The 71343-nt window shown below is 37.7% G+C and overlaps 6 protein-coding genes and 3 non-coding genes across 9 annotated transcripts; 2 read left to right on the top strand and 7 right to left on the bottom strand.

Annotated features, from left to right (window-relative positions):
- Positions 1-190: 190 nt before the first annotated feature.
- LOC103514075 (flocculation protein FLO11) lies at positions 191-10860 on the top strand (the record flags this gene model as incomplete). The annotated part of the gene is made up of 7 exons (XM_026827123.1): positions 191-2082; positions 3251-3690; positions 5717-6334; positions 8535-8650; positions 9307-9444; positions 10335-10536; positions 10700-10860. Coding segments are annotated over 7 exons (3567 nt in total), but the record flags the coding sequence as incomplete, so codon positions are not given.
- Trnam-cau lies at positions 6683-6755 on the bottom strand. Its single transcript has one exon. It is a non-coding gene; the product is annotated as a tRNA-Met (tRNA).
- Positions 6812-6884, bottom strand: Trnam-cau. Its single transcript has one exon. It is a non-coding gene; the product is annotated as a tRNA-Met (tRNA).
- A 5272-nt stretch (positions 10861-16132) lies between the features above and the next one.
- Positions 16133-18075, top strand: LOC103514074 (type II inositol 1,4,5-trisphosphate 5-phosphatase-like). The gene is made up of 5 exons (XM_026827118.1): positions 16133-16306; positions 16475-16769; positions 16977-17168; positions 17365-17570; positions 17678-18075. Exons 2-5 carry the CDS (start codon positions 16666-16668, stop codon positions 18058-18060), a joined length of 885 nt encoding a protein of 294 aa, XP_026682919.1. The 5' UTR covers positions 16133-16306; positions 16475-16665; the 3' UTR covers positions 18061-18075.
- A 655-nt stretch (positions 18076-18730) lies between these two features.
- Positions 18731-20152, bottom strand: LOC113469432 (uncharacterized protein sll1483-like). The gene is made up of 3 exons (XM_026827122.1): positions 20073-20152; positions 19642-19925; positions 18731-19180 (listed from the first exon to the last, which is right to left on the bottom strand). Exons 1-3 carry the CDS (start codon positions 20150-20152, stop codon positions 19092-19094), a joined length of 453 nt encoding a protein of 150 aa, XP_026682923.1. The 3' UTR covers positions 18731-19091.
- A 475-nt stretch (positions 20153-20627) lies between these two features.
- LOC103514072 (type II inositol 1,4,5-trisphosphate 5-phosphatase-like) lies at positions 20628-27422 on the bottom strand. The gene is made up of 10 exons (XM_026827121.1): positions 27039-27422; positions 25523-25665; positions 25322-25406; positions 24317-24573; positions 23514-23742; positions 22882-23127; positions 21997-22126; positions 21516-21707; positions 21118-21323; positions 20628-21010 (listed from the first exon to the last, which is right to left on the bottom strand). Exons 1-10 carry the CDS (start codon positions 27412-27414, stop codon positions 20628-20630), a joined length of 2247 nt encoding a protein of 748 aa, XP_026682922.1. The 5' UTR covers positions 27415-27422.
- Trnam-cau lies at positions 21766-21838 on the bottom strand. Its single transcript has one exon. It is a non-coding gene; the product is annotated as a tRNA-Met (tRNA).
- A 1167-nt stretch (positions 27423-28589) lies between the features above and the next one.
- Positions 28590-31563, bottom strand: LOC103514071 (SH2 domain-containing protein 3C-like). Its single transcript, XM_026827120.1, has 4 exons — positions 31370-31563; positions 30145-30313; positions 29006-29198; positions 28590-28678 (listed from the first exon to the last, which is right to left on the bottom strand). Exons 1-4 carry the CDS (start codon positions 31552-31554, stop codon positions 28590-28592), a joined length of 636 nt encoding a protein of 211 aa, XP_026682921.1. The 5' UTR covers positions 31555-31563.
- Positions 31564-34457: 2894 nt separating this feature from the next.
- LOC103514070 (breast cancer anti-estrogen resistance protein 3-like) lies at positions 34458-51277 on the bottom strand. Its single transcript, XM_026827119.1, has 15 exons — positions 51224-51277; positions 48293-48541; positions 45284-45456; positions 44632-44677; positions 44200-44414; positions 42542-42790; positions 42121-42186; positions 39769-39948; positions 38995-39142; positions 37239-37431; positions 36688-36856; positions 36023-36215; positions 35399-35524; positions 34728-35090; positions 34458-34639 (listed from the first exon to the last, which is right to left on the bottom strand). Exons 1-14 carry the CDS (start codon positions 51252-51254, stop codon positions 34801-34803), a joined length of 2328 nt encoding a protein of 775 aa, XP_026682920.1. The 5' UTR covers positions 51255-51277; the 3' UTR covers positions 34458-34639; positions 34728-34800.
- Positions 51278-71343: the final 20066 nt, after the last annotated feature.

Below are 71343 nucleotides of genomic sequence, written 5' to 3'. Positions count from 1 at the left end.
TCACAATAATCATGTAGGTACCTATTACAAATTATTGTTAGTTTATCTAGCAGTAACTTAACTACCCATGCTCTGTAAAAAAACTTTTATTGAATTTTAAACTAACTACAACTTATAACCTTTTATATCCAGTGAATGATAAACCCTCGCCCAAATGCTAATTGTCAACTATTCATTCTCTTTGTTACAGTACAATGCTGTCGCAGATCAGCTAACAAGGAATTTCTTCGATCAGCAACGAGCATTATCCCCAAATCAGCAGACACAGATCTTCGATGACATTCAGCAGAGTGTTCAGAGGTTTCAATTTCCAAACTCTGGGGATGAAACCTTTGTCCAGAGACAAAAAGAAAGATCACTACATGGATTTCCAAAATTGAATAGCGATCTAACTCCACCCAAACCCGATTTCGGATCAATTTTTCCAATTTCTAGTAACTCAATTCTTTCAAACTATCCCACCTTGACACCACCACCTCCCCCACCAAAATCAACACAGAAAACCTCCAACTTACGAGACCAATTCAGAGACTCCTCATACGTTTCACCATTCCTGAAACAACCAGACAATCAAAATTATGTTCCCCTACCAGCTCAGGATCAGCAAAACATAAGAGACTATAATAAGTATGCAATAAAACCTGAAGGCTCCCAAAACTACAATCCATATCCCACAACAAATAATAACTTCCAAAAGAATAACAATTTCCCACAACAAGGAAATGCTTTCAATACAAACTATGGTTCAAACACAGGAGGGTCTCATTTCCATTCAAATGGACAAAGTTTCCAGAATAATATCCCAATTAATTCATCTCCAGGACCCATCAATCAAAATTCTCACACTGGCAATATAGTTTATGGAAGCACAAGTGCTCATCCTCAACACAATAACCAGTTTCCGACTTCTGTAGGAACAACTAATTATCAAAATAATTTCAATAATCAGAACCAGAATATTCCACTATCATCAAGTAATAATAACAACAATTATCAACAGCTACACCAATCTAACAACTATCAGACATTTGGCAATGTATATCCATCGCCAAACATTAACACATTTCAAACAGCTCAAACCACACCTAATACTTTCATACCACCAGTAAGAGACACATTCTCGGCAGATGATGCAGTTAAAACTATATCCTCCCAGTACTTTTCTAGTAAACATCCATCAAAAATACAAAGCATTCCTGAATTCTCTCCATCGCCATCGTCCGTGAAACCATTTGAAAGCACATTTGATTCATCGCTTTTGAAATATCAAACCCAACAAAGTAATACGAAAACGTCTTTGGGACACATTGAGTTGTCGGCGTCAACACCAAAGGGTTATGAAAATTATGAGCTAAGAGGAAATGAAATATCTACAACATCCAGTCCAAAAGTTGTCACGTATTTCCAGAAACCAACACAAGGACAGAAAACACAACCAACGAAGAACTCGAAAATAGAAATCATCAAAGACTCTGACGTGGAGTTAGACACTACTCTACTGGAAAAACAAATAAGACAACAACTTTTGTCTTTGAATGACCAAGGAGAAAGCTTTCCACCAAACAGCTTTACTTTCAATCCTGGAAATTTGTCAGCGCTGCCTTCATTAACTTTTGATGACGGAAACACAATATCCGTTCCATCAGAAGATAAAGTGGAAGGATCAAAACAGATAAAAACAATTGTCATTAGGCAACCAACAACAACCACCACTACGACAACTACAACAACGATAAAACCACCCTCGAAATTTTTAGAAGAAGTCACCAAGAACATTCCATCTGGTGCCAGATACGAGATTCTGAAAACAACACAAGATGGCACCAATCTGGAAATAGAAAAATCCTTACTGCCTTCAAATTTACCAAATCAAAAGAAGGTAACGTTTGTTATCCTCGAGGAGCAGCCTGATGGAAGCGTAAAGGTTCAAGATGTCAAGAGTAATAACGAGCAAAGTGGTCAAAATTCTCCTGATGTTGATTCTATTTTGAAGAAAATAAAGGATGGTGAATTAAAACTACCGCAATCTAATCCATCAAATAAACCCAAATACCAACCAAGCTCAAGTACATCCTACCAAACATCGACCAAACCCACGGTGAAACCTACATACGTAGAATACAAAACATACTCTTCACCCAAGCCTACTTATGCGACACCTACACCATCCTTCGCTCAATCGTCTTCATCACCGACTTTCGATTTCTCAACCAAATCCAAGAGTCACTTTTTCAGTTTTACGGAATGATTCAAATCATTATCGTAGGTCGTTTAATTTGTGTTTGACAACAAACCGGTTATGATATATGATGTAGATTCGTAGATTGTAGACAGACAGATAAGAAGACTCATCATGTAACGGATGCTGCAATATTATTAGTTAACTTTTTTTTGGTAGGTAGGACCAAATTATCAAATTTATGAGTTACTACTGACACTGTTATCTAACTTCAGGTGCTGATTTAGATGACTGTATTTTCCCGCGGGAGCTTAGGTCAGTTCTAATTATATTGGTGGTCTTGGGCCCTTATTAAGAAATCTTTTAGAAGACTGCATTACGTATAACAGAGGCTTCTCTGGTGTTGCTACACTTGCTACTAACGTAACCGCTCTTCTTTTGGCGTAGTGCCAGCTTTTATTTTAGCTAAGTTTGCTGTAACTTTATTAGAACCTTAGGCTGATTCAATTTCTTATGGCGAGAAGAGATCGACTTTACTTGAAACTTGAAGTAAAAAGTGCATGATAGATAGGTAATAGTGACATTAATTATTTAATTAATACGTTTGCAGCATTGCAGCATAGTGCAACTGCCTAGAAGATACGAGGATCTTTTAGTTTCCAAAAAAGGCTTTCATCGCTTTCATAAACTTGAGTGATAAATAAAGCCCTTAGCAATCCAAATTTGAGACACTATAAAAACAAAATATTCGACTCCCTACTGTTCAGGAATAGGCTCTTGCTTCCGATTTTGTTGACCATTAGACATGTTTGACATAAATCAACTAGGTATGTACCTAATTTACATACTACAAATCAACTATTATGTATTTTAATGATGTCTTGGTTTGCTTCAGAGGTAATGAGTGTAAAATATGTAGGTACGTGTAAATAGTAATAAATACTCGTATTGAGATCTCAGTTTCGCATATTTCGTCCAAATCAACTATTATGTATTTTAATGATGTCTCGGTTTGCTTCAGAGGTAATGGGTGTAAAATATGTAGGTACGTGTAAATAGTAACTACCAAACATCGACCAAACCCACGGTGAAACCTACATACGTAGAATACAAAACATACTCTTCACCCAAGCCTACTTATGCGACACCTCCACCATCCTTCGCTCAATCGTCTTCATCACCGGCTTTCGATTTCTCAACCAAATCCAAGAGTCACTTCATCCCAACACCTATAGAATCACCCTCTCCGGAAGATTTGAAAACGCTGTACAATGATGTGACGAAGGATTATTATAACGACTTTGTTCTGTCCACTAAGGATGAAGTTCAAGATCAGCCTCCTTCATTCTTTGTTCCAACTCCCAACAAGAAGAACAACAACGAACCAGATAACTATGAGAGCAACTTTGTTCCTACCACCGCATCAGCAGGAGAATCTAATTACTATGGTTCCAGTAAGAACAAGTACTTCCAGTATTCGACACCAAGTATATCTTCATCTAACCCCACAGGTAACATAGTTCCTTATTTATCGCTTTATTCTGACCAATCATGCATGATGTATTCAATAATAATATAAGAGGTTTGTAAATTTAACAGTAGTCCATGTTTATTTTGTAGATCAATGACTATATTATGTTATAAGATTTCAGCCACAGGCATCACATGATCTATAATGTAGGAGAAAGGTAGAAAGGCACCTCTAGTTGACATGCAATGTTCTGGCTTTTAATAGCTTTGAGGTGGATACTATGTATTATGTAGGCATTACTTTTCAATATTTCTACCATAGCCTGAGTGGTAATAATATCCTTAGGTATAGCCCGCTAGTTAGATTCTATTACAAAGTGCTATAAATGCCATCTCGGAGCTAGAAGGTAAGTACAGAGGCAATAAATTTAACAATCAATGAAAGTTTCATATTAAATTGAATCACATATTATTTTGATTAAAAAAAAGCGAATGATCTATAATGTAGGAGAAAGGTAGAAAGGCACCTCTAGTTGACATGCAATGTTCTGGCTTTTAATAGCTTTGAGGTGGATACTATATAGGTATTATGTAGGCATTACTTTTCAATATTTCTACCATAGCCTGAGCGATAATAATATCCTTGGGTATAGCCCGCTAGTTAGATTCTATTACAAAGTGCTATAAATGCCATCTCGGAGCTAGAAGCTAAGTACAGAGGCAATAAATTTAACAATTTCTATGAAAGTTTCATATTAAATTGAATCACATATTATTTTGATACGAAAAAAAAACCGATTTGAAATCACTTCACCTGCTCCAATAAATAATGCCTGAAGTCTGACGGTAAAGTAAAAGTGAGGAACAACTAAGCAAGCCAATAACAAGAACATAATAAAATAAATGATGTATTGTGAACTCATGTAATTAAATCTGTCTCTGTCATTAGGTTTCATACCAGATTTCAGTTTTGAGTTGAATGACAAAACAACTGAAATCCCAACTCAATTTAGCACTTAGCAAACCAAGTAGGTATGTTCATAAATGGTCAAAATCGCAATAGATGCCTATCTACTGGGTCTGACGGTAAAGTAAAAGTGAGGAACAACTAAGCAAGCCAATAACAAGAACATAATAAAATAAATGATGTATTGTGAACTCATGTAGGTAATTAAATCTGTCTCTGTCATTAGGTTTCATACCAGATTTCAGTTTTGAGTTGAATGACAAAACAACTGAAATCCCAACTCAATTTAGCACTTAGCAAACCAAGTAGGTACCTACCTATGTTCATAAATGGTCAAAATCGCAATAGATGCCTATCTACTGGTATATACTGTTTCAAGAAATAATCTTTGAAATACACATGTACGTACCACATACCAAAGTGTCTCTTGAGTGTTGAACTTCTAAATAAAAGCAGAACATGGCCTGTTCAAAAGCTTTAATTAACCTCAATTGAGTATAAAATGGGAAAATATGACTAGTAATAGGTAACATAGGTAACTAGGTACATAGTTCAAATTCTTAAATCACTGTTTATCTGTCAATCGAAGTGTCTTGCAAAAGTCCGTTATCATAAAGAACATAATTATTGGAGAAGTGAGAATGCATTCAGAATTTCAGAAGTAAACTTTTACCCCACACATGTACGTACCACATACCAAAGTGTCTCTTGAGTGTTGAACTTCTAAATAAAAGCAGAACATGGCCTGTTCAAAAGCTTTAATTAGGTAACCTCCGTACGTACCACATACCAAAGTGTCTCTTGAGTGTTGAACTTCTAAATAAAAGCAGAACATGGCCTGTTCAAAAGCTTTAATTAACCTCGATTGAGTATAAAATGGGAAAATATGGACTAGTAATAGGTAAAATAGGTAACTAGGTACATAGTTCAAATTCTTAAATCACTGTTTATCTGTCAATCGAAGTGTCTTGCAAAAGTCCGTTATCATAAAGAACATATTGGAGAAGTGAGAATGCATTCAGAATTTCAGAAGTAAACTTTTACCCCAACAAAAATATCGTTCTAGAGCTCATTTCTTCCACTTATTTCTTGTCTTCTAGATGGAACTTCTGCGAGCATCAACGAGAACAAGCTGCCTTTCGACGAGGCTGACCTGCCTTACAAGGGTCCGTCCAGCCCCTATTACTCACAGAGCACAACCTACACCACACCTCGGTCCACAACTTACAGAACTCCTTCCATCTCCACCACCCTTCTCACGCGACCTACAGCTTCCTTCACGCCGTTCTTACCTACTGTCCCTTCACCGGATGTATTCTCCGATCACACCGAGTCCCCTCACACTCCAGCCACTAGGATACGACTCATTAATACCTCCCCTAACACACTCAACTTTGACGACTCAGAGGACACCATCAAATCCACTCGGTCCAACACCTATGGTAGCAACTGGTTCAAGAAGACTCCGTCACCCAAATCATCAGCATCTTCCCCGGTCAACAGATATAGCAAATACCCCGACGAGAATGAAGATTTTGACGGCCAGAGTTCCCACCACACTGTGAGCTCAGATGAAGACGTTGCTGGTGCTTACTCTACCACGCCTGCCTCGTCAAATCAGCAAGAATCACTCAACAATGTGCTCAAGAAGAACGGACTCTTTGCGATGGCCAAGTTTTTGAGACAGTCTGGACTTGATCAGATCCTGAATGAAACCGGTAAGTCATAATTCTCGGTTGTCAAGGAGAACCGATCGAAAGTTAGCATGCAAGTAGGAAAAACTAAAATAAAAATAAAATAACTAATGTAGGTAATAAATAGAAAGCAAAACAAACAAAAACAGTGAAATAAATTTTCACTGTAGTAAAAATAAAATTATTGAAGTTCATTAAAAAATTAAAAATAGTAAATACACCCACCATTAGATGAATAAATAGAAAGCAAAACAAACAAAAACAGTGAAATAAATTTTCACTGTAGTAAAAATAAAATTATTGAAGTTCATTAAAAAATTAAATAGTAAATACACCATTAGAAGGAAATTACATTAGACATTGACAAAAAATTGCCCCGGGTGAGGATCGAACTCACGACCTTAAGATTATGAGACTTACGCGCTGCCTACTGCGCTACCGAGGCAGTTGAGAGAGCGGGCAAAAAAGTACGTATATCAAGTAGAAGAGAAGTATTTCAATTGCCCCGGGTGAGGATCGAACTCACGACCTTAAGATTATGAGACTTACGCGCTGCCTACTGCGCTACCGAGGCAGTTGAGAGAGCTGGCAAAAAAGTACGTATATCAAGTAGAAGAGAAGTATTTTCATTGGCCGCATGGCAGCATGCTCACGACTCTCGCTCTCCCCTCCACTCCTTGTAGCGTGAAGTACGGGGTTCGAGGTTACCACGTGCTTCATTCTTCATTCAATGCTTTACAAACGTTGAACGTACATAGGTAATGTAGGTATTTGTATTTAAGTCAATGAATAGCAGGGCACTCATGAATTTACTTGTTATTCAAATAATATATGTTACTTTATCACTTGTTACATGGAAGAAAGTAAAAAGTTGGAGTAAAAAATTTAGACTTGACTGAACTTACCATAAATTAAACTGACGTGTAGATTCGTAGATTGGATTAACTTCTGTTTTTCACAAACACGAGGAAAAAGCACAGCACAATGATTTGTTTTTAAAGAACACTGAACTTACACTGAAACCACGACTGAACTCCACAAAAGTCAAAATCGAACTGAGCTGAGCAAACAAAACATGAACTTACCATAAATTAAACTGACGTGTAGATTCGTAGATTGGATTAACTTCTGTTTTTCACAAACACGAGGAAAAAGCACAGCACAATCGTTTGTTTTTAAAGAACACTGAACTTAAACTGAAACCACGAACCACGACTGAACTCCACAAAAGTCAAAATCGAACTGAGCACAAATGTTCATACCCAGAAAAAAGTCGAAATTTCACAATACTCATGTAGGTACCTATTACAAATTATTGTTAGTTTATCTAGCAGTAACTTAACTACGGTGAAGGGGGGGGGGGGGGAAATAAAAATAATTGGGAAAACATACCTAATGAAAGTTTATTTTGATAACATAGGTATTATGGAGTTTTTGGTCCCTGTTGGATTCTCGGTGGCCTATGACCCCAATAAAACGCCCGTGTTATGTGTTTTTTAGAACTCCGAGTGAAGATAGTATCTTCAAGATACAGTTCTGTAAACTGTCTACTATGTTTAGTCTATTTTTCTATTTATAGACTGAAAGATTTTGTAAAGTCCAGAAAAATGTATAACTGTATAAAGTAAATCCATTTAGATTAAGTGCGAAATTTTCCCATGACAAATACAGTGGAAATAATTGCCCTGAAATTCCGTGGAAAATTCCCTTCCTTAACCAAAATGACATTTAGTTGTTGGTCTAGATTCTAGATGCTGAAGGGACCGATACCAATTGGGTTAGTTCTATTTATCTGTATATTTATCTCCTAATCCGCAGGCCCGTACACGATATTTGTTCCCACGGACAAGGCCTTCAAAGCTCTGCTCGTACAACTAGGTGGACCGGACAAAGCTGAGGAAAAGTTCAAGGAAAACCCCCGACTATTGAGTGGTGTAAGTGAAATTCCTACCTTATTTCACCTGAACATGTAAAGGTGTATGTATGCACACTTGGTCGATCGATGTCGACTGAACCGTCCACACTGCCTTGATAAAATAGATTCGTCTCGTCGATCGATACGTTTGGACGCACCTTAATAAGTTACCGACTTCTAACTTCTAATGGATCAAATATTGTGGTTAAACTGTTGAAAAATCTCTAAAATAGTCCCGCAACCCTCGTTCTTTTTCACGATTATCAAATAAGATTCTATTTATCTGTATATTTATCTCCTAATCCGCAGGCCCGTACACGATATTTGTTCCCACGGACAAGGCCTTCAAAGCTCTGCTCGTGCAACTAGGTGGACCGGACAAAGCTGAGGAAAAGTTCAAGGAAAACCCCCGACTATTGAGTGGTGTAAGTGAAAATTCCTACCTTATTTCACCTGAACATGTAAAGGTGTATGCACACTTAGTCGGTCGATGTCGACTGAACCGTCCACACTGCCTTGATAACATAGATTCGTCTCGTCGATCGATACGTTTGGATGCACCTTAATAAGTTATTGAATTCTAACTTCTAATGGATCAAATTAATTTAATATTGTGGTTAAACTGTTGAAAAATCTCAAATAGTCCCGCAACCCTCGTTCTTTTTCACGATTATCAAATAAGATTAGAAAGACTAACATAAAAATTAAGACCATTAATAGTTTAGTCAAGTCTACGTATTTGATGGTGGGTTGCAGAGTTCAGTCTGTGTGTCTACCTTACCGATAATGTCATGTGCTGTTGGGGTGATGAGCCGATAAATTGATGGTCTGTTGGAATTATACCATTCCATCTCCTAATTTGGCAGTCCATACGGTTTAAGCTTGTCTTTCGCGCCGTGTCTTGCCTTTGGATATCTATGTGCTGTTGGGGTGATGAGCCGATAAATTGATGGTCTGTTGGAATTATACGATTCCATCTCCTAATTTGGCAGTCCATACGGTTTAAGCTTGTCTTTCGCGCCGTGTCTTGCCTTTGGATATCACAAATACATAGTTCCATTTTGGTGCTCGTCATTTTCAGCTGCTCCTGCATCACGTGATTCCTGGCGCTTTCAAGTTGGATTCTCTCCAGGACGAGATGACCGGGGTTAGTCTGGCCGGGACACAGCTGAGGGTGAACACATACACAGTGCAGGATATCGAGTGGAATGACGTCCAGGTTAGTACTTAATCATTAAGTGAGAGAGTGCTATAGTACTAAATAAAAATGGACACGGCACACAAGAGAAGAAGAGACCGCGCTGCCGGGACACAGCTGAGGGTGAACACATACACAGTGCAGGATATCGAGTGGAATGACGTCCAGGTTAGTACTTAATCATTAGGTGAGACAGTGCAATAGTACTAAACAAAAATGGACACGGCACACAAGAGAAGAAGAGACCGCGCCTTAACATAGGTGAGATTGATGTCTGATACATTACCACCATGATCTTTAGCTTTAGAGCTATGTAGGGAATTTTGCATTTAAGTCATGTTGATAACGTTTATCTGTAGGATGCGTCCCTTGTTGGTATCTCATGCTCATGTTTGCTTGTGATATGGAGCCAGTTGTAGAACTACCTAGATTTGTGAACACATACACAGTGCAGGATATCGAGTGGAATGACGTCCAGGTTAGTACTTAATCATTAAGTGAGAGAGTGCTATAGTACTAAACAAAAATGGACACGGCAACGTTTATCTGTAGGATGCGTCCCTTGTTGGTATCTCATGCTCATGTTTGCTTGTGATATGGAGCCAGTTGTAGAACTACCTAGATTCGCAGAAGCTTAACATACATTACCACCATGATCTTTAGCTTTAGAGCTATGTAGGGAATTTTGCATTTAAGTCATGTTGATAACGTTTATCTGTAGGATGCGGCCCTTGTTGGTATCTCATGCTCATGTTTGCTTGTGATATGTAGCCAGTTGTAGCACTACCTAGATTCGCAGAAGCTTAACCCATTCTTTAGGGCTGTTTGCAAATTGTAGTCAAATTTTCAAATAGATTGCATGATATTCCTTCTCTGGGATTAAACTTGCACCTTCTTCCCAATACTTCCAGGTCCTAACGGTGAACGGTGCAAAGATAGTGGATGACAAGAAGGACATAGCCATACCTCAAGGCATAGCCCATGCCGTAGACAGAGTCATGTTCCCTCTGCCAGTGGGAGATCTCTTGCAAACCTTGCAGTCAGATAGGGACGGACGATTCAGCCATTTCCTTAAGGTCCTCCAGTACTCTGGACTCGTCAGCCTTTTCACGGGTAAGTCCTTTGATGGTCCTTTACTTTTGTTTTAAACTATGTTTTACCCTTAGCTCTAGGTGATCTACCTATTCCAATGTGGTCTTGTTGGTTTTAAGGTTGAAATGAACTCTCTAGCTTCGTCTCCTATAGTCTGCTTTATGCTTTGTTCAAGCCTTTGCAGATGTGGGATTTTTTATTTTTCGTGTCAAAACGATGCCAGAGGCTACTTCGTCAGTCGTTCTTTCTATAGAATCTGAAACAATCTCAAATTTGGATCTGAAATGGAACAAGCGATGTCCCAAGAAGTTGAAAGTAAAAGTTCTCCAATGGGTCATTACGTAGATAAACAATCTCAAATTTGGATCTGAAATGGAACAAGCGATGTCCCAAGAAGTTGAAAGTAAAAGTTCTCCAATGGGTCATTACGTAGATAGATATCTGCGAGTATCTATCTTACACATATCAAACAAAAGTTTCAAATTACGACATTCATTCATTTGACCATTGGATGAAATAATTGCATTAGTTCCTCAATTACAATTATAATTACCTATGATGTGTCTTTTTCATTCATTTGACCATTGGATGAAATAATTGCATTAGTTCCTCAATTACAATTATAATTATGATGTGTCTTTCTCATTCATTTGACCATTGGATGAAATAATTGCATTAGTTCCTCAATTACAATTATAATTATGATGTGTCTTTCAATTTCTTTCCTTTTGTCTTCAACATGTCCTAGAGTGCTCACATGGATTCTGTACATTCATATTATGTTATTTAATTGTTTGGTAGATATACCTAGATTTTATTTTATTGTTATTTTATCTGGTTAGGCATCTACATTCGTTCAATAGTAGTACTACATTTAGTTGTTCTTTAGATGTCCGATCTTATTCAGTAATATGGATATGGGCATTGTTTTTCTTCATGAAACTACCTAACGTAAGTATGTATTAGGTACCTACTCGCCTTATTACTATTTCAAATTAGATAATATACCTAGGGTATTTCTTTTTATTTCGGAGTTATGAATAGGTTTGTCCTTTAGGTTATGAAAGGTAATTTTTAGAATCCCTTCACCTTGTTACATACGTAATTTATTGTATGTTTTGGCATTATTGTTTTCTGTAAGCTTTCTTATTATCCGTCTAATAATTAAGAGATTTTTACCATTTCACCTCTGTCAGTTGAAACATGAATACTGACGAAAATACTGTGTACATAACTTGGGTTTTACGTTTTGTATCCTTAAATTCTGTGTCCCTCTTCGCAATTTGGAACGCGAAAGAATCATTTCTGATACTACCAATACTAACCCATTCGTTTCACTTTCTGCAAACTCGGTGCCAATTCAGATCCAAAACCCAAGTTAGTGCGTGGGATTCTAGTTCCTGCTTTATCCATGTACGAAAGCTCCAAAGTCAGAGGTGATGTTCTTTATTATTTGAAGACAGGAAGACCTCATAACAAGTCTACCTACGTAATGGCAATTACTTTCTTTGTAATATCTCGACAGGATTACAAAATCTGGTCAAGATGAAACTTGAGCCTGGATAAGATTGTAATCTGTAATTTCTTCACATGGAGGTTTCATTGTTTGAAAACAGATTCATGTGAGGAGGCATAGTTAAATATGAAGCATTGGTCCAAATAGTAAAATAGCGTGTCTGAGGAGAAAAAAAGGTATTCCGGTTATAGGTATTTACTATACGTATTTTCGAGTTTATTTCTAGGTATGTAGATAAATTCAATCAAGGAATACCAATTTTGTTACCTTAATCTTACCAACAAGACTAAATTCACAGCAGCACCCACCTAATGCTAGAACCAAAAAATATATATTTGTTTTATTACGAAACACACTATACCTATTCGTACATCATAACCTTGCAAATAAAATGTGTGTTCCTCAAAGTGAAAGCACAATTATGAGTAATATAGAATTACTAATTATTTATAGTGTGTAGAATTCTTCGAGTTTACCCATCGGACAAACAACGAACAATCCGCACTCAGAGCAGTACGAATTGCTGAAATTATACTAGTAGGTGTAATTGAAACGATACACGGCAGGAAACGAACAATTATAACACGAATTACTAATTATTTATAGTGTGTAGAATTCTTCGAGTTTACCCATCGGACAAACAACGAACAATCCGCACTCAGAGCAGTACGAATGGCTGAAATTATACTAGTAGGTGTAATTGAAACGATACACGGCAGGAAACGAACAATTATAACAAAGAGCCAAACGAATATGTAATGGAGAGGATAGGAAAGGAGTTCATCAAAAAATAGACAGGAAGATTAGAAGATTGGGATTATAAATAAAAAGAAGAAAAAAGTCGTTCCGAAACACCAGAAAACATTACAAGGCAGAATGCACAATACAACTCGACGTAATCTTGGTCCAAATTAATAAAAGAATGAAAAGTAAAATTAAATCCCAACTGGACTTTGCTTTCTCACTCTCTCTGTCAATTGACATAATGGAATTGCCTGGGCACTGCTTTGTGCCTTGGGGGCAGTCGTGTTTCGTGTTTGGCAGATTGACATAGGTAAAGTTGTCGTTGTCAGATGTATGATGATTTAATTACTTTGCGTCATGTAACTTTGTGTTATTCTTCTGTCCGAACCGTGTTCTCTTGTTACTTTTGCATTCTTCCTACATTCTTTTGTAGAAGATCGGATTTGTATGATTATTGTGGGCTAATGATTGATAACTGTTACTGATGGGATTGTCCATTCTTAATTTCTCATCTATGATTTCTGTACTGCCAAAACTTGTAGGCTTTAACTTTAAACGATTGTTTCTCAAGAAATTCCTTATAAACAAAATAATTTTCTATACATAGAAGAATCTAGCAAAGAATCAGGATTAGGAATTGCCAGTATTCTCAAAGATCTCATATGATGTGACGATGATGTTCCCACTAAATTCTCAGCAAACCGGTTTGAATATTGACAAAAATTTCAAAACTCGTGATTCTAATGATCAGCAATTACCTAAATAATTATTTATTATGAAAACTTCACTTCAAGTAGATGTCATATAACTATATGGTAGTACCTATCGACCTAAACGAAAAAGTCAGAATATTTCCATCAGACCAAGAGACGCAGACCAAACTGAACATCCCTGGGTCGAGATTGACCAATTTACCACACATGATTCAGCATATCAGATTAAGATAATTTGTAATACCTTAAATCCTTAAAACACCAAGCTCAGTGGTGTAGTGGTAAGCACGGTAGACTCTGAATCTGGAGGTTGGTGGTTCTAGTCAAAGTCAAGACATTAAATTAACCGTATTGTATTAAACGGAGTACGATATTTGTGATAAGCATTTATGCTTATTTAAAATTCCTAATACCTGAAACCCGACAGCATAAATGTCGGGAAGGACGTGTTTTTCGCTCGCCGGATGAAGCCAGTCATTCAGCAAGAATTCTTTGCTGATCGGTTTATTGCTGACATTCCACGTGCCGACAAATATCTTCACGAGTCTCTTGTTGGACTTGTTCAACTTCTGACTCTTGTCCGGTTGATAGGTGATGACTCCGTTGTTGAAGATATGTTCGTAGTTATCGATCAACATTTCTATCGCCAGCTCAGCGTAATCAATGTCCTCTAGTGGTAAGAAAAGGTTGAACTACTTCCGATAAGTTCCTTTACATGTAGGTATCTAATTGTTACTACGAGCAGCGAGTTCAATCACCACATCGGCTTAGAAAAGATTCCAATACGGGCCCCGAAAGACCCGATCTTGCTCAAACAAATTTCCTTTGCCAAAGGCAGACTACATTTGAGAATTATTGCCGAATATACTCGTCACGAGTTTATTCGCTAATACCTGAAACCCGACAGCATAAATGTCGGGAAGGACGTGTTTTTCGCTCGCCGGATGAAGCCAGTCATTCAGCAAGAATTCTTTACTGATCGGTTTATTGCTGACATTCCACGTGCCCACTGCTGTACCCTTGGGCAACGCTTACCTTTGTTCCCCAAATCTCCACTGGACATCCGGTCCTTATCAATGTTGGTAATTTGGGACAGGAACGAATCCCTCACAAAGATGACCATCATGATTCCCAACATACGAATCGCTTCTACTTGGGTATAGTTCTCGGGTAATGTTTCCAAGCATTTGGTTATGACGGCCAACCAGTCTTTTTCCCTACTGGATCTGTCGTACAGAATTGCTTCTTTGCTCAGATCCAATTCCTGGGAGAAAGGTATGAGGTACTTCGGTTAATTTTGGCAAATATTCTGGTTTACTATTCAAGAATTACTGATTTTATTGGTTTTTCCCTACTGGATCTGTCGTACAGAATTGCTTCTTTGCTCAGATCTAATTCCTGGGAGAAAGGTATGAGGTACTTCGGTTAATTTTGGCAAATATTTAGGTAAACTGTTTAATAATTGGACACACATATGAAGAACCGAATTCCACAAATCACTTCTGTTTTTTATGTGACGATGATGTTCACACTGAATTCTCAGCAAACCGGTTTGAATATTGACAAAAATTTCAAAACTCGCGATTCTAATGATCAGTAATTACCTAAATAATTATTTATTATGATAACTTCACTTCAAGTAGATGTCATATAACTATACGGTAGTACCTATCGACCTAAACGAAAAAGTCAGAATATTTCCATCAGACCAAGAGACACAGACCAAACTGAACATCCCTGGGTCGAGATTGACCAATTTACCACACATGATTCAGTATATCAGATTAAGATAATTTGTAATACCTTAAATCCTTAAAACACCAAGCTCAGTGGTGTAGTGGTAAGCACGGTAGACTCTGAATCTGGAGGTTGGTGGTTCTAGTCAAAGTCAAGACATTAAATTAACCGTAGTGTATTAAACGGAGTACGATATTTGTGACAAGCATTTATGCTTATTTAAAATTCCTAATACCTGAAACCCGACAGCATAAATGTCGGGAAGGACGTGTTTTTCGCTCGCCGGATGAAGCCAGTCATTCAGCAAGAATTCTTTGCTGATCGGTTTATTGCTGACATTCCACGTGCCGACAAATATCTTCACGAGTCTCTTGTTGGACTTGTTCAACTTCTGACTCTTGTCCGGTTGATAGGTGATGACTCCGTTGTTGAAGATGTGTTCGTAGTTGTCGATCAACATTTCTATCGCCAACTCAGCGTAATCAATGTCCTCTAGTGGTAAGAAAAGGTTGAACTACTTCCGATAAGTTCCTTTACATATACCTAATTGTTACTACGAGCAGCGAGTTCCTTCCTTTCGAAAATATTCCAATACGGGCCCCGAAAGACCCGATCTTGCTCAAACAAATTTCCTTTGCCAAAGGCAGACTAAATTCGAGAATCATTGCCGAATATACTCATCACGAGTTATTCAGCAGTAACGAGTAACTCGTGCATATATACAGAGAGAAGAAACATTAATGGGAAACCTCCAAGTTAAAACCTAGAGCTTACTTTGTCCGTTTAATCAAATTCACATGTTGAGTGGCGAACGCCTCATTTCTATACCATACATAGATAAATAAAGATGTAGGTAAATATCAGTGGCGTAGCGTGGTCTAACTCCAAGTGTAGGGCGGACACTAATTTCCACTCCAGCATGATCAGCTGAAGAAGATTTTGATCCAATCTGAGACGATATTTCCCAGTTTTAAAGAAGCGGAAATATGTTTTAAACCCACCTATAAATACGTGCCTGGGACACTTTACACATTTTCGGAACATAGGACTCCTGCCTATTGCGATAGAATTTTGTGGAGAGGTAAGGATAAAGTAGCTCTTATGATGTCTGTTGAAGTCATTGGACCCTACTCTAGTCTTTGGATATGGACAACGAAGTACCTGACATTTTAGGTAGGACCAAGACCAACACTTCTTGAGCTTCAACAAAAGTTTCCCCCTTGATGTGATCTTAATATCTTATACCTAGGTCGTCACGTACGGAATTACTTCTACAAATCTCACGACAATTTCAAGCTGAGCGACCACAAACCAGTGAGCGGTTTCTTCCTGTGTAAAATCAAAACCGAGGGCCAACGGGTGTTCAAAGTGAACCTGGAGAGTTATCAAAACAAGGTCCTGGTGGACAAGAGAAAACTGGATTTCGGCATTGTCAAATTCATGCAACTGTTTCAAGATTCCATCACGGTGACCAATTTGAAGACAGTTCCCGTGGGATTTCAGTTTGTCGATCATGTAAACTTGACCAAATACAGCAACCTGTGGTAAATATTATACTTTCAGTCCATTGTTCCATTCAGAGAATTGATTTCAAGATACATTTCCAACCTTTATTTATTTTAGTCTCTTCTTGATCCCTAGTGTGCCGCGTCCGTTTTTTTAGGACTATTGCACTGTCTGTACAAAGTTTCCAACTTTCAAATGGTCGTCATTATTGTTTCCCTCTGAAAATTGTCCCTTTTTCTCTTCAGGTTGAAAATTAGCCCGAAGAATGGCATTATAGATCCTGGTGAAAGAGAAGATATTGTGTTCACACTGCAAGTAACGGAAAAAGTTGCCTGGAAATTCAACTCTGGTGAAGAAATAATGAAGGACAAATTCTATTTGCGGATCAGCGGAGAAAAAGACACCCCCATCAAAGTGAACGGTGCTTATAAGCCAAGGTATGTCTGCATTAGAGCTGAATTAATCCATAATGAAAGAATAAATTTAAGAAAATATCCCGGGTTCTACTGTTTTAAGAAATGAGACACAATGAGACCAAGTTAGTTGCAGTAATGGAGTTAGAATGTTTGAGCACAGCCCCTTGAATATACATGTAGGTACCTACCTACATATTTTGACCTTCTTTATTTCCAGTGTATTCGGATTTTCCATGGATACATTGGCAAAACTCACCAAACCTATCATAGAAATGTCGTTTGATGAACTGCGAGCAATAGAGCTTAAAGAACATCCCTGGATTGGTGATGATCCGATGGCAAGAATTCCTAAAAGCCTATGGACACTGGTCGATTATTTGTACAAGAATTCTTTGCATGAGGAAAATTTATTTGTAAAGGAAGGTTAGTGATATTCTCCTCAAGTCCTTACGTATTTCTTTAGAAAATTTTGGGAGTTTCACAAGTAAAGTTACTATGGTTCCTCCTTCACACCTAGTTCTATTTTACAGGAAATTACTTTGAAATCATTCACATTCGAGATTGGCTGGATGCAGATAAAGATCTCTCTCAAATATCAGTCAGTGCTTGTTCAATAGCTCAATGCATTCTACTCTTGCTGAAGAGTACGAAGGAGCCTTTGATCGAAATGAACGCTCATCCAATGAATCAGCAAAATGTGTCTTCCTATAACAAGCTCTTGGTAGAGTACATCACATCATTCCTTTGCTTCTTGCTCAAGTTTCGAGAGCAAAACAAGTTGACCGCCAATATCCTAGGGGAAATATTTGCAAGCGCCATCATGCATTCCAACGATGTTGTCAGCAAAAAGTACATGTCTGGTCTGATTATGAAACAATGTCGAAATAAAAGCATGTACTCTGACAATGTTTGACTTTTAAAGATGTCGTCAGATTGTCTTTTAGAACATTTACCTGTAAATTTCATCCTAATTTCAATTTACAAACAAAACGGTTGTTATAAATTACTTTGTATTTACATTATTTATTTTACAATATTTGTCCAAATTAGAAATAAAGAAGTAATTCTATTGCACATATATATGTGACATCTGATACATAGCTCTAAAGCTAAAGATCATGGTGGTAATGTATCAGACATCAACCTCACCTATGTTAAGGCGCGGTCTCTTCTTCTCTTGTGTACCGTGTCCATTTTTGTTTAGTACTATTGCACTCGGTTGTTATAAATTACTTTGTATTTACATTCTTTATTTTACAATATTTGTCCAAATTAGAAATAAAGAAGTAATTCTATTGCACATATGTGACATCTGATATGGTGTGACGAGGGATGAGGGTTTCCTCAAAGTGCAGAGTTCCCACTCAATCCATTCCACTCGATATCCTGCACTGTGTATGTGTTCACCCTCAGCTGTGTCCCGGCCAGACTAACCCCGGTCATCTCGTCCTGGAGAGAGTCCAACTTGAAAGCGCCAGGAATCACGTGATGTAGGAGCAGCTGAAAATGACGAGCACCAAAATGGAACTATTTGAGATATCCAAAGGCAAGAGACGGCGCGAAAGACAAGCCAGGGATGAGGGTTTCCTCAAAGTGCAGAGTTCCCACTCAATCAATTTAATCAAAGCGACCCAAGCACATTCAATTAGGCGCTCGGTACAAATTTACCAACACTACATTTGCCTTCTCCCCCAATGTACATCAAACTAACCCAATTGGTATCGGTCCCTTCAGCATCTAGAATATTCTAGAATCTAGATTCTAGACTAGACCAACAACTGGATGTCATTTTGGTTAAGGAAGGGAATTTTCCACGGAATTTCAGGGCAATTATTTCCACTGTAATTGTCATGGGAAAATTTCGCACTTAATCTAAATGGATTTACTTTATACAGTTATACATTTTTCTGGACTTTACAAAATCTTTCAGTCTGATGGTTGCTTTCATAGGGGTACCTCTATTGCATGGACCACACCATTTGTCGCTGGAATGTTCCTCGTTATGACTTGGGCGGAATTCACCTTGACTCTTCCTGGAAACAATACCACAAACAAAGTTCCTTTGAGTTATTTTTTTTCATTTGTCGCTGGAATGTTCCTCGTTATGACTTGGGCGGAATTCACCTTGACTCTTCCTGGAAACAATACCACGAACAAAGTTCCTTTAAGTTAATTTTTTGCATTTGTCGCTGGAATGTTCCTCGTTATGACTTGGGCGGAATTCACCTTGACTCTTCCTGGAAACAATACCACGAACAAAGTTCCTTTGAGTCAATTTTTTGGGAAGGAAAAAGTAGGTTAGTCTATGAGAATCGAACACCATAATGTGGATCTTAAGATCTTTAGAAGTCAAAATATTAGTCTATGAGAATCGAACACCATAATGTGGATCCTAAGATCTTTAGAAGTCAAAATGTGTTGCCTACCTCCCAAACTTTATGGTTTAGGTACTCGTACATTCAAATGTAATTCTCCTATCCCATTGCTCACTTACCTGCTTCTTTGTACACTTTAAGCTTCTGCCCCACGTCCATTGACTCTTTCACCTGGTAGTACCTCATGCCCGCACTGTACAATGCCCCGGGTACTATGTGCTTCAGAATGAACTTCTTGGCGACAAGAGAATCTCCCAGAAGGTCACTCATCTGAGATTCGGGAAGACCTTTGTTGATTGGCGCAAACACGGTGTAAGTTTTGATACCTGGAAAATGAAGGTGCTTAGGATAATGTTCGGTTTGGTCTTGGCGTTGCTTGTTTACCTTACTTGTTTGCCGTCCTCTCGCATATGAGATCTTTGAGATTACTGGCAATTCCTAATCCTGATTCTTTGCTAGATTCTTCCATGTATAGAAAAGTTGATACCTGGAAAATGAAGGTGCTTAGGATAATGTTCGGTTCGGTCTTGGCGTTGCTTGTTTACCTTACTTGTTTGCCGTCCTCTCGAATATCAGATCTTTGAGAATACTGGCAATTCCTAATCCTGATTCTTTGCTAGATTCTTCCATGTATAGAAAATTATTTTGTTTATAAGGAATTTCTTGAGAACCAATCGTTTAAAGTTAAAGCCTACAAGTTTTGGCAGTACAGAAATCATAGATGAGAAATTAAGAATGGACAATCCCATCAGTAACAGTTATCAATCATTAGCCCACAATAATCATACAAATCCGATCTTCTACAAAAGAATGTAGGAAGATTGCAAAAGTAACAAGAGAACACGGTTCGGACAGAAGAATAACACAAAGTTACATGACGTAAAGTAATTAAATCATCATACATATCTGACAACGACAACTTTACCTATGTCAATCTGCCAAACACGACTGCCCCCAAGGCACAAAGCCCATGCAATTCCATCATGTCAATTGACAGAGAGAGTGAGAAAGCGAGTAATTTATAACAACCGTTTTGTTTGTAAATTGAAATTAGGATGAAATTTACAGGTAAATGTTCTAAAAGACAATCTGACGACATCTGAAGTCAAACATTGTCAGAGTACATGCTTTTATTTCGACATTGTTTCATAATCAGACCAGACATATACTTTTTGCTGACAACATCGTTGGAATGCATGATGGCGCTTGCAAATATTTCCCCTAGGATATTGGCGGTCAACTTGTTTTGCTCTCGAAACTTGAGCAAGAAGCAAAGGAATGATGTGATGTACTCTACCAAGAGCTTGTTATAGGAAGACACATTTTGCTGATTCATTGGATGAGCGTTCATTTCGATCAAAGGCTCCTTCGTACTCTTCAGCAAGAGTAGAATGCATTGAGCTATTGAACAAGCACTGACTGATATTTGAGAGAGATCTTTATCTGCATCCAGCCAATCTCGAATGTGAATGATTTCAAAGTAATTTCCTGTAAAATAGAACTAGGTGTGAAGGAGGAACCATAGTAACTTTACTTGTGAAACTCCCAAAATTTTCTAAAGAAATACGTAAGGACTTGAGGAGAATATCACTAACCTTCCTTTACAAATAAATTTTCCTCATGCAAAGAATTCTTGTACAAATAATCGACCAGTGTCCATAGGCTTTTAGGAATTCTTGCCATCGGATCATCACCAATCCAGGGATGTTCTTTAAGCTCTATTGCTCGCAGTTCATCAAACGACATTTCTATGATAGGTTTGGTGAGTTTTGCCAATGTATCCATGGAAAATCCGAATACACTGGAAATAAAGAAGGTCAAAATATGTCGGTAGGTACATGTATATTCAAGGGGCTGTGTTCAAACATTCTAACTCCATTACTGCCTCTAACTTGGTCTCATTGTGTCTCATTTCTTAAAACAGTAGAACACGGGATATTTTCGTAAATTTATTCTTTCATTATGGATTAATTCAGCTCTAATGCAGGCATACCTTGGCTTATAAGCACCGTTCACTTTGATGGGGGTGTCCTTTTCTCCGCTGATCCGCAAATAGAATTTGTCCTTCATTATTTCTTCACCAGAGTTGAATTTCCAGGCAACTTTTTCCGTTACTTGCAGTGTGAACACAATATCTTCTCTTTCACCAGGATCTATGATGCCATTCTTCGGGCTGATTTTCAACCTGAAGAGAAAAAGGGACAATTTTCAGAGGGAAATTACATTAGACATTGACAAAAAATTGCCCCGGGTGAGGATCGAACTCACGACCTTAAGATTATGAGACTTACGCGCTGCCTACTGCGCTACCGAGGCAGTTGAGAGAGCTGGCAAAAAAGTACGTATATCAAGTAGAAGAGAAGTATTTCCATTGGCCGCATGGCAGCATGCTCACGACTCTCGCTCTCCCCTCCACTCCTTGTAGCGTGAAGTACGGGGTTCGAGGTTACCACGTGCTTCATTCAATGCTTTACAAACGTTGAACGTAGATAAATTTATAGGTGGGTTTAAAACATATTTCCGCTTCTTTAAAACTGGGAAATATCGTCTCAGATTGGATCAAAATCTTCTTCAGCTGATCGTGCTGGAGTAGAATATCGTAACCTTTTCTAGGTGATGTTCTTTATTATTTGAAGACAGGAAGACCTCATAACAAGTCTACCTACGTAATGGCAATTACTTTCTTTGTAATATCTCGACCGGATTACAAAATCTGGTCAAGATGAAACTCGAGCCTAGATAAGATTGTAATCTGTAATTTCTTCACATGGAGGTTTCATTGTTTGAAAATAGATTCATGTGAGGAGGCATAAATAGTTAAATATGAAGCATTGGTCCAAATAGTAAAATAGCGTGTCTGAGGAGACACTGATTTCTAAAACAATATATCTCTCTAGCTTGGTAAATAATTTCTAGATTTCTAGAAAATAAAATCCTTTTTTAACAACTAAAAAAATCACTAAAATTATAAATAAAATTTAATTCAGACTTAGATAATCTCACTCAAACATAAAAATAATAAAAACAAATTAAAAAGAAGAGTTCTAAGGAAACTAATAAACAAAGAAATAGAAGGAAAAAATCCTTTAATCTGAAGGGGATCGTTTGTCAGTTTTGCGGAAGTAAAATTTTTAAAATGTAGGTATTGATTTAACCTCTGATGACTTAATTGGTTATCTATCGTTTACGTTAGGTATTTTAGACAATATGATCAAGGTTGCTACGAGACTGAAAATGATACTGAAGAAGTTCACAATTTCACCATACCACTATCTAAAAATCTATCTGCTACAAATAAACTATTGCTACCTACACTTACATTTAATTGACAAGAGTTAAGATTAGTTGTGCGCGAAAACCTTTTCTGTTGATCAATTCTATGACTGAATCTCGGCTCAGCTTGTCAAATCGATAGTTCAAATCCCCGAACCAAAATATCAGATCATGATCGGGAATCAGTTTGTCATTCTCCTTGAAATGAATCTGATTGAGAATATTCTTGAAATCAGCATTTCTGGCTTCAACGTTATTGATGTGAGATGCAAAGTGGGAACAAATGAAACAAATGCCTGTTCTGTAGAGCTCAAACCTGATAGCTACTCCTCCTGTGAAATAAGTTGATTTGCCAAGCTCATAGATTAGGTAACTAATCGTAAGAAGATTATCTTTCCATAAGTTCTTTTGATTCGAAAGTCCGTTGTCTTTTAAAAACTTCCACCTCAAGGAAAATAAAACCAAGTTTAACGTATATGATTCATTTCCTATGAATATCTCATGCAATACTGCTGTACTGAAATAAGTTGATTTGCCAAGCTCATAGATTAGGTAACTAATCGTAAGAAGATTATCTTTCCATAAGTTCTTTTGATTCGAAAGTCCCTTGTCTTTTAAAAACTTCCACCTCAAGGAAAATAAAACCAAGTTTAACGTATATGATTCATTTCCTATGAATGTCTCATGCAATACTGCTGTGGGTATGGGCAACGCTTACCTTTGTTCCCCAAATCTCCACTGGACATCCGGTCCTTATCAATGTTGGTAATTTGGGACAGGAACGAATCCCTCACAAAGATGACCATCATGATTCCCAACATACGAATCGCTTCTACTTGGGTATAGTTCTCGGGTAATGTTTCCAAGCATTTGGTTATGACGGCCAACCAGTCTTTTTCCCTACTGGATCTGTCGTACAGAATTGCTTCTTTGCTCAGATCCAATTCCTGGGAGAAAGGTATGAGGTACTTCGGTTAATTTTGGCAAATATTTAGGTAAACTGTTTAATAATTGGACACACATATGAAGAACCGAATTCCACAAATCACTTCTGTTTTTTATGTGACGATGATGTTCACACTGAATTCTCAGCAAACCGGTTTGAATATTGACAAAAATTTTAAAACTCGCGATTCTAATGATCAGCAATTACCTAAATAATTATTTATTATGATAACTTCACTTCAAGTAGATGTCATATAACTATACGGTAGTACCTATCGACCTAAACGAAAAAGTCAGAATATTTCCATCAGACCAAGAGACGCAGACCAAACTGAACATCCCTGGGTCGAGATTGACCAATTTACCACACATGATTCAGCATATCAGATTAAGATAATTTGTAATACCTTAAATCCTTAAAATACCAAGCTCAGTGGTGTAGTGGTAAGCACGGTAGACTCTGAATCTGGAGGTTGGTGGTTCTAGTCAAAGTCAAGACATTAAATTAACCGTATTGTATTAAACGGAGTACGACATTTGTGACAAGCATTTATGCTTATTTAAAATTCCTAATACCTGAAACCCGACAGCATAAATGTCGGGAAGGACGTGTTTTTCGCTCGCCGGATGAAGCCAGTCATTCAGCAAGAATTCTTTGCTGATCGGTTTATTGCTGACATTCCACGTGCCGACAAATATCTTCACGAGTCTCTTGTTGGACTTGTTCAACTTCTGACTCTTGTCCGGTTGATAGGTGATGACTCCGTTGTTGAAGATATGTTCGTAGTTATCGATCAACATTTCTATCTCCAGCTCAGCGTAATCAATGTCCTCTAGTGGTAAGAAAAGGTTGAACTACTTCCGATAAGTTCCTTTACATGTAGGTATCTAATTGTTACTACGAGCAGCGAGTTCAATCACCACATCGGCTTAGAAAAGATTCCAATACGGGCCCCGAAAGACCCGATCTTGCTCAAACAAATTTCCTTTGCCAAAGGCAGACTACATTTGAGAATTATTGCCGAATATACTCGTCACGAGTTTATTCGGCAGTAACGAGTAACTCGTGCATATATACAGAGAGAAGAAACATTAATGGGAAACCTCCAAGTTAAAACCTAGAGCTTACTTTGTCCGTTTAATCAAATTCACATGTTGAGTGGCGAACGCCTCATTTCTATACCATACATAGATAAATAAAGATGTAGGTAAATATCAGTGGCGTAGCGTGGTCTAACTCCAAGTGTAGGGCGGACACTAATTTCCATCACAATATCTATATAATAAGAATACAATAATTATTTAAAGTCAATATTTAAGGGTATTTGAGTGGAATTTTTGAGTGTAGGGCCGCCATACACGCCCTACATGGACGCTACGCCACTGGTAAATATACAATAATAGGTACATAGTAATATTAAGTAGGTATTAAAACCTAGAGCTTACTTTGTCCGTTTAATCAAATTCACATGTTGAGTGGCGAACGCCTCATTTCTATACCATACATAGATAAATACAGATGTAAATATACAATAATAGGTAGGTACATATTAGTATTAAGTAGGTTTAATTTAAACTTACCAGCTTTTGGTCTCAGCAAAATGTGCCCGAAAATTTTCGACAGGTTTTTCGATGTCATCAAATTCTCCGGTGAGTGTTGCACAATCTTGTAGAAATGTTTGATGAGTTTTTCCAGCAGGCTTTTGGTCTCAGCAAAATGTGCCCGAAAATTTTCGACAGGTTTTTCGATGTCATCAAATTCTCCGGTGAGTGTTGCACAATCTTGTGGAAATGTTTGATGAGTTTTTCCAGCAAGACGTAGTTATCGTGAGGAATTTTGTGGACGGCATTGTACAGTTGAGTGATGTCATTGGACCGAACCGATTGGATGATGGACGGATAGACGACCACCGTTAGTAAAGCCTCTGGAAATAAAATCGTAGCTGCTGTTAAATAGTGCTGGCGAAAATTTACGAAAAAGAACACTTTCATCTTATTAATAAGAGAGGTTTTCTGTTTGTTTGTAAGAGGTTGCCGTCTATACGGTAAGTCGTAGAAACTTGAAATTTTGTACACAGGCTCACATTTTTATGTGAACCATTTTTAATCGCTGTTAAATAGTGCTGGCGAAAATTTACGAAAAAGAACACTTTCATCTTATTAATAAGAGAGGTTTTCTGTTTGTTTGTAAGAGGTTACCGTCTATACGGTAAGTCGTAGAAACTTGAAATTTTGTACACAGGTTCACATTTTTATGGGGGGTGATTATAGGCTAGGTTAAAATTTCCTAAAGCCAGCCGTTCGCGAGTTAATAAAGAAATTCGAAATTTTTGGCCGAAAACTGAGAGATGCAAAGCTCGCGGGTATCCCGCTAGTAATTCATAAAACACTTCACAATCGTTACACAATTAGACATAATATAGTACCTTTGTACCTACTTGCTTCGAGAACAATTGTTTAGCACATTGCATACTTCACAAGTTTCCAGGCTGTCCTACAAAACTAAAAATGCGACACCTCGGGTTGCCGTCTATACGGTAAGTCGTAGAAACTTGAAATTTTGTACACAGGCTCACATTTTTATGTGAACCATTTTTAATCAAGAAATTTGAAATTTTTGGCCGAAAACTGAGAGATGCAAAGCTCGCGGGTATCCCGCTAGTAATTCATAAAAACACATAATATAGTACCTTTGTACCTACTTGCTTTGAGAACAATTGTTTAGCACATTGCATACTTCACAAGTTTCCAGGCTGTCCTACAAAACTTTTGGCCGAAAACTGAGAGATGCAAAGCTCGCGGGTATCCCGCTAGTAATTCATAAAACACTTCACAATCGTTACACAATTAGACATAGGTAATATATGTACCTTTGTACCTACTTGCCCCGAGAACAATTGTTTAGCACATTGCATACTTCTCAAGTTTCCAGGCTGTCCTACAAAACTAAAAATGCGACACCTCACCACTGAAACATAGGGCTTTGCCTGGCTCTTTGAAAAAGGTTTTGGAATATAGGGGTCTATGGTTATGGTAAAGTTCCGTTCTGATATCGAGGAAAAATGCTCTACTTACCTGCTTCCAAACTTTCTCAATGTTTTAAGATACCTACTTATTAAGTAATTAAAGTATGTATTTGTATTTAGTTACCTGGCAAGGAGGGAATATAGGGGTCTATGGTTATGGTAAAGTTCCGTTCTGATATCGAGGAAAAATGCTCTACTTACCTGCTTCCAAACTTTCTCAATGCTTTAAGATACTTATTAAGTAATTAAAGTATGTATTTGTATTTAGTTACCTGGCAAGGAATTCAGATACAACTTGACACTATTAGTCAACACCTTGGTATCATACTCGTCCAGATCCAAATTGAAGATCCTATTTTTCTTCTTCAATCCATTGTTTAATAGCTCCGACACCTTCTTATTCACAGCCGGTTTTCTATAGAGACCTTCGACTGCCAACCCTCTTCTCTCTATTTCTTCAATGCAAGCGGTCAGAAAATCTTCCCCTACATCGTTCAAGGCAGGTTTGGTGCCGTCTTTTGGGCCCTGGATGAGCTCTTGAATGTATGACAGTAGTTGGTAGCAGGGCTTCATGTTTCGAGGAAACCAAGAGGTAGATTCTCTCCCTCCTGAGATTGTGCCCATCGCATGGCTCTCTTGATCACTCATAGGTTACAGCTTTTCATCAACAACACCGACATTTCTATGATAGGTTTGGTGAGTTTTGCCAATGTATCCATGGAAAATCCGAATACACTGGAAATAAAGAAGGTCAAAATATGTCGGTAGGTACATGTATATTCAAGGGGCTGTGTTCAAACATTCTAACTCCATTACTGCCTCTAACTTGGTCTCATTGTGTCTCATTTCTTAAAACAGTAGAACACGGGATATTTTCGTAAATTTATTCTTTCATTATGGATTAATTCAGCTCTAATGCAGGCATACCTTGGCTTATAAGCACCGTTCACTTTGATGGGGGTATCCTCTTCCCCTACATCGTTCAAGGCAGGTTTGGTGCCGTCTTTTGGGCCCTGGATGAGCTCTTGAATGTATGACAGTAGTTGGTAGCAGGACTTCATGTTTCGAGGAAACCAAGAGGTAGATTCTCTCCCTCCTGGGATTGTACCCATCGCATGGCTCTCTTGATCACTCATAGGTTACAGCTTTTCATCAACAACAGTCGAAATAAAATTGAGATATTTACATGGATCCCAGTCTCTGGTAGCAATTGTAACTATCTAGATGGTCCATTTGTTAGAATAAGTCTCTTTACAAGTAAAACAGGATTCTCTTTGCTTGACACCCCCATTTCACAATAATCTAGATGGTCCATTTGTTAGAATAAGTCTCTTTACAAGTAAAACAGGATTCTCTTTGCTTGACACCCCCATTTCACAATATTTGAAGTTTTGAACCCCGGTCGAAGTAACGTTTCAAGATAAAATTTGTTGCACGCAGCACTTCCGGATATTCCACACCGATTTCTACTAACCAGCTGGCAGCTGGGGAAAAGAAAGGAACGGCACGGACCCATGATTGAAAATTGAAAGCTTGCGGGATATCTTTAATGATTGTCCAGCACATCAATAATATCAAATGCACTTTTGAAATCAAGATACATAACTTTCTCATGAAATAAGAACGCAAAATTGTAAATGTGTATTATCATTTAAAAAATAATAATTATCGAAAATTGGGCATGGGTATTTTATTTATTCAAAATTTGGGGTTTTAATATAAAATATTAATTAACTGTGTTCAAAAAACACACTACCTACGTTTAAATTTACTCGTCATAAAATTCATAATTATTTTGTATAATTAGTCAAATAATTATATTATTAAATAGTAAGACCGAAATCACTGGAAGAAGTCTCCCAACACGTTATACATGAGGACACTAGATTTAAACATTCTAAACTATTTTGACCTGCAACACACGAAAAGAATAATCAATAGTATCGAAGAATTTGTAATTTTGTAAGAGGTTTCAAAAGAACCTGATTTAATTGAAAAGGAATAGGTATGATGATGTCTTCTTCAGTAAGTACTGGATATCTACATATACCTACGTGCCAAAACATATACAAAGTAGGTAATTAGATACTTGGTTGTTTTTCTACATATTTTTCGCAAGATCTTTTAAGTAGCACATGGGAATATCTTAGGGCACGGGGCAGGGCGCCAGGCCAAGTTCCAGTTATCATTACTTAGTACTTAATAGCGCCACATAAAGACAATAGAACATAGAACTTACTAGATAAGTCTTCAAGGGATCTTTCTTGAAGTAAGATGAGAGGTAGCATATAGGGGATGGTGGTGTTTGGTGCGTTGGGATTTGTACACTCGTTCATTGACTTCAGCGTTGGCCGAAGTTTGGCTTCAAAGCTGAAAGCACTGTCCGTGAACTTTTGTCTGAGCACATGCCACGTGACGCTTAGCCTCTGAATCTGAAATAGGAATTGAATTGAATAAAGATCTGTTTTATTTGATAAACTGGTTGTAACCATAACCATGCTTGCAATATTACAAAAGTCTTGAAGTAATTCTTGCAGCTCCACTAATTTGCAAGTTAATTTTGCGTCTCCACTATTCAACAAAGGGCGAAGAGCATCTCCACTAATTTGTAAGTTATTCCACAGGGATGAAGAGCATCTCCACAAATTTACAAGTAAATATGTAGGTGAATTTCACATCTCCATTAATTTCCAAGCTTTTGTCTGAGCACATGCCACGTGACGCTTAGCCTCTGAATCTGAAATAGGAATTGAATTGAATAAAGATCTGTTTTATTTGATAAAGTGGTTGTAACCATAACCATGCTTGCAATATTACGAAAGTCTTGAAGTAATTCTTGCAGCTCCACTAATTTGCAAGTTAATTTTGCGTCTCCACTATTCAACAAAGGGCGAAGAGCATCTCCACTAATTTGTAAGTTATTCCACAGGGATGAAGAGCATCTCCACAAAATTATAAGTAAATATGTAGGTGAATTTTACACCTCCACTAATTTGGAAGTAAATATGTAGGTGAATTTCACATCTCCATTAATTTCCAAGTAAATAGGCAGGAGAATTATGCATCTCCAGTATCTCCCTGATTTTTAACTAAATAGGTAGATGAATTTCGCATATCCACTAATAAAGTTCAAGTCACTAATGCATGCCTTCAAACTCAATTTGGAAGTAAATATGTAGGTGAATTTCACATCTCCATTAATTTCCAAGTAAATAGGCAGGAGAATTATGCATCTCCAGTATCTCCACTGATTTTTAAGTAAATAGGTAGATGAATTTCGCATATCCACTAATAAAGTTCAAGTCACTAATGCATGCCTTCAAACTCAAAAGGACAACCTACACGTTCTTGTGGGGTTTCAGCAACCTATATATTTACCTGAGGCATCATCAGTCCCAGCATGATATTGGAAAAGCCGAACAAGTTCCCCAGAGCGGTTTTGGTATCGACCGCCACTTGAATCCACTTGTTGAGAATTTCCGCCCTCTCCGAGTCTGAGCCGCAGGTGAGTATCGTGATGGCCACCACTAGTTTCATACATTGAGCTCTGTGAAGAATCAAATAGCAAAAAGAATAGAATAGAATGGAGTAATATGGAGTATATCTTCTTTATCTTCCCGAATTGGACTGAAAAGTTCTTTAACCTAGCATGTTAAACAAGGTCGCGTTTTTCATCAGCCGTCTGAGCCGCAGGTGAGTATCGTGATGGCCACCACTAGTTTCATACATTGAGCTCTGTGAAGAATCAAATAGCAGTCTGAGCCGCAGGTGAGTATCGTGATGGCCACCACTAGTTTCATACATTGAGCTCTGTGAAGAATCAAATAGCAAATAGAATAGAATAGAATGGAGTAATATGGAGTATATCTTCTTTATCTTGCCGAATTGGACTGAAAAGTTCTTTAACCTAGCATGTTAAACAAGGTCGCGTTTTTCATCAGCCTCTCAGTCAGCCCTACCTAAGGTGATTGCTTTGGACTGACACGTGGTTTTGGCTACAAAATTTTTACGAGTGAATGCCCTTCGCATTCAATTTTTTCTATTTCTTTAGCAAGGGAAATTTAGCCCTACCTAAGGTGATTGCTTTGGACTGACACGTGGTTTTGGCTACAAAATTTTTACGAGTGAATGCCCTTCGCATTCAATTTTTTTCTATTTCTTTAGCAAGGAAAATTTCAGGCTGGTATATTCCCGGTTTAAAGTCCCCCAGCCAGACTAAACTGGTCTACTCCCTGTTCAAGGTAAGTACCCCAGCCAATCTAAATAATGGACTACTTGTAATTTATTTCCGATCACACATAGGGAAATTTCAGACTGGTATATTCCCGGTTTAAAGTCCCCCAGCCAGACTAAACTGGTCTACTCCCTGTTCAAGGTAAGTACCCCAGACAGTCTAAATAATGGACTACTTGTAATTTATTTCTGATCACACACTATTCTCACCTTTCTATGACATCATAGCGAAGTTGTTTCCCTATGGGCAGCGTACAGAGTTCGATCCCCGACAGACTAAACTGGTCTACTCCCTGTTCAAGGTAAGTACCCCAGCCAATCTAAATAATGGACTACTTGTAATTTATTTCCGATCACACATTACTCTCACCTTTCTATGACATCATAGCGAAGTTGTTTCCCTATGGGCAGCGTACAGAGTTCGATCCCCGACAATTTGCCTATGAGATGTTCGAACTGATCGTACTTGGGTAAGTCTTTACTCGTCGTATACTGAAGATCAATCCTCGTCAGATGATTGGCTAGAATTCTAGATCCCGTTTCTAAGAGCATCATGTGAATTCCTGGAAGAAGAAATGGAGAATATCAAGATGAAAGTTCGATCCAACAGTGAAACATACAGGATGCGCAAGAAAAACACAATATTCTAATAGGTAATATTTCTCTGAGAAATTTTCCTGACACTTTGTTTTTGAGAAAAGTCCAAGAAACCAGTCTTTTTTTAAGTATGGAAGTTCGATCCAACAGTGAAACATACAGGATGCGCAAGAAAAACACAATATTCTAATAGGTAATATTTCTCTGAGAAATTTTCCTGACTTCGCTTTGTTTTTGAGAAAAGTCCAAGAAACCAGTCTTTTTATATGTATGATTTTCCCTACTGGATCTGTCGTACAGAATTGCTTCTTTGCTCAGATCTAATTCCTGGGAGAAAGGTATGAGGTACTTCGGTTAATTTTAGCAAATATTCTGGTTTACTAGGTATTCAAGAATTACTGATTTTATTGGTGGTTCATTTTGCCAAATATTTAGGTAAACTGTTTAATAACTGGACACACATATGAAGAACCGAATTCCACAAATCACTTCCGTTTTTTATGTGACGATGATGTTCCCACTAAATTCTCAGCAAACCGGTTTGAATATTGACAAAAATTTTAAAACTCGCGATTCTAATGATCAGCAATTACCTAAATAATTATTTATTATGATAACTTCACTTCAAGTAGATGTCATATAACTATACGGTAGTACCTATTGACCTAAAGGATAAAGTCAGAATATTTCCATCAGACCAAGGGACGCAGACCAAACTGAACATCCCTGGGTCGAGATTGACCAATTTACCACACATGATTCAGCATATCAGATCAAGATAATTTGTAATACCTTAAATCCTTAAAACACCAAGCTCAGTGGTGTAGTGGTAAGCACGGTAGACTCTGAATCTGGAGGTTGGTGGTTCTAGTCAAAGTCAAGACATTAAATTAACCGTATTGTATTAAACGGAGTACGATATTTGTGACAAGCATTTATGCTTATTTAAAATTCCTAATACCTGAAACCCGACAGCATAAATGTCGGGAAGGACGTGTTTTTCGCTCGCCGGATGAAGCCAGTCATTCAGCAAGAATTCTTTGCTGATCGGTTTATTGCTGACATTCCACGTGCCAACAAATATCTTCACGAGTCTCTTGTTGGACTTGTTCAACTTCTGACTCTTGTCCGGTTGATAGGTGATAACTCCGTTGTTGAAGATATGTTCGTAGTTGTCGATCAACATTTCTATCGCCAACTCAGCGTAATCAATGTCCTCTAGTGGTAAGAAAAGGTTGAACTACTTCCGATAAGTTCCTTTACATGTACCTAATTGTTACTACGAGCAGCGAGTTGAATCACCACATCGGCTTCGTAAAGATTCCAATACGGGCCCCGAAAGACCCGATCTTGGGTGCGCGAAAACTGAGCAAAACAAAACTTCCTTTAAGAGGGCAGGGAACTCCTGAATACAGGTGTAAAGTGAATGAAACACTCAATGACAGATTACTGTAAAGTACCGAACAACTCTTAAGAAAAATGTACATAAATATGTATATTGTATAGCTATAGAGGTGCGCGAAAACTGAGCAAAACAAAACTTCCTTTAAGAGGGCAGGGAACTCCTGAATACAGGTGTAAAGTGAATGAAACACTCAATGATTAAGAAAAATGTACATAAATATGTATATTGTATAGCTATAGAGTCAAGGAGCTATGACTTTTCAAGGATTAGTTACCTAACGTGTATTAAACTTCATTCAACTCTTAGGAAAAACAAATTTAAAGAAGAAATAATCAAAGCGTGAAACATAAAATTTAAACGTTGAGATAAAAATTCTGGACGGGGAAAGGTAAAATGCAAAAGGCCAAAAGTCATTCGAGTGACTTTTGCTAGCCCATAGGACCTTAAAGTATACGATCAGCAGAACATATACATGGATATCACCTGCGGAGGAAGGATTAACCCTCAAACGGAGTTGGACGCCCAAGGATCTGCTTAGTAACGTGGACAACCCAAGGGGGCGTCATTCAGAGCTGACGTGTATTAAACTTCATTCAACTCTTAGGAAAAACAAATTTAAAGAAGAAAGAATCAAAGCGTGAAACATAAAATTTAAACGTTGAGGTAAAAATTCTGGACGGGGAAAGGTAAAATGCAAAAGGCCAAAAATCATTCGAGTGACTTTTGCTAGCCCATAGGACCTTAAAGTATGCGATCACCAGAAAATATACATGGATACCACCTGCGGAGGAAGGATTAACCCTCAAACGGAGTTGGACGCCTAAGGATCTGCTTAGTAACGTGGACAACCCAAGGGGGCGTCATTCAGAGCTAGTTTTCTTGCATGTCGACACCACAGGGTTAAAAAATATTCTGAAACAACTGTATCCACTATCCATCATTCCTCTTTGTGGACCTATGATAAATTCTACTGATCGCAATTCTCAATGTGAGAAGCGTAAATCTATTTGGATAAATATGAAATTTTAATTCTGAACCTGTCAGTTAAGCAAGGTTAAAAAATCGTGGGAAAAATTGGTCGTTGATTAAAGAGACCGTCTATCAAACCTCTCAGTAAAACCACCAAACTCCAATTACGCGTATGTGGAGACTGATAGTATAGTGGTCAATATTTTTCATTATTATTTTAGTTAAACGTTTAGAACTAAATAGGTAAAAAGATGATAGTTATGAGAAGAGAAAATATATGTAAAAACAAAAAAATTAGGGTCTAGGTACTGGGGTATTTTTGAAACAACTCCTTCTAAAACCACCAAACTCCAATTACGCGTATGTGGAGACTGATAGTATAGTGGTCAATATTTTTCATTATTATTTTAGTTAAACGCTTAGAACTAAATAGGTAAAAAGATGATAGTTATGAGAAGAGAAAATATATGTAAAAACAAAAAAATTAGGGTCTACTGGGGTATTTTTGAAACAACTCCTTTAAAGGTTTTACATAGGTACATACTCAAGAGTGAAGTAGGTGGACATTTGTAAAAGCTTTGCTTAAGCAAATTAACACTTTTTTAATGGCCTAGAAAAGACACAAATGTTGCATATAACCGATACTTCAGTAGTCTTTTAGGTATTTACCTAAACCCTCCTAAGTAGGTATCTCAAAACTACCCCAACCCACCCTAGAAGACCTATCCGATACTTCAGTAGTCTTTTAGGTATTTACCTAAACCCTCCTAAGTAGGTATCTCAAAATTACCCCAACCCACCCTAGAAGACCTATGTGAAACAAAATAATATTAAACATTAGTGCCCAAGGCATTGTAAACATTTTGACTATGTCCGTTGCTAACTTCACAACCATTTGAGCTCACAGATTTGCTGCTATCTTCATCGGACTGGCATTTGGCCGACATCACATTCAAGATCTGCTCGAACTTTTTGTACCTTTGCAGGAAATTGACACTGGAGCCTTTGCTGCCCCAGAGGAACTTCAAATGGAACTCTGTGCGGAACATGTCTAGTAGGAGATCATCGACTTTGGAGTCTTGTAGAACTATTTGAGAATTTCGTTGGAATGTGTGAAGTCCTGGAAAACAGAGAAGAAACCAGTGTTAAAAGGTCGCAGTATTACGAAACTCTCGATAAAGTAATTCTCGCATCTCCACTAATTTGCAAGTATCTATGTATGTAGGTGACTTTCGAATCTCCACTAATTTGCAAGTGGGACCTATGTAGATAATTTCAGATGGGTGTGAGGCACTATTGTATAACTGCTAAGGTTTTTAGTAACGGAGGATTTACCTTCCATTTGGAGACAAGCTACCCGCCTACTCACCCTGCCTGAATAAGGACGGGAAAACTTAAAGTAATCACGAGAAAATTGTTCATTATTACCTTCAGTTAATTTCCTGGCGGACTCCAAATGGTTGAAAAGAATGCTAAGACCGAAATCACTGGAAGAAGTCTCCCAACACGTTATACATGAGGACACTAGATTTAAACATTCTAAACTATTTTGACCTGCAACATACAAAAAGAATAATCAATAGTATTGAAGAATTTGTAATTTTGTAAAAGAGGTTTAAAAAGAACCTGATTTAATTAAAAAGAAATAGGTATGATAATGTCTTCTTCGGTAAGTACTGGTTATCTCCATACCTACGTGCCAAAACATAAACTTGATTGAAAAAGACACGAAAGAAATATCCGAAAGCTGTGGAATCTTCAAGCAATTGTAGTTAAGAGATTGTTCTTTAAAATGTCTGTTTAACCGATTCTCCAGAAATAGTCTAAGTGGGCTAAATTTGGGTGGATCATAATTACCCCACAACACGTGTGGATCATAATTACCCCTACCCACCCTACTTGGTTGTTTTTCTAGATATTTTCCCAAGATCTTTTAAGTAGCACTGTAGGTGATTAGCTAATTAGGTACTTGGATAGATATTTTCACAAGATTTTTCAAGGAGCTCACGGCAGGGCGCCAGACCAAGTTCCAGTTAGGTACTAATTACTTACTAGATACGTCTTCAAGTGATCTTTCTTGAAGTAAGATGAGAGGTAGCATATAGGGGATGGTGGTGTTTGGTGCGTTGGGATTTGTACACTCGTTCATTGACTTCAGCGTTGGCCGAAGTTTGGCTTCAAAGCTGAAAGCACTGTCCGTGAACTTTTGTCTGAGCACATGCCACGTGACGCTTAGCCTCTGAATCTGAAATAGGAATTGAATTGAATAAAGATCTGTTTTATTTGATAAAGTGGTTGTAACCATAACCATGCTTGCAATATTACGAAAGTCTTGAAGTAATTCTTGCAGCTCCACTAATTTGCAAGTTAATTTTGCGTCTCCACTATTCAACAAAGGGCGAAGAGCATCTCCACTAATTTGTAAGTTATTCCACAGGGATGAAGAGCATCTCCACAAAATTATAAGTAAATATGTAGGTGAATTTTACACCTCCACTAATTTGGAAGTAAATATGTAGGTGAATTTCACATCTCCATTAATTTCCAAGTAAATAGGCAGGAGAATTATGCATCTCCAGTATCTCCCTGATTTTTAACTAAATAGGTAGATGAATTTCGCATATCCACTAATAAAGTTCAAGTCACTAATGCATGCCTTCAAACTCAAAAGGACAACCTACACGTTCTTGTGGGGTTTCAGCAACCTATATATTTACCTGAGGCATCATCAGTCCCAGCATGATATTGGAAAAGCCGAACAAGTTCCCCAGAGCGGTTTTGGTATCGACCGCCACTTGAATCCACTTGTTGAGAATTTCCGCCCTCTCCGAGTCTGAGCCGCAGGTGAGTATCGTGATGGCCACCACTAGTTTCATACATTGAGCTCTGTGAAGAATCAAATAGCAAATAGAATAGAATGGAGTAATATGGAGTATATCTTCTTTATCTTGCCGAATTGGACTGAAAAGTTCTTTAACCTAGCATGTTAAACAAGGTCGCGTTTTTCATCAGCCTCTCAGTCAGCCCTACCTAAGGTGATTGCTTTGGACTGACACGTGGTTTTGGCTACAAAATTTTTACGAGTGAATGCCCTTCGCATTCAATTTTTTTCTATTTCTTTAGCAAGGAAAATTTCAGGCTGGTATATTCCCGGTTTAAAGTCCCCCAGCCAGACTAAACTGGTCTACTCCCTGTTCAAGGTAAGTACCCCAGCCAATCTAAATAATGGACTACTTGTAATTTATTTCCGATCACACATTACTCTCACCTTTCTATGACATCATAGCGAAGTTGTTTCCCTATGGGCAGCGTACAGAGTTCGATCCCCGACAGTTTGCCTATGAGATGTTCGAACTGATCGTACTTGGGTAAGTCTTTACTCGTCGTATACTGAAGATCAATCCTCGTCAGATGATTGGCTAGAATTCTAGATCCCGTTTCTAAGAGCATCATGTGAATTCCTGGAAGAAGAAATGGAGAATATCAAGATGAAAGTTCGATCCAACAGTGAAACATACAGGATGCGCAAGAAAAACACAATATTCTAATAGGTAATATTTCTCTGAGAAATTTTCCTGACACTTTGTTTTTGAGAAAAGTCCAAGAAACCAGTCTTTTTTTAAGTATGGTGCTTATTTGCTTTCCCTCTCATACTTTACTACCTGCTCTTTCTGTGTATTTATACGTATGTTTTTATTATAGCCAGTATTATTTTCGAGAGATTCATTTATAGCTGTGGCAAACTATATATGCATCTACCTAGACTACCTGCCGTCGTTTGATGATGGTAATGTCATACCTTTGGTTTTATTATGTATCATTCTATAGCCTATACGTTGTTCTAGTCGGTATTTTTGCCTTCTTCCAAGTACTTTATAACACCTATTCTCTGATGATAAAGTTTTATTACGTGCTATAAAGAGAAGAGCTAAGGGTACACTACCTATTTATGTAGCATAGAACTTTGTGCTTATTGCTTATTTACATTAATGTAGACACATAAAAAAAAAAAATAATAAAAAAATAATAATGGAAGGTAAAAAACATCTATACGTTGTTCTAGTCGGTATTTTTGCCTTCTTCCAAGTACTTTATAACACCTATTCTCTGATGATAAAGTTTTATTACGTGCTATGAAGAGAAGAGCTAAGGGTACACTACCTATTTATGTAGCATAGAACTTTGTGCTTATTTACATAAATGTAGACACATAAAAAAAAGTAATGGAAGGTAAAAAACATACTAAACAATCAATAGGTACCACAGCGAATACCACAGAGGTATTAGAATGAGGTTTCGTGAGTTCGTCACGTAATTAGGGTACAGGGGGAGAGAAAGGGACAAGAAGAGAAGGGGCAACACGAACTTTGAAATTTTACTGTTTAAACATTTAATGGCTTTTTCGTTTCAGCAAAAAAAAAAAAGTTTTTGCACACGAAATTTGCATAAAAATATGTTCTTGGCAGGTACCTACCTGCTCATTAAAATTGCCATTAAATTAAAGGAAAACATGACAATATTACATCAGGGCATTTTTGAAGAGGGCATTTTAGGGATAACGGTAAGTATTTCAAGTATGTCGAGAGCAGTATTTTTCTTTCGATGATAATAATATTAAATTATAGGAGAAAGGGACAAGAAGAGAAGGGGCAACACGAACTTTGAAATTTTACTGTTTAAACATTTAATGGCTTTTTCGTTTCAGCAAAAAAAAGTTTTTGCACACGAAATTTGCATAAAAATATGTTCTTGGCTCATTAAAATTAAAGGAAATCATGACAATATTACATCAGGGCATTTTAGGGATAACCGTATTTCAAGAATGTCGAGAGCAGTATTTTTCTTTAGATGATAATAATATTAAATTATAAGTAAATAGTTTTGCTCTGTGCCTTTACAATTTTGATTACAGTATACCGACGGGTAACCCTCTGGTTTCTTCAGGGAAAACGTGTGGGTTTCAATTGCCACAAAGGCAGTCTATAGTTTAAGGGATTAAAACAAACCCGACATAAAGTATTTACCTTGTAGGGCCGTAGCATCTAGGGGTTTATTCTCTAAGGTTGGCAACAGGAGGGTCTGGAAGTTATCCAGATCGAAACAAGATGGTAACTGAACTTCGGGGTAAGAGGAGAGGATTTCGTCTTCCAACAGGGAGTCGTACGTGAAAGCCTGTGAAAGATTAAAACAATTTAGTGAGTTTGTCAACATAGTACGTATAATTCCGTTTTAGTAAATAAACAGAGCAATAGATAAATTCCTGCATTTTCAAAGCCCTCTGATGAAGAACATACTAATGCCGGCTGCTCACTATCAGGTACACCTGATCAGGTCCGCCTGTCAGGTCTACCTAATACCTGATCACACACACTATCAGATAGACCTGATCAGGTGTAGCTGTCAGATCTACCTGATAGTGAGTGGCTAGCATAAAATAACGTTATTTCGTTGCTACAAAGAGAAAAACGTGATGAAACGCTCATATGTTTTCCCTGTCATCATTTAAATTACTCCCATGAAGGAAAAACTTCAAGAAGTACCTACATATTTATTGAGAAGAAAGATATTGGAATCCATCCAGGTTCCAGCCTTCCAGTTACTTGTTATTTGTATCTTTACACTTTAACTATTAATAACGGTGGCTTTTATACTCTTCTTCGGGGGCCCCCGCAAGGTTTTACCTGTTGGCCACCTGAGATAATACTGTTATACTTCTTCGCCCTCCTCCTCGCAAGATTTCGACTGGGGACCCCTTGGGGCTCCTTGGATCAGTAGTGAATTGATTATGACAATTTTACCTTGAGAGTAGACGAAGAACAAGAGGTGGGAAGTCCGTAACGCGGATTCTTGATGACCACGCCTGATGGTCTCTGATGAGGTAGAGTCGAAACAGGAGTGGTCGATTCCGAGCCGTCTCCCGTGGCTGAACAACTTTGTACAGAGTCCCCTGAGCCGTTCCCAGAGTCACTCCCTGAGGAAAAGAATGGACACAGAGGTTAATTGAAAATTTTATTTAAATTTCCAAAAAGAATCCAAAATGAAAAATTTTAAGGGTCGATGTTTTTTGGCTTTATGGTTCTCTGGACAAAATGTGCACCACCATTTTCTTGTTCCTGGTAAAAAGACCTTTAATTTGATATAAGGTAAGGTAAATTACCTCATTACTGGTAACAACAGAGCTTAAGAACAGCAGGAATCTTACACTCTGGCTAGGTATACTTTTCTATTACCTACTTGTAGAAGTGGATATTACCTAGTATACAGAGCTTATGTATTAAGGCATGAAAGGTCGATTAAACACAACTTCAGACTCTTCAGACCAGCACTAAAAGAAGAGAAAATGAGAGCAGAGGTTCTTGTTGATAGTCACTGTGTTAAGCTCCTTTTCTGTTGTGAAAAATTACCTATCCCAGGAGACTTTAGTATAATGTTTTCAGTTTTGATCCTAATGATAATGTACTACCTACTTGGGTATTGTAGGTAATTATGTACTAAACTTACACGTAGGTGAGGTAGGTACTTTGTTACTTTCTATTTTGTACTCTAATGTTATTAGTTCAGGAAATATAATTCAATTTATGAGCCCCTGGTGTAAACGGGTATTATCAAATTTATTACTTTAAACATGAACAATTGAACATCGCCCAATAGGGTGGGAAGGGGTCATTATGATCCAAAAATTAATCTTTCGCCATAACTTTTTTTCTTGTTCTCCTGGGAATCAGTAATTTAGTGAGTAGTTACTCATAGACATTAGTATTGTTTTAGTTAAGTCTCATTTCAACAACAGGAACAGAAAAAAAAAATTAAAGCAGAAATTCGTGGATCATAATTGCCCATCCACCCTGTTCTTCTCCCAATCCACCCATTTATTCTAAGGGTTTAAGCCCCTGAATTCAGGGAAATGTAGGCAACAATAAATTAGAAGGTTAAAACCTATGTGGCCTAAATTTCGTTTCTTTGGAGCTCTACCAAATTTTAAATAAATAGAGATATGGGTGTATCATAATTACCCCAGGAGAAATCCACCTTTTTTGAAGAGGTTTGGAACTTGGATGAAAAAGACAAAGAAATATTCAAAAGCTGTGGAATCTTCAAGCAATTGTAGTTAAGAGATTGTTCTTTAAAATGTCTGTTTAACCGATTCTCCAGAAATAGTCTAAGTGGGCTAAATTTGGGTGGATCATAATTACCCCACAACACGTGTGGATCATAATTACCCCTACCCACCCTACTTGGTTGTTTTTCTAGATATTTTCCCAAGATCTTTTAAGTAGCACTGTAGGTGATTAGCTAATTAGGTACTTGGATAGATATTTTCACAAGATTTTTCAAGGAGCTCACGGCAGGGCGCCAGACCAAGTTCCAGTTATAAGGTGATTAGCTAATTAGGTACTTGGATAGATATTTTCACAAGATTTTTCAAGGAGCTCACGGCAGGGCGCCAGACCAAGTTCCAGGGCTAAATATTTTTTATTGATATTTTAAGTGATATTTTTCCCAGTTTTTATTTTGTGGGTCAGGCTGGTGAAGTATAGGGTAATAGAGTATGCTAAGGCTTCTGAAACTTTCGAAACAGCTATAGGAATATGGCATGTGTATATAACGAGAGCGTTTTATTCAGTATATCTTTTGGATCGATTTGAAGATGTTTAAAGAGTGAGTGAGTTATAAAAAGAGAACTACTCTTTTCAGTGAAGTACTCACGTCAATGAGTCAGATCCTAACTCCCTATTCCTATAGCCCATAGACTCCATATCTATAGAGTTGAAAAGATGAAAAGTGAGTCATGTATATACATGTTTTAAAAAGTAAAAATGAAAGCAAGGAGATCCTTGAACTACCAATATGTAATCAGTAGGTACCTCCAAGTACATACGCGTAGGTAGATAAGTTTGGGTCTAAAATCTAAGACATATCAAAATCTCGTTTCAATCCCTTGGTATGATCCCTTATGTTAAGGTAGAGGACAACTTAATGTCAAGGAAAATGAAATGAGAGAAACCTATATCGGATACAAACCAAGAGAAAACCAAAAAGTTAGAGGAGCAACAGGACAAGGGAAGAAAAGATAGAATAGAAAGATGGAAGAAATATACATAGGGGAAATCGAATTAGCGAATGGATAGTTGAAGAATCCTAATTATAACGTCGAATAAATCGTCCTCAAACTGGAACTGAACCCGCTCGTAAACCGTGTCTGGCTGAATCACAACCTGTGGAGAGTTTGGAAGAATACATAATTACATACGTTTATTGTTGTATGTTCAACAGTAAAATTTCTTGAATTAACTTACCTATAAGTACGTTGCAATTAGCGAATGCACAAGTTGAAATCTCCTAAATTCTATGTAAGCAATAGATAGCTGTAAATCTGTAAGGAAGTTTTTCTTTAGCAATCGATGACGTTAGAAAGCCGTGGCAAGGGAACATTTCAATCTTCTCTTGATGATACGTATTACCAGATCCATACTTGGCTCTTTTTTCATGGGATGCTACATATTGCGGCAGCAATTGTTGTTGGTGTAGGAGTGGCATCCTATAGCATTACCTCAAGGCAGCTTCACTCACCTTGTTAATGACAAAGTGGAGGTACTGTGTCTTGCTCATGCAGCTCAGCACGTAGTTGCCGGGCTGAGACGTGCAATCCCGGATGAGAAAGTCGCCCTCATTCTCGATAATTTCCTCGGCACGGGATCGCGGTATGGCCCCGTGATACCAGGCATGTGACCGAAGGTCCCGGTTATCCAGACTCAGCTCCCACTCAAGGGCTTTCTTCAGTTGCAGGGGGTCCGCGAAGGGATCAGGAGTCGGCTCCTGAAATCAGAGAGGAATCGTTGGTGGTCAATCAACCTTATTCGTAGACGCTTAACCCATCTTTTAGGGCTATCTAGGCCTGAAAGAATAACTTATACTGCTGCCTCTTTGACAGACTCTTAAGAAGAGGAGGAGGAGAAAAAGGATACAAAAGTAGCTGTTAGGTATCCATCAAATGTAACTGGGACCCTGATTGACGGCTTAGATTACCCCAGTGACATGAGAGATGTCCAGACTCCCAGATCTCTGATAAGGTGATAAGTTCTTCTTATGTTCTCAACTCCGTTTTGCCACCCTGTTACGATAGGTAACAAACAATATCCCTAGGATTCAGTCGCTTTCAGCTCTATGGATATGAAAAAAGAAGGGGGAAAAAACCAGACTCCCAGATCTCTGATAAGGTGATAAGTTCTTCTTATGTTCTCAACTCCGTTTTGCCACCCTGTTACGATAGGTAACAAACAATCTCCCTAGGATTCAGTCGCTTTCAGCTCTATGGATATGAAAAAAGAAGAGGGGAAAAACATCTAAAGAATTTCTTGAAGTTCAAATGAAAAATGATGTCAAATTGACGAAGGACATACTCGTACTTCACAATAATTAAATGTCAAAAACATTTGAGACTATCTATCACAGAGATAGGAAAAGGCAGACACAGATTAAAAACAGCTTTTCCATATTTTTCATTCCTAGTGACATGTACATAAAAGCTTCAGAAAACCTTCCTTCCCCATCAAAAACATGTTGGGTGGCGTGGTTTGTGCCTCTCTCTACCTTTGACTGAGTTGAAGGAGATATTGATCCAGAATCCAGAATTCCAGACAGAAGGGCCAAAATATATCAATTGTCTCCCAGGTAATTTAGTCACATACATGATACTAATATTAAACATTGAACACAGATACCTATGACTACAAGATTCCAACATCTCGCTCCTGGGCCAAAATATATCAATTGTCTCCCAGGTAATTTAGTCACATACATGATACTAATATTAAACATTGAATACAGATACCTATGACTACAAGATTCCAACATCTCGCTCCAGCATAACCCTTATGTACGATATCTAGATCCATGCTTTTAAAGATAGTACAAAACGTGGACTCTTTTAGAGATAGTACAAAATCCATGCTTTTAAAGATAGTACAAAACGTGGACTGAATTTCCGTAGAATCTATACCATTGTTATTGCATTGTAAAGTTCCATGCCAAAGATCCGACCGACTATGTATGTAAATACTTTGTAAAGGTACCTACCTAATAATTCTAGTTCTAGTCTAGAAATACCTAAAGAATCAAATACGATAGTTTCGCCTATATGAAACAAAATAATATTAAACATTAGTGCCCAAGGCATTGTAAACATTTTGACTATGTCCGTTGCTAACTTCACAACTATTTGAGCTTACAGATTTGCTGCTATCTTCATCAGACTGGCATTTGGCCGACATCACATTCAAGATCTGCTCGAACTTTTTGTACCTTTGCAGGAAATTGACACTGGAGCCTTTGCTGCCCCAGAGGAACTTCAAATGGAACTCTGTACGGAACATGTCTAGTAGGAGATCATCGACTTTGGAGTCTTGTAGAACTATTTGAGAATTTCGTTGGAATGTGTGAAGTCCTGGAAAACAGAGAAGAAACCAGTGTTAAAAGGTCGCAGTATTACGAAACTCTCGATAAAGTAATTCTCGCATCTCCACTAATTTGCAAGTATCTATGTATGTAGGTGACTTTCGTTTCGAATCTCCACAAATTTGCAAGTGGGACCTATGTAGATAATTTCAGATGGGTGTGAGGCACTATTAAACTCCTAAGGTTTTTAGTAACGGAGGATTTACCTTCCATTTGGAGACAAGCTACCCGCCTACTCACATTAATCTCACCCTGCCTGAATAAGGACGGGAAAACCACATAGTACGTATAATTCCGTTTTAGTAAATAAACAGAGCAATAGATAAATTCCTGCATTTTCAAAGCCCTCTGATGAAGAACATACTGATGCCGGCTGCTCACTGTCAGGTACACCTGATCAGGTCTACCTAATACCTGATGAGCACACACACTATCAGATAGACCTGATCAGGTGTAGCTGTCAGATCTACCTGATAGTGAGTGGCTAGCATAAAATAACGTTATTTCGTTGCTACAAAGAGAAAAACGTGATGAAACGCTCATATGTTTTCCCTGTCATCATTTAAATTACTCCCATGAAGGAAAAACTTCAAGAAGTACCTACATATTTATTGAGAAGAAAGATATTGGAATCCATCCAGGTTCCAGCCTTCCAGTTACTTGTTATTTGTATCTTTACACTTTAACTATTAATAACGGTGGCTTTTATACTCTTCTTCGGGGGCCCCCGCAAGGTTTTACCTGTTGGCCACCTGAGATAATACTGTTATACTTCTTCGCCCTCCTCCTCGCAAGATTTCGACTGGGGACCCCTTGGGGCTCCTTGGATCAGTAGTGAATTGATTATGACAATTTTACCTTGAGAGTAGACGAAGAACAAGAGGTGGGAAGTCCGTAACGCGGATTCTTGATGACCACGCCTGATGGTCTCTGATGAGGTAGAGTCGAAACAGGAGTGGTCGATTCCGAGCCGTCTCCCGTGGCTGAACAACTTTGTACAGAGTCCCCTGAGCCGTTCCCAGAGTCACTCCCTGAGGAAAAGAATGGACACAGAGGTTAATTGAAAATTTTATTTAAATTTCCAAAAAGAATCCAAAATGAAAAATTTTAAGGGTCGATGCGCCACAAAAGAACTAATCAGGTCGCATGGACATAGGCATTGCCATTTTTTCTTCTTCTTCAAATGCCATTTTTTTCCAAGGTCGACTAGCCAAACACACGGATATTTAAAAGAGACTTCTTCAAAACACTCAAATATTCAAATCAATTTCACCTGGAAACTTTCATAACGACTGAAAAATTATCAGAGGCGAACCAAATAACCAAATCAGCCAAGTGTACGCTCGCGATGGAACACAAAAGAATGCAAAATGAAAATTTTTAAGGGTCGAAGCGCCACAAAAGAACTAACCAGGTCGTATGGACATAGGGATTGCCATATTTTTTTTTACATGGTTTTACTTAACTTGAGATCTCTGTGTGTTTGTTTGTAATTTGTTTTCTTCAAATGCCTTTTTTCCAAGGTCGACGGTCGACTAGCTAAATACACGGATATTTAAAAGAGACTTCATCAAAACACTCAAATATTCAAATCATTTTCACCTGAAAACTTTCATAACGACTGAAAAATTATCAGAGGCGAACCAAATGTAAGCAAATCAGCCAAGTGTACGCTCGTGATGGAACACAACATCCACGAACATTGACACAAATTAGAACATACTGCACAAATCAGCGAAGTGGCAAACGTTAATTGAATTGTTAGCCGTGCATCAAGCATTATATTCGTGAAAATGAAAGTCGAGTAGGTACTAGGTACCTATGGTTCTACAGGAGAGCGTCAGGGCCGAAGTTATCAAGATTACCTATTACCAAATGATACAAACCAAGAGAAAACCAAAAAGTTAGAGGAGCAACAGGACAAGGGAAGAAAAGATAGAATAGAAAGATGGAAGAAATATACATAAGGGAAATGGAATTAACGAATGGATATAGTTGAAGAATTCTAATTATAAAAGTGAGAAAAAAAAGTAAAAATGAAAGCAAGGAGATCCTTGAACTACCAATATGTAATCAGTAGGTACCTCCAAGTACATACGCGTAGGTAGATAAGTTCAAAATTTGGGTCTAAAATCTAAGACATGTCAAAATCTCGTTTCAATCCCTTGGTATGATCCCTTATGTTAAGGTAGAGGACAATTTAATGTCAAGGAAAATGAAATCAGAGAAACAAACTATATCGCCCCTCCTAACGCTCGACCCCGTGATGTAACGCTAGTTCTTGGCACGCTGTGATGCGCACATTACAAAACATGAAAGTGCTGATTTTACAACAAGCTCCAACAGACCAGAACATTTCTAGTGTGTACTTCACTAAATAAAACTTAAACCCGATACACACTACACACGCCGCGACCGACAAGTTTCTCAATTCGGTCTTCTAACCTAGTCGTCCGCTTTCGACAAATCTTTACTGCACATTACAAAACATGAAAGTGCTGATTTTACAACAAGCTCCAACAGACCAGAACATTTCTAGTGTGTACTTCACTAAATAAAACTTTAACCCGATACACACTACACACGCCACGACCGACAAGTTTCTCCATTCGGTCTTCTAACCTAATCGTCCGCTTTCGACAAATCTTTACGTGTGTACGCGATATTGGTGCATATTTCACACGTTTATATCTGAATTTTGCGACATTATCCTGTACCTACAGCTACACACCTAATGATCTGTCGAAAGACCAGGATGGAAGACGTGACGTAACGTGAGTACCAGGCTTTATTATAGTAAGTACGTAGACATAGGTTCAAGGTAATCCTAGATAGTAGTACTGGATGGGCACCCAAGGGACTTCACCATCGACTGTGGAATTGAAACTGGATAGGTAACTTTATCCAAACGTCTCTTATCTGATGGACAGAGGCGTACAGAAGATGATGAACCAGTGGTGTGGCTCGTGAGAGGGTCTGGACCCCTCATGACTTTAGAAGATTTTTGAAAAGCTTTTTGAAACTCCTTTTTAAAGTTGTTCATGTTCTTAACTTGGTTCACTCTAAGCGCAACTGAAGCCATGTCACGATGTCGGCTAAGTTGGGGCCCAAATATTTTTCAACTTTCGAAAATAGTCATTTCCCTAATCGAGACACAGTATTCCACAAGTGTTCAGGGTAGTGTTTTGGGACCCCAGTTCTCGATGCTTTTTATTTTCACAAATGGGCGCTCCCTCGCCCGGTCGCCTCTGATAAACGTGTTGATATAAACAATTGTACGAGTCAGATAAAATAGTATCTATGATAAACATAGGTTACAATAGAAGTAGCTAGCTATTAAAATCAAAAATAATTATAGACCATCTCGATTCTACGGAAACATTAAAATCCGGGCCCAATAGCCACAAGCCCTAAACAATAGGGGTATATAGAATCTCACTCTATAGATTTCCATGTGGATTACTGTAGATTAAGGAATCCTCAGAAGGATTTCCTAAAACAAATTAGGTAAGTATTGTTTCACAAATTTGAAATTGTATTTAGAAAATCCCAGATTTTCCCAGGATGTCCCTAAAATTAGTTTATTGTTGAATACGTACGATATTATCAGAATTCTAACCGCGTTATATCTGCCGAGTTTGTTGTTTTGGGGAATATTGTTTGCTTTGAATATTTGTGGATGGTGAATGCTCCAGCTTATAGGCATAGGGCATACATACGAAAATTGTGTACTTATTAGGTAGGTATAGGTACATTCTCCATATTGCTAACATTATTAAATGTCCGGCGCTGCGGAGGGAGGTGGGATATACGGCAAAAGGGCGAATGCGAATGTTGGTAAACGGGTGCTTACGGTGAAAGACTTACCAGAGGCCTGATAGGAAACATTCATCTGGTTCAAGGTCGTAGTGCTGTCCGAATACTTCATGGCTCTACTAGGCTTGGGCGGGGCATCTTGCAGGGTTGCCAGATCGCTCGGGCCGCCTCTACTATGCCTCATAGATTGGGTGCGGGGCAGTGTGCTGTTGCCGATGTGAGCGAAGGAGGGAGAGGGGGAGGGGGCCATGGAACGGGAGAGGGTATTGGCGGAGATGATCCGAGAGAGGGATTGAGATTCTGAAACAAAACGATAAGATCGAAGAGATAATAGCGAGTTTTTGCAACCAAAATCAGCGTTAACTGAACTCTATTTGACAAAAATTCGTTTCTGCTTATGCGCAGTAAGGGGTTTTCGTCAAATAACGTTGAAGAGTTCAATTAAGGGGACGATACTTTTGCTGCATAAACTCGCTAATATTAGACATAATTAATTAGAAGCACAAAACACCATCCGCCCTACTATGTATGTACCTACTTCAAAACATAAAGCTATCAGAACCTTAACCTTTACTTTTCGAACGATTAAAATGGAGTTTTACAAAAATTCGTTTCTGCTTATGCGCAGAAAGGGGTTTCCGTCAAATAACGTTAAAGAGTTCAATTAAGGGGACAATAATTTTGGTGCATAAACTCGCTAATATTAGACATAATTAATTAGAAGCACAAAACACCATCGGCCCTGAAACATTCCATATGTACCTACTTCAAAACATAAAGCTATCAGAACCTTAACCTTTACGTTTCGAACGATTAAAATGGAGCAAAATCAAATTACATTGTCAGCAGGATACAAATGGAATATTGATATCATATCGGATCACGATATTACAAAATAGTTGTAATAATAAAATTGATCGTGATTGATTGTCTGATAAATGAACTGATCGACAAAGATTCCAACGATATCATGTTACAACGAACGTCGCCAAAGGAAAGTATAGAAGGGCTATGTAAACTATGTACATATAACTTTGAACTTTAAGCTTTGTTTGTTCCTGGCTATCGGATGATCAGATATGCTTGTCAAAAAGGTCAAAAATATTTGAAGTAGTTTGGGCAAATGGGCACGTGTCTCTAATATCGAAGAAAGTGGTTCCTAGCCTGGGGTAAATTTCCCCTGAATGTGTTTAAAAAGGCGATCTTATTGTCCATCAATTTTGCTGAGAAGAGGGAAAATACATAGTTGTGTTTTGTTTGAAAAATTTTCATCAGTAAATCGTTTCTTCAAATTAAATTGATCCCAGGGGAAGGTAAACCTGATTTCGGGACGATAAGACCATAGAAGTTACAGTTCCCTCTGCCAAACCTCTTAAAAAAAAAAAAAAGAGTAAATCGTTTCTTCAAATTAAATTGATCCCAAGGGAAGGTAAACCTGGATCTTTGACAAGTGGAGTGTGCTTGACGGTATTCTTAGACAGATAGACGGGGTGAACAGCCCTAAAGAATGGGTTTAGCTTCTGCGAAGCAAGACAGATAGACAGGTTGGGAACCTCTGAAGTAGGGTTACTTCGAAACGACATCGCAAGTACAATAGCTTTCAATGTAGGACATGGAAACAAAAGAATATCGGAAATTTGAATAACGCACCTATGTAGATACGTATCTAAAAACTTCCTCTATTGGAATGACAAAGTCATAACTCATAGCTGAACATATTCCAATCGATAGCGCAAACCCCCTCTTATATCCCCCGCCAATCCTATCTAGCTTTCGTATTTATGGAAACTTGGCGTCGTTAGTAAGGTAATTTTCAAGTCAGACAATCTACGTGCGTGTAAACCTTGCAGTAAGGGTTTAGCTTCTGCGAAGCAAGACAGATAGACAGGTTGGGAACCTCTGAAGTAGGGTTACTTCGAAACGACATCGCAAGTACAATAGTTTTCAATGTAGGACATGGAAACAAAAGAATATCGGAAATTTGAATACCTAACGCACCTATGTAGATACGTATCTAAAAACTTCCTCTATTGGAATGACAAAGTCATAACTCATAGCTGAACATATTCCAATCGATAGCGCAAACCCCCTCTTATATCCCCCCGCCAATCCTATCTAGCTTTCGTATTTATGGAAACTTGGCGTCGTTAGTAAGGTAATTTTCAAGTCAGACAATCTACGTGCGCGTAAACCTTGCAGTAGATGATAATCATGTGATTGCTTAGGTAACAGGAAAGAAAAACAACAAAATAAATAAACAGGGTGTCTCGATAAACTAAAGTGTGAACACGAGAAAAAGAGCCGAAAGGTTGTTACGGAAAAATCTCTGCTTTTACTGCCTGAAAGAGCTAGTTATCATTCTCTAATCCCTAATCTTGTACTGCTAAAGAGGGGCTGATTCAATCTCCATTCTACTGCGCTAACGAGCTACTGTCCGTATCGCCTTGAAGGGGACAGAAAAAATCTCCGTTCTAGTTGGCTAGTCAATAAGCTGGCAGAGTTAAAAGTTAAAATTTCCTAATTTCCCATTGTGGGATCACCAATAAGGTAAAAACTCACCAGTAATAATGCCGTCAGCACTGTTGCTCATCCTATCCCTGTCGTTACTGCTGGCGCGTAACAGGAAAGAAAAACAACAAAATAAATAAACAGGGTGTCTCGATAAACTAAAGTGTGAACACGAGAAAAAGAGCCGAAAGGTTGTCACAGAAAAATCTCTGCTTTTACTGCCTGAAAGAGCTAGTTATCATTCTCTAATCCCTAATCTTGTACTGCTCCTGGCCAATCAATGGATATTAAATCCTGAGATTTTCCTAAAGTGGGGCTGATTCAATCTCCATTCTACTGCGCTAACGACCTACTGTCCGTATCGCCTTGAAGGGGACAGAAAAAATCTCCGTTCTAGTTGGCTAGTCAATAAGCTGGCAGAGTTAAAATTTCCTAATTTCCCATTGTGGGATCACCAATAAGGTAAAAACTCACCGGTAATAATGCCGTCAGCACTGTTGCTCATCCTATCCCTGTCGTTACTGCTGGCGTGGCACGTGTCTCTAATATCGAAGAAAGTGGTTCCTAGCCTGGGGTAAATTTCCCCTGAATGTGTTTAAAAAGGCGATCTTATTGTCCACCAATTTTGCTGAGAAGAGGGAAAATACATAGTTGTGTTTTGTTTGAAAAATTTTCATGATTGTCAGGTAATGTGTTTTGGTTCTTATAAGTTGCACCTACATCATGATAGGGGATTTACATTGCATTAAATTATACGGTCAATATAGATTTTTAACCCTCATGAATGTGTGCTGTCTCGGCTGGAACCATTTTTTCCATGTGCAGTTTTATAACTAGTCCCAGGTACCTTCCTACCTTGTACCTTGAAACTCTTGAAATAGTCTACTAAAAACTTGACTTTTTCTCCTCTTTTTTTTCTAAGGATCATGCATAATTTTGTTATTCATCTTTGAATTTATCACACTTTTGGAGTCTTAATACATTTTTTGCTTCTCTTGTCCGGTTACTGTCGGCATCCAAAACTTTCTTGGAAATGTACTTTTTAGGGACCATTCAAGTTCTCAATCAGTGGTTCTTCAGTCTGTTTCAGGGGTTACAGTTGACAGGTATAAACTGTTTTAATTGTTGTTCAGATAGATATTTGTAGTAAATTTCTAAAATTATCCATGTGAGGGTTAAAGTTTTGAATGGTGAACATATTGTAATTATAATTCCATGAAGATTAATACATTCTCGAGAGGAAATTCTTGTCTCATGGAATGTAATGAGACCATCAGCAAGCAAGCAACCTCAATACAAGTACTTACCTTGTAGCTGCCTCTCCCAAGTCTTGGAATACCTGAAATTGTTGAAAGTTGTCTTCAAATGGCCAATAAAAAATGTACTTACAAACTTTAATGAGGCAAAAGGAACATTCCTTCGAGGAAGCCTTCATTTTTCAAACTCTAGAGGAAAATTAACAAAGAACGAACATTGCCTAGATGAGTTAGTTATTATGTTATTAATATTAAACTTATTCTGTTTCACAAAAGCTATTGTTTGGCTTCTATATACTAGTACAAGTCCTTAGAGGCGTAGACCATTCTTATGTACTGTCCTCAATGTCGAGCAAACGCTCATCACAGATCTCTGTGATAGATATAATTACTACACAACATACTTGACCTTCAATTCATCTGTCAGAGATCCAAAGTAAATCCAAGCATGGCTGAAAATAGCACTGGCGAGTCGGCTTTACCTCATTGGCAAACCGAACATAAACACACGGAACGGCAGTAAACAAAAGCTGACATCAGCCGAATGAAGTCATGTCAGTGATGGCATAGTTACGTCATGATGTAGCAGTGGAGTGAATGTGAGAGGCCACGATGTTGAAATTGATGGCAAATATGCAGACAGATTGGTATCAGTGACATCAATGATGTCAATGTTCTTGTGGATCTTGATTGCTTTCAATAGCTTTAGTGAGTGCCTCAAGGATGTGGACCGTTCCCTTAAGACGAAACATTATACGTATGCATTATATTCGTACATCTATATAAATAAAGTTGTAGATTTGTCTGTACATTGCTTAGAATCGTGAAATTTTTAGTTATTCTTACTCCTTATGCATCCACGATTCCAAAAATCGCATTAGAAAAAATTCTGTCTGTCTGTATGTATGTATGTCTGTCTGTCTGTTACGCTAAATAGACCTTTGGTTGTACTCTTTTCACGCAAAAACGGCTCGATCGATTTTGATGACCTCTCTCTCTCTCTCTCTCTCTCTCTCTCTCTCTCTCTCTCTCTCTCTCTCTCTCGTATTCACTCCCGCATGAAACATATTCTCCACCACAGTGTCACGGATATTATCTGGACTCGTAAATTCTGCGCTGTAGTTTGTCCTGTACAAAGTTCATACTAAGACTCATAATGTACACGGTCACAGGTAACATCACACAATGTCTGGTCCAAAGCTTTAGCAGACATTGAAAGTTAGATATAGAAGACATTATACTGGGTTCGTTCAAACAAAGATGAGACTTTTCGGCGGGAACGACTCGGTATTCCGGAGTTAAAACATCTTAGAGCTGGATCCACAAAGTCAGTTAAAAATCCGTTCAAGCAATCTGATTTGCCTAAAAAAAATTGAATTTTTTAAAAATCAAAGAATCAGATGGGTTAATCCGAGAGTTAAACTTGAACACTCAAGACCTATACCTACTTAAATTTATTGAAGATGTCCTCTTGAGAGTCTTGAGATACGAGGTACATATTTGTAGGTAGTGACTTTAGGAGAAAGGTACCTCTATTTTATTACTTACCAACGAGAACATCAAACAGAGTCAACTTACGGTGTTGGGTAGGTGGGAGGTAAGTATGTTATTTTTCCATCTCCCCTGAACAATAATTGCTTTCGCAAACTCACCCTAAGGAATAAAATAAGGAAGAGCGTCCCTTTTTCTTCTGCCTTAGTTTGTTACTCCTCCACCTTACCTTTCCTGATAAGGAGCCTGTAATATTGAACTTCAGGTATCACGCTGTTTCGGTGATGGCATTCGGGTGCCTTTTCCCTTTTTAATGTGTATACCCGACAATTTTCCAAGGTGGCCTTATAAAGAGTAAACAAGTGAAGTCTTTCATCTCATTTTTCCCCTCTTATATTCAAGATTCATGTTTTCGAATGTTGTTTGCCCCCAAAAATATGTGTCTACCTGCATGACTTCCTACTTCCTTCATATCTTGAAATTCTTTAGCCTCAAGACTTTCTTCGCTTTTCTTTAAGAAAACACTTCTCAGAATTGAGAATAATGTTAAAACACGAAGGCTTTTGTAGGAAGATAGGTACTTATTCTGAGTTTCTGAGACAGATGAGTCGTTATTTCTATTCTGAGCTATGATTTTTATAATTCTCGAAATTGAATCCAAGACATTCTAGTTCTGTACACCAAATGTGCTCCTAGTTCTTTCATACAATAAATGAAACAAAACTCTGACCTCCAGTTAGAAATTTCAAAGTTCTATTGTAAGTAGAATTTCCTTTGAACTACCTACGCGGATTACTGCGGAAAAATTACATCTACCTATACGCTCCATCGAACACTTTTTTGAACTATTCGGGGGATTACAGGTTACAGGATTTTTGGAAAAGTTTCTGTTTCGGCAAGTAGGAAAACATTTACCCCTAATCAAAAACACAAGAAACTACTCCAAAAGTTTTTAACTGAAAACTGAAAACATGGGTTCTGCGCAAATGAAACGGAGACGGTATTATAAAGACGGAATAAAAAATAACACTCTCAAAATCCGTCGATACTTTTTAGTTTGGAAAACAAGAACTTCAATTTTCTAGTTGATACTTTGGAAAGTTCTGATACCATTACCCTTCTCTCCCTTCGTTTGGAGGGAAGGGGAAGCAGAATGATTCCGTTATAAATGCTCCCTCCAACTTTCACTCCATCCCCCGGCGATCTATCATTTATCCGTCTTCCTCCTTCGTAATAGCTTTTCCTAGACATTTCCCTTCCTCCTTCTCCCGTCCTCTTTGTCTCACAAAAATTTCTTCCTTCTGTTTTCTGTCTATTCCACAGTTTGGAGATCCATCTCGTCTCTTCCTACCTTTGGTTCATCTTCACCCATCTCTTCTCCTCCTTTTACCTTTTTCCTCGCAAATATGTACATATTTCGACGTCCTATCCGGTTTTCATTCCCGTTTGTACGTCTCTACTTTTTATTCCATCCTCCCGTGTTCTCCTCCTCCCCCACCATTTGGAGATCCTTCTCCCTCTTCTTTCCCCTTCTTTCTATTTCTTTCCTCTCAGATATGAACCTTCTTTCTGCTTACCTCCCCCCCCCCAAATACGTTTTTACCTTCTAACTGTCTCCCATTCCTTTCTGTATCCCTTTTTGGAATCTCCCCCTTAATATCCCATCCCTCCCGAAGACAGGAAGATCTCCCCAAGGAATAGCTCCGGAATGAAGGATGAGTGGATGAGACAGAAGCTGGGGGAGGTGGGATGTCTCGAACTTCAGGATGTGGAGGTGCAGCCGGATGTTGAGTACAGGACGAGTTTCAGCTGTTAGAGTGGGGAAGTAAGTTCTGAAGATTTATAGCGGGATTTATAAGCAACTAAAGAGTGATTTACCTTAGGTTTATCAGGGTCAAAGTCCCCTTCCTTGTCATTTCATTGGGATATAAAAGCCTGAACTTTTAACTTTACCGCCAAGTTAACCTTGAGCGCCCTAAAAATTGTTCCTACAAGCAATTTGTTAGTGGAGATGCCAAATTTATTACCATTAGAGCTACTTCCCTCCCCTCTTTATTTGCTAATGCCTTAAATTTATCAGTATAAACAGGTATTATCGTTATCTATTTTTCTCTGTCAGTAATTTTTGTCATCTACAATCCCTCATGCTAAGCAGTCCTTAGCGTCCTAATTTCGACCCTGTGTAAGAAAATGCGAGGTATATAATGTCTCAGCTACCTTTGCTGATCATATTGGAATTATAATTTAGGGAGGGTGAAGAAAAGGGAGAGAAAGGAATAGAAGAAGGGAAGGTACTTGGGGAGAGAAGTAGTGGAGATCTGGGGAGAGTGTTAGTGGAGGTGAGGGTGGAGATACTCTGAATTAATATCCGGGACTGAATATGATTAGTGAGTTATTGAATCTCCGGTGCTAAAAGCAGAGTGCAGTGCAGTGGAAATGTTTACGTAAACACTTAAGGTAGAAACACATTACCATCACGTCACGGACAGTAGTGTGGCTGTCCTGAACGAGATTCCCCACAATATTATATGGGAAAACTTTGAACTACATCTTTCTGACGCCCCATGACTTCACGTGACGTGATGGTAGTGTGGCTGTCCTGAACGAAATTCCCCACAATATTATATGAGAGAACTTTGAACTACATCATTCTGACTCCCCATGACTGGTAGTGTGTTTCTACACTTACCGTCCTTGGTATCAGTTCTGCAAGAGATTTTATTATGGTTATTTATAAATTTATTTGCACTCAAGATAGGTATAAAGGTATGTATGACTAAAAAAATTGGTGTTGTTGTTATCGTCTACATTTCAAGTACATCAGGCTCACGAAGAAGAATGGCTATATCGCAGGACAAGAGGCTTATGCCCTTATGGTAACCTCAGTAAGGCCTAGGTTTGCAGATTAAAGAAGAAAAGAAGACACCTTTTCGAGCTCAAAAGTCAAACCTATTAAACACATTAGCAGCTGGATTCTGGATTAGCAGAAAAGCTCAAACTTGGCCCCTGAAATTTTAAATCGAAAGAGGCAAAGCAGACAAAACGTAGGCATATATTACCTCGATTTTATTATCTAAACGTTTAGGATTCGGAATGAAAAGGTCCTTTACCCCCACCATCCCTATGTGAATATAATTATGTATGTATTTATATGGATTGGTGATAAAGGGTAAAATTTTATATAGCCCCCCATTTCACCTCCCCCTCCCCTCCTTTTTCCATTTCCTATCTCCTTCAAGGGACGATCTCTGGGTTAGATATTATTACCATACAACTTTGAACTTTTAATCTCTTGTACATGGTACGGATTAAAGGGCTTTTGACTTTGTAATATCTTTTCTCAAGTGCCTAATACGAGATAATTTCGAGTGCGCGGTAGAAAGTTTTCGTGTACAGAAAGTGCGACGGGTTTCGATATGATGTCTGTATTGTCTGTTTGTGAAGTTGAATATTTGAGTTGAGAGATATGATTTCTGTGAAGTTTTGAGTTCGGAGACCTTTTTGGTTTTCGGAGCCAGGCTCGAAATTTTTGAAATAAAGAGATGTTTCAGTTATGAACATGTTCCTGCCATATTTGACTCAAAATCCGAGGATGAATTTGTTGCTCTTCTTTCCTCCTCCTCCTCCTCCTCCTCCTCCTCCTACCCCTTGCAATCCTATCTTTCTTTCTTTGTGTAAGGAAATCCTGCCATAAAGCCTTTGAAAAATATGTATACCTACAAGCCTAGTATATCAAGAAATTTACAAGTAGATTTATGAAGCAAGATACAAAGGTATATGATTCATACGTCTCTCCTCTGTTGTTATTTTAGGGTTTTGCTTTTTGCACTCTCTCCCCCTCCTCCTGCTTCCTCCTCTTCTTCCTCCTCCTTCTCCTCCTCCTCATTTATCTTATCCACCCTCACCTTAGTTCATCACTCAGCATTCAGAACCCCTCCCGTATAATTACTCTGGAGCTGAGGCCACCCTCAGCATGGTCTGGGTGTGATGTTGTAATTATTAATGCTTTTTTCATTACACTAATGTACGCCTTGTGTGTTATTGTTTGTAAATATAACATAGAGCAATAAGGTAGTGGCGAACCTGGAATTTATGGTCCAGGGATGTTTACGCACTGTCATATAGGTGCCTAAGATGTATGTATCTTTTAGGAGAATCGGGTTCGATGCCCACATTTCGGGATCACGGGGAAACTGTAAAAAACGATTTTCTCTGAGTCTAGGCAGCAGAGATAGCACATTGAATGCACCGGTTCCGTCAATTCCCAACGGTTCTCTGACTTTAAGCAATGTTGCGCGAAGTTAGTGTCCGGATGGGTGACCATCTGGCAAGCCGTATGACGCTGGCTTTTACCGGTCCCATGACTATGAGGAGCCAGTTATCTTGTTGATTGTTGCTCAATAAAAGGTGAAATTTTGCCATGGAGATTTTGTGAAAAACTTGTACGAGCAGTTGTGCCCGCGGGCTCGACCCAAATTCTCCCCAAATATTTGGTCTACCAGGAACCAGGTAGTTTTCTGCCTCTACATTCCCGCCACTGATCCTGAGGGTTTCCACGTACAGTTAGATCTTCATCATAGTTTCGGCTAATTAAAACATAACCACATATGGTATTGTCTGTGTACTTGTGTGTTTGTGCAACGCATATGTGCGTACGAAATGTATTATTAGTGCGCTGATGTGTGGTATATTAGCTACAGGGTTAACTGTAAAGAAGAGGCATGCAAATAGAGTTATGCTCCATTTTGGTCGAGGGACAAAGGTTTTCTTTGTATTTTAAAGATCATAATTAGGTAGGTAGGTAGATACATTTTTTAAGACAAGTTTAGGCGATAGAAACCTGTCTTGGAAATCCCATTCCTTAAGTACGAAACTAAATCGGCATAGTGTAGCAGTGGATACCAATCGATTACAAAACGCATCAGAGTGAGTACTAGTAATTTTCTATTTAGAAAAACATGTCTTTACATAGATTTTACTGAACGGACCAAGTAAGTTCTAATGACGATTTTCCATTTAGTTTGTCCTCATGTCTGTCCGTTTGTTCGGCCATGGCTCTGGAAGAGTTTGTTTGATTTTGATGAAATATAAAGCGAAAATTTTCAAGACTTAAAACATTTCATTACATTTTCTGTTTAATCTGGTCTTCAGGGCCCCCGTAGGGGCTCCTTTAAAAAAAAAATTCTTTGGTTCGCCAAAACTCTCGAAAGGTTTGTCCGATTTTGATAAAATTCGGCTAAAATGTTAAACGCCTTAAGGACATTTTGCTCATGTTATCAGTTTACTTGAAGGTTGAAATAACAGGACTAGAATTGAGTTGATTCTGGTCTAGATAAACTCTGTGGTTTGAACTTTAGACCGTGTCTAAATCAAGTTGAGCTGATGTTGGTACTTTACACTTCATTCAACGAGATCATACTTTTCTTGTTTTGCGTTATTTGCCTCTTTTACCAAGATCTGGGGAAGTTTAATCATCAAAGCGTCTTCTTGTTTGTTTACATAAATACTCCTAACACCTACCCACTACCCGGTTAGTAAAATTTACCCTGATGTTTCTATGTTTACATATGTTAAACGCCTTAAGGACATTTTGCTCATGTTATCAGTTTACTTGAAGGTTGAAATAACAGGACTAGAATTGAGTTGATTCTGGTCCAGATAAACTCTGTGGTTTGAACTTTAGACCGTGTCTAACTCTAAATCAAGTTGAGCTGTTGGTACTTTACACTTCATTCAACGAGATCTTTGAATAGTGCATACTTTTCTTGTTTTGCGTTATTTGCCTCTTTTACCAAGATCTGGGGAAGTTTAAATCATCAAAGCGTCTTCTTGTTTGTTTACATAAATACTCGTAACACCTACCCACTACCCGGTTAGTAAAATTCACACTGATGTTTCCATGTTTACACACTGCATACAGGGTATGTGCTGATGTTTACAAATCTTCAATGTTCATTCAGGACTCGATAACTTCACACTTCCACCATCCAGTAACTCGTAAAAGACAAATCGTATTCTTGCAAAGGGCTCTGAAATGATCTTAAAGAGAATGGATGAGAGTAAGACTCACGTAGGGTGTACATGGGGATGCATTGGTGTGTAGGGGGCAGTTGTGAAGGGAGAGATCATCAACATGTCATTAACTTGGACGTGGAGGGGTTAGAAGGGTAGATTGCAACAAATCATCAAAGCGTCTTCTTGTTTGTTTACATAAATACTCGTAACACCTACCCACTACCCGGTTAGTAAAATTTACCCTGATGTTTCCATGTTTACACACTGCATACAGGGTATGTGCTGATGTTTACAAATCTTCAATGTTCATTCAGCACTCGATAACTTCACACTTCCACCATCCAGTAACTCGTAAAACTCACACAAAACGTATTCTTACAAAGGGCTCTGAAATGATCTTAAAGAGAATGGATGAGAGTAAGACTCACGTAGGGTGTACATGGGGATGCATTGGTGTGTAGGGGCAGTTGTGAAGGGAGAGATCATCAACATGTCATTAACTTGGACGTAGAGGGGTTAGAAGGGTAGATTGCAAGAGGGAAGGAAACATAAATATGAATGTAGAAGAACGAGTATACGAGGGAAGAATAGGAAGGGTATGAGCTAGTAAGGAGAAGGAGGTGGGTGAGAATAGAATGTTCTCAGAAAAGAGGAAGAAAGAGGAATGGAAAATGTAGACATAAAAGAAGAAGAAGAAGAAGAAGGAGGAGGAGGATCAGCAGTATCAAAAGAAAAAAAAGAAAGGAGCAGAATTACAATATGAAGAGTAAGGAAAGGGAAAGTATAAGAAGAAGGAAAAAATCTTAAAAAAAAAAAAAAAAAAAAAAAAAAAAAAAAAAAAATCAGATGCCATGTATGCAGAACGGAGTTTGGTGCTCTTTTTTATGTTTTCCCATTTAAAACGAATTTTCTATTATTTGAAATTTTGAAACGATATTCTCAATTTATTTATTTATACTATGCATTATTTTATACTACCTATATTATTATTTGAAGTTTATAAACCTCTACAAAATCTTTCTTGTGTAATGTGCACCTAATAATGTGTTGCATTTCTCTTTCTCATTCCTATAGGAAAGCAGAAAGGAGAGAATAAAATTGTCTTTTCTAATACAATATGCTTTTAGAGTTTATTTCTTTCTATTATTTTCAAGCTGTCTAATATTATGAAAGTTGAGCTTTTCTTGAAAATGAAAGTAATGGGGTTTTCTTTAACTTTTTTGTTTCAATTCTTTTCTCTTTATTTTTTCAATATTGAACATTGTGGCATTCAATGGGAATGAATGGGAGTCGATATCTCTTCATTTTCTTTCTGTTTTCTTTTTTGGTTACTATTTCTGTTTAGGTTGAATAAAAGTAATTTGACATATCCACTAACCAAGTCATAATGGGGAGTTAACTCATACCTACGTTCACTAGTCGAAAAACTAGTCAGAAGCTACGTTGTTTAATTTCATTTCATTTCAGTGTTCTATGAGACAGTAGTCTATCACAAGAGCGTGTACCATCTAGCATCTAGCTATTTAAAAAAGAAAAAAAAAAAAAAAACGTAGCATTTAATACACTTGGTTAGTGGAGATATCAAATTTACCGCTTCGTTATTGGAGATGTCAAATAAAATTCACCGCTTAGGTAGTGGAGATGTCAAATTTACCGCCACGTACGAAAAACTTCCCGTTCTTTCAAGAAGGGAGAATGTTGAACTACTAGCGCGCTCTATCTGATATCGAGGACACTTTGTACTCACATTGTGTTTAATAGCGAACAGTAATATCTCGCGCAGATCTTGCTCTGATGAGTGCTGCACTCTATCTGAGAACTTGACATTATCTATATAGGTACCTACATACAAACTGAACCTGTACGTAATACCTAGGTACGTTAACGTACAGATAGAAAAGTAAATGTAGGTACCTTTGTATACTGTACATATATGTATATGTACATACCGACCTATTTATAATTCAGAATTTATTTAACTTTTAAGTTACAGCCACTCAGTAAATGAAGGCAGGTACCCAAGCCCTACCACATCGAAAAGGTTACCTAAACCACTAGCCTAATTGTTATGGATAATAAATAATAATGTACCTGTATTCATAAATATGTATGCACCCAAATACAATTCCAATGGCTTTTAGCTCAAAGTGTCAGAGTGTTGTACTCATTCTAGGTCAGCTACAGAGTTAACGGTCCTTACACAGACCAAGTGGTGTGATTGGTTTGTATAAAGAGGTACCAAGACTGGTACACAACTTATAGCTAGTTATGTCAACTGAGATCTTAGAAAATTGGGAGAAATGGTTCCTTAGTCCTTACCTAATTTCATCAAAATTCAAAATCGGAAGAACATTAATAGAGAGTTATTGTCTAAAACTAAATGGAATCTCTATTTAAATACTCGTATATTGGTAATTTTGACATCTCCACTAACTTGTGGTGACTTTGACATCTCCACTAATTTTCGGTAACTTTAAAATATCTGCAATTTGTGGCAACTATGATGTCTAGGTTTAAACTAGCGAATCTGGAATCTAGGCATAAATATCTCCATCGGCCCCAAGTTATCAGTTGTGACATCTCCAATTTTATCTTTTGATTTCAGAAAACCGGAAGGCGGAGAAGAAACTAAATCGGCATAAGGGCATTTTTTTTTTTTTTTTTTTTTTTTTTTTTTCTTGTGAATAAGGGAGATTTCCCAAGAGGAAAATAATATTTTTGGAAATTTCAAGGAAGAAAAAACAAGGAATAAGGTTTTTTTTCACTTGGCTTGGACCATGTGTTTTATATAAAGAACGGGGTCATAGAACGAAGATAAGAGAATGCTTATAGATATTTTTCGTTTTTAAATCCTTTACAATGGAGGTGAGCTTTCCAAAAAAAAACTAGCTCTTCAATGTTCTCCATATTTTGCAGCACTGAAAAAAATTCGATTTCAAAATTTCAAACTTTCACGTTTATCTATCATGATTTGGATTAGACACTATTGCGCTTAAAACTCATCTTTTATCCAGATTATACAGGTTGTAAACAATATTAGCCGTACAAACTGACATAGATCATCCCGGTATTCATTCAGCCCCACTTAAAATGCCTGGACATAAAACACGAAATTTGATTTCACGGAAAGCTAAAAATAGCCTCTCATCCATTACAATGGACAGGACAACACCGGACCTTCATAATTCTGATAACACAATGCAAACATTGTAACTCGATATTTCAAAACTTTCAAAGGCGTCCAATCAAAGTTTCAAATTTCTCCATCGACTAATGCATGTCGTTTCGACCAAAAGCTATAAATAAACTAACATACCTGGGCTACTACAGGTTAAAATTGTACTGAAAATATACGCGTACCGTCCTACGAATGTACGTAACGGCCCCTGAAAATGTTCCTTTTCCACCTATGAAACCTTTTACCTCCTCTGAAAAAAGGGGTGAAAAGGAGAAGCATTTAGAATATTTAGATCAATGCTCACATTTCCAACGACAGAGTTTTTGTTCATCATAAAACATTTAAAACAAAAAATCCCATACGACTGGAATTATACTACAAATGCTTTTTTAATGCAAATATCAAAATACGGAAAATACCGGGGAAATCTGGAAAAACTAAATACGTACACCCACCCTAACATGAAGGTATTTTTACATGCAAGGGGGTGAAAAAAAGAGGTACAACTCTGAATTATTTGTCTTTTTTGAAAAAATCATTGTGATTTTTATGTTGATGACATTGAGCAATGAGCAATGAGCAGAATATTTCTATGTTGATCAGAATAGGTAGGAATGACAGATAAATCTTTCTAGCTCTACATTTTTATCTTATTTTTCGTATGAAAATTTTGTTGATTGGTATTTAAAATTCGTCCATTTTTAGCATTATCACATATTTTGTTCCAGTCCTTGTCAAAGAGGTATTTTGTCCACCAATATTATCATTTATTCCTGAAATTACTCATGTACAAATTGTACAATATTGCATATTACTCTTTCTTGCCTATTTTGTTTCATCATTCATCAATCACTTGAAATTGCAGTTGTGTGGCGTAATACAAGGAATATTTCGTTTTTAATTAATAAATAGCTAATCTTTTATGTTCGTTAACTTGTTTGAGGAACATTTTTATCTAGGCCAATGCATCACAACAGCAAGTTTTCTGTCGAACTACATATTATTGGTATTATTGATTTTTTGATATCTATCATTGTACCTAGTTTCATGTTCATGGAATATGAATCCATAGGTTTATGACCTCAATATTTTATATACAGGATTACCCGTATAACTTGACAAATTTTGGAAACATAAATATGAATGTAGAAGAACGAGTATACGAGGGAAGAATAGGAAGGGTATGAGCTAGTAAGGAGAAGGAGGTGGGTGAGACTAGAATGTTCTCAGAAAAGAGGAAGAAAGAGGAATGGGAAATGTAGACATAAAAGAAGAAGAACTTCAGAAGAAGAAGAAGAAGGAGGAGGAGGAGGATCAGCAGTATCAAAAGAAAAAAAGAAAGAAAGGAGCAGAATAACAATATGAAGAGTAAGGAAAGGGAAAGTATAAGAAGGAGGAAAAAATAAACAAGTAGCAACTAGGAAAAGAAAATGTATAGATGGGGTAGAAAGATGAGCTTTTGAGAGCAAAAGTAACTATGGTAAAAGACGGAGGAGGAGGAGAAGGAGAAGAAGAGGAGAAGGAATTGAAAGAGGTTTCTATAGAGGAAAAGGAACATGATAACAGCGGAAATGAGACTTGAGAGTGGAGGTGTAACTCAGAACTGACTAAAGTTGGACCTCGTTGGACCTAACGAAAAATAAGGAGCAGTGAAATGGTTGTCGGTAAGGATTAACTTTCCCTTTTCTAAATTAATACGAGTATGTATCCATAAAATACTACAGCTATATGCATAGAATAGATAATATACATAGCTGCTAATTTTAAACTTTACAAAAAAATTACGAAAAATTAGTAGAGATGTCAATGTGACAAGTCAGTGGAGATGTCAATGTTACCAATATTCTGATTTTATCCTTAATATAAGGAAAATGCAAAGTAATAAAAAGAGAGGAGAAAAGCCAAGGAAGGAAATCACTTTAGGCAGTATGATGCTCTTATTTTGGACAGCCCCTGTATTGAAGATGCTCTAGAGTTGAGAGAAGTGTTGCCGGGGGTTTTGTCTGGGTTCTTCTGCCCTTATCTGACGAAAACAGACGCTTTACCATGCTTTTGACTTAACCATTATGAACCCTTCTTTGCATTTCCCTCTCTCTCACTCTCTCTCTCTCTCTCTTTCTGTCTCGCTCTTACTTCTTTTTATATTTAAATTAAAATTTGCCTTACAGACGCAGAGAAGTGTAAATTGTGTGTGTGGTGTTTTTCCAAGGCTCAAGTTTTGTGGTGAACTTGGGTGAGAGAGAGAGAGAGAGAGAGACAGATGGAGGAAGAGAGGGAGAGAGAAATGGGAGCTACGCAGCTTTTGCACAAAGCCTTATATTAATTATTCAAGAGATTCGAGATACTTCAACATGTAGGAAAACTCGAAATTCCTACATGAAGGAATACAGGAAAATTCCTGGTCTTGAATAAATTTCGCGGTTACGGTTAGTACATTAAAAACAGAAACTATTCCATGAGTTCTATCTGTTGTTGACGCACCATTGGAACAAAAACTGGAATTTTGTTCTCGGGGAGTTCCAGATTTCAAGTTATCCGTGGGCGGTAGGCTGTTTTACAGTAGATTGTGCGTCTTCTGTAAAATCCAGCACATTGAAAGTTCAAACACACAGACATCAGATATAGAAATGAAGGAAGATTCGTAAAAGCTTGACCCTCAGAGTGGGCTTTTTGTGTATGAAGAAATTAAGGAATATCAGTGTAGATGTAGAATTTATGTATATCATGCCTTGTATCCTCTATTCCTGTATCCAATTTTGGAAATCACCTGTGATCCTATCCCATCTTCCCAATTCCCTCCGGACCACAGAAACATAAACTGACTCAAAACGTGTTTTGGCACTAAAAACTGACTATCGAAATTTTGACCCGATTACATTACTTTCCTTCCTATAGGATAAGGAAAGTAAATAGAGTAACAGCACAAAAAGTAACGGAATGACTGTAGATTTGTAGAAATAGGTAAGATTATTATTGTTTGTATAAATAGCAAAGCTCTGATCGTTTGACTAACAGAAGATCATCTTATCTAATTACTATATTAATTTATAGCAAGATATTCTGTCACCGTTCTAATGATCATCTTCATTTTAGTGGAGAGGCCAATTTTTAGGGCAAAGGAATTTTCGGATGCATCTCAAAGTTTTAAATACTTTTTGAACAGGTATTTTTAGATTCGAAGTACTGAGAATACGTACTTGTATCTACATTCTATCCTGTTCCGTTATTATCCATTTAGTATTTTGAGCAATAGTAGGTATGTAAATGCCAGTTTTATCTTGGTTTCTGGCACGGTGCCACATGAAAGACAACTTTCTGAAAGGAAAAAACACATTGGAGTCAGAGACAGAGAATGATGCTAAAAACTTCACAACATGGATAGCCTCCTACATTGACCGATTATGAGGAGCTCAAATGCCTATAAGCCTCAACTGTGAGCCATGCTTTGAGAACCATACTTTGTGGCGACATTCCTTAACGCTTAATATGGACAGACAAGTTTACTCGTTAACAATGTAATAAATTTGAACAGGAATATAATCGCTGCTGAGAAGTTGTCGATTGTTCTTTTTTCGCTATAAATGGAAGGTTGTGGTACTTTTTTTCTTTTGGCTTGTTGTACTCATTTGAACTTCAGCTTCATCAACATAGGCCAAGTTGAGGTACAGAGAAGCACTGTAACTATTGCATCTGAGAAATTGAGAATTCACTATAACTATTGCATCTGAGAATCCTGAGACTGCCATGATACCTATCTAGAATATCTGGTTGTTTATTGTTCTTGGTTTTGTTGTGCGATGCTTTTCTAGGATCAGTGTCTTTCAAATGTTCATTACTACACGAACTTGCATTTTACATTACACATGTAGATACATAGTACACATTATTAGTACATTATACATTATACGTATAGGTTTTATAAATTTGACGAAATTGAACAATACCCTAACACAATGGGTTCCTAATTCCCAATACAGTATGTTAAAAAGTTGCGTTTCCAAAATGGTCCGTAAAAAATTAGCAAATTGTTGGTAGATTTAACGGCGATATCGTTTCTGACCTGGTTATGGACACTCTTCTTGGTAATTTTATTTGGACTGTCTAATTTTGATTCGATTCTGGTTCACCAAAATTTGGCAACTTGTGGGTCATATTTTTGTGAGACCACCCTGCTTTGCTGGTCTCAAGCTCTGAGGCATTTCCTTTTTTTATAAAACCAGAGAGAACTTATATTAATACCCTGAGTCTACATGCGAGTATATGTAGGTACATCATAAAAGTAGCTATAATGAAATTTATAAAGGTAGGTTAGAGGATAAAAGGCAGCTCTTATTTCTAGAGGAAAAAAATAATACATTTAATACCTATGTATTATGTTATGTAATAATAAATTAATTAACAGGTACCTTCCTTGGTAGATGAATAAAGCCTACTACAATTTCATCTAAGAGATGTTTATAAAATGCTAGATATAAACCTGTAGGGTACGTTCGATGCTAGATAAAGCCATAGACTTTTATTTTTTATTCCATTACAAATAATAACCTTTGACATAAAAAAAAACCTTATCAGTTCTGTCTTTATGAAGCCCCGACCTTTTCGAACCTTTTCCCTTCTACTTCTTCTTCTAGCCTTTTTCCTGTCAGGTTTTTTTCTCACAAAGGATTTTTTCCTTTTTTTACAAAGATGCAAGGAAAAACTTCTATCTAAGTATCTACCAGGAATCTATTAGACAATAATATATTGGAAGTTATTATTCTCCTCTACGGTATATTTTATTATTGAAATACTTTCCTCCTTGCGCAAAGGCGTGGGGCGCAGGATTGGCTTTCGAATCGATATGTTGCTTTCTAGTTTAAGCCGACGATAGACGATGAGATTTGTGCAGCTTGAACGCGGGAGAAGGAAAAACCTTGTTTTGAATTTCACAGGGGTCCTATTTTGTGTGGTTGGCACTGTGGGTATGATGAAATATCCCCTATATTATATGTTATGACGTCATTTACAATTCACCCCAATAACCTTGTCCCTAATTTTGTACAAGGATTTTTTCGCCCCCTCCTCAAAGCACGTCGTTTTCGAGTAAATTTTTGTTGACTAAGTTTGCGTAGTTGCTATTGTTGGTGTTCTTCAGCTAGGGGTCAATTTCATTGTATTGTATTGTACATGCACTCCAGATGCATTAGGTAATGATCCAGCTTCCCTTCATTTATTGTACGGATCGCAGTATGAGGGCATCATGGCTTTTCTTGGAAAAATGATTTTTCGTCATTGCAAGAGCTTTTTCGCCTTCATAAATTACTATTTTTCCAATTTTATTGTCCAAGACTTCAAGTCATATACGTTTTTCCAGCCTATTCCAGACAAGTCAGGGTATTTACCAGTTCATCACAGTCTCCGTTCATGTAATAAGTGACGTGGACATTTTAAGATGTTCTTCTCATAATACAAATACCTACACAGATCAGCTTTAATTAGATTTATCTACATGTTAGTTGAATTTGATAAAATTTCCTGATGAAATGAGGAAAGACAAAGAAAGAGATATAAACTCTCACCGGACGTATCTTCCATCTCATTCCAATGGTGTGAAGGAAAGTGTTATCTTATTAATACTACTCTTATAACAAGCCATGTCTTATTATGTTAATAGGTTGTTCTTTTGTTGTTAAAGTGACATTAGCATGTCTGCATGTCTCACATCACTTAGCACAGGATTACACGAACAGGCCTGGATTTGGGAGTAAAATATTTCGTAACACTTATACCTGCCGGGGTAGAAGGGCTTCCATACATACGCATATTCAGTCTCACTTTCTTAGAAAATAAATAAGGAAAAAGAAACTTCAAATTTTATTTTATGGTGTTGCTACTGGTGCAAATAATAACATTGTTGATTGTGTGGAACAAAAATTGGATTACTCATTGCTGACTTATCCTTGTTTTCCTCCTACAATAGGTAGGTACCTGAAAGTTTAGTTGAAAATTTAGCTCATCTTTCTAAAAACAACTCAGTCATCTCAGGAATTCACAGTGTTAACAACAAAGCAGTGCAGATCAAAAAGGCTCATCATCAGAGCCCTGGGAATTGAAGATATCAAAATTAATTACCTGATGGATGATCCCAGTCTGAGAAGTCTGAGCTAATCCCTTCGCTCTGTGGTCTCTACACAAAAAGTACTCCCCTGCGGTTTCAAGGAAGAAGACCTCAGCCCTGAGGTATCCTCAAATTCTGATTTATCGTTTCCTTCAAGAAGGAACTTGTGGTCCCCTCTCTTTTATCCAGACGGACGTCTATTAATTATCCGTCATTATCACAGCACGTTGCCTAACCTCACCTCTTTAGTCTTTTAGTCTTCTCCCATGTGAATCGCCCCGAAGTCTTTCTGTATATCTACGAATAATATGCAAAGTATGCACACCCTTCTCTATTTTGTACAGAAATAATATTATCTTAATCTTTCTCAAGTCTCCCTTTCAGATCCCACGTGTCCTGAAGTGGTTGTTTTGTAAGGGATATATCTACGAGCATAGGAATTTTCACGTCCAAATGAAGTGTTTGCTTTAATTGTGTTGAAAATTGTTCTAGTTTTCCCTCCGTCAAAAATTGAGTTCATACGGTGCGTCTGCAGTCGACTGACATCGACTATAGTACAAACGAAGTAGGTAAGATCAAAGCATGAACCCTTGGGAATATTCTATCCTGTGTCCAGGATTAAGCCCACGGCCAGCTGTCTAGCAAGCGTCAACCAACCATCAAACCACAAAGGCAGTTTGGCTTGTTACCTCCTCGAGCAATTTTGGTTTTGAAGAGGAGTAATAACCCTTTCTCATAATGGTTGTACGTATATCTTACTAAGCGGATTCAAATCTGGACAGTTTGACAAGATAATTTCAATAAACCAGTTTTAGTGTGGTCATAATTATGTTGAATTGGCTAAAGCTACACAATATGTCATAGTTATTTTCAAGTAGTTCAAGTCTCAAATAACAAAGTAGTTCGTAGTCTTATCTCTTAAACATTATGTACCTGTTCCCTGTCCATTTAATTTCTAAATTTCTATGCTAATCATTTCAATTGAAAATAAATTACGGAGATGATGTATATTTCAAACTGGTTCTCTCCTCACTCGAATTACTTTGAATTACTTTGCACGGGGCGTTCACTTTTAACTGACGGCTAAAATATAGGTTGTAAATTTAAAATGAGCATAAAATTTCATAGGAACAACTGCGGCAGGGACTATCTACAATTTTACATATACTTGATTTCGATCAGTTTTTTTTGTTTTTTTTTTTTTTTTTTTTTTTTAATAAATAAAAAAAGCGCGGATTTTTTTTCTCCCATTTAAATATTATTTTTGTTTGTTTATGACAGTTTTTATTTACAATCTTTCTCGTTCACTTTGTTGAATAAATTTTGAAAATTATTTTTTTACCGTGATAATTTATTCCGGAATATTTTCGCGCTAACACTGGGTGTGGTGTATCTTTTTCGCTTTTTGGTGCTGCTAATGCCCAACTTTGTCTCGAACGCCCACTCTATGTAACGCATTGTTATGGTCAGTGCATCCGTGTATAAGTGCACCATTGTGTTGTTTTTCGGAATACAAGTTGGATTTCGACCTCGATAAGAGTGTGAATTATCTGGCCTGCCTTTGGATTATTAGCAACTGTTGGATTAGTGTGACCAATATCCATAGCTATTTGGAACACTTCTATCTCTTGGTTTAACTTTCTACTTCTTGGATTCGCCAACACTTGGTCAACTCTTACATTTAGCCAACAGAATGCTGAAAGTTGTTGACCTTTTAGGTGAGTGTCTTGATTTTATAGTCAATAGTGGATGTGCCAAAAGTGCAAATTTGTTTAATATAAAATGATTACGTAGGGAAAGCAGGGAAAGAAAGAAACCAAAACAGCAATGAATTTGGAAACCAAATAGGAAAGGGGTAGGTAGAGAGCAAAAGAGAGGAGAGGAGAGAGAGAGAGAGAGAGAGAGAGAGAGAGAGAGAGAGAGAACAAAAGAAGACGAAGGGCTCAATATTCTTGGTTGAGTTTTACTACCGTTGATTTTCTCAGAATTGAGTTTAATCCGAGGTTGACCTGGATATTAAGTATAGGGAAATCCTCGTTTCATCTCAATCCGGAGTTGGTAAACCCCAGCAGCATTAGTGGATGTGTCAAAGTTACCAGAATTTCGTAAACAAGGATACACTATAAATACGTGATTAGGTGATGATTGTATAATGAATCAACCAACATACATCAATAATAATGAATGAATTATTGTGTAAGTCTTAGGAATGAATCATTTTGCCGAAGATGATAAGCACCTTATCTGAACATGTGCTCAGGTATTATAACGTATAGGGACTATAGCCTATATTGCTATAGGGATAGGGTACAGGTAGGAAGTTAGATACCTTTTAGATGTAGGTATTAGTATAGTCACTAATATTACTAACACATTTCTTTGGAATTTTGAAGGAATTTTTTATCAGCTTTAGTGAAACGGTTCTATTCTAAGTATTTATGGAATGAGGAATTACCAATTAATCATTATTATCGTCTACATAATTACCTATACGAGTAATGAAAGTAGTTACAGTCCTCGAATTTATCATGCGGTTGAGAGTTTTGGCACATCCACC

Source organism: Diaphorina citri, unplaced genomic scaffold, assembly GCF_000475195.1.
Source record: "Diaphorina citri unplaced genomic scaffold, Diaci psyllid genome assembly version 1.1 scaffold1078, whole genome shotgun sequence".
Taxonomy (NCBI): Eukaryota; Metazoa; Arthropoda; class Insecta; order Hemiptera; family Psyllidae; genus Diaphorina; species Diaphorina citri.
Note: the sequence above shows the minus strand (reverse complement) of the source record. Positions and strands in the feature narration are given on the sequence as shown.

Coding starts and splice junctions, on each gene's coding strand:
- LOC103514071 (XM_026827120.1), bottom strand. CDS start 31,554: ATGATGCTCTTAGAAACGGGATCTAGAATTCTAGCCAATCATCTGACG. Junction 30,314..31,369: donor CGCTATGATGTCATAGAAAG/GTGAGAGTAATG, acceptor GATTCTTCACAG/AGCTCAATGTATGAAACTAG. Junction 28,679..29,005: donor ATCCCTTGAAGACTTATCTA/GTAAGTTCTATG, acceptor CGTGTGTTGCAG/GTCAAAATAGTTTAGAATGT.
- LOC103514070 (XM_026827119.1), bottom strand. CDS start 51,254: ATGAGCAACAGTGCTGACGGCATTATTACCG. Junction 42,187..42,541: donor TCCACTTTGTCATTAACAAG/GTGAGTGAAGCT, acceptor AACTCTCCACAG/GTTGTGATTCAGCCAGACAC. Junction 35,525..36,022: donor ATCACTTGAAGACGTATCTA/GTAAGTAATTAG, acceptor TGTATGTTGCAG/GTCAAAATAGTTTAGAATGT.
- LOC103514072 (XM_026827121.1), bottom strand. CDS start 27,414: ATGAGTGATCAAGAGAGCCATGCGATGGGCACAATCTCAGGAGGGAGA. Junction 21,324..21,515: donor AACGGTGCTTATAAGCCAAG/GTATGCCTGCAT, acceptor CTTTATTTCCAG/TGTATTCGGATTTTCCATGG. Junction 21,011..21,117: donor AAATTTATTTGTAAAGGAAG/GTTAGTGATATT, acceptor TCTATTTTACAG/GAAATTACTTTGAAATCATT.
- LOC113469432 (XM_026827122.1), bottom strand. CDS start 20,152: ATGGAAGAATCTAGCAAAGAATCAGGATTAGGAATTGCCAGTATTCTC. Junction 19,926..20,072: donor TTCGAGAGGACGGCAAACAA/GTAAGGTAAACA, acceptor CTCATATGCGAG/AGGACGGCAAACAAGTAAGG. Junction 19,181..19,641: donor TAAAGTGTACAAAGAAGCAG/GTAAGTGAGCAA, acceptor TATTGTTTCCAG/GAAGAGTCAAGGTGAATTCC.
- LOC103514074 (XM_026827118.1), top strand. CDS start 16,666: ATGCAACTGTTTCAAGATTCCATCACGGTGACCAATTTGAAGACAGTT. Junction 16,770..16,976: donor ACCAAATACAGCAACCTGTG/GTAAATATTATA, acceptor TTTTCTCTTCAG/GTTGAAAATTAGCCCGAAGA. Junction 17,169..17,364: donor AACGGTGCTTATAAGCCAAG/GTATGTCTGCAT, acceptor CTTTATTTCCAG/TGTATTCGGATTTTCCATGG.